This window comes from Juglans microcarpa x Juglans regia, chromosome 4D (genome assembly GCF_004785595.1).
Source record: "Juglans microcarpa x Juglans regia isolate MS1-56 chromosome 4D, Jm3101_v1.0, whole genome shotgun sequence".
Lineage (NCBI taxonomy): Eukaryota > Viridiplantae > Streptophyta > Magnoliopsida > Fagales > Juglandaceae > Juglans > Juglans microcarpa x Juglans regia.
The window spans coordinates 18083081-18155169 of NC_054600.1; the positions used below are offsets into that span (position 1 = coordinate 18083081).

General features: G+C 36.2%; 2 long non-coding RNA genes, 1 other non-coding gene and 1 pseudogene across 3 annotated transcripts; 3 read left to right on the forward strand and 1 right to left on the reverse strand.

The window, feature by feature from the left end:
• Positions 1 to 25017: 25017 nt before the first annotated feature.
• On the forward strand, positions 25018 to 43343 carry LOC121259204. Its single transcript, XR_005939534.1, has 3 exons — positions 25018 to 25155; positions 28989 to 28993; positions 43332 to 43343. It is a non-coding gene; the product is annotated as an uncharacterized LOC121259204 (long non-coding RNA).
• Positions 31345 to 34478, forward strand: LOC121259203. The gene is made up of 3 exons (XR_005939533.1): positions 31345 to 31892; positions 34205 to 34300; positions 34430 to 34478. It is a non-coding gene; the product is annotated as an uncharacterized LOC121259203 (long non-coding RNA).
• A 4350-nt stretch (positions 43344 to 47693) lies between the features above and the next one.
• LOC121260178 lies at positions 47694 to 52076 on the reverse strand (annotated as a pseudogene).
• Positions 52077 to 52339: 263 nt separating this feature from the next.
• On the forward strand, positions 52340 to 52446 carry LOC121261773. The gene has a single exon (XR_005939993.1). It is a non-coding gene; the product is annotated as a small nucleolar RNA R71 (small nucleolar RNA).
• The last annotated feature ends 19643 nt before the right edge of the window (positions 52447 to 72089 follow it).

The window sequence follows — 72089 nt, forward strand, 5'->3', positions numbered from 1 at the left end:
AACCGGAACTTTCGATTTTTTCGATTTCGGTCTTGTCCAGTCCAGTCTTTCTGGTTTTACAGATTATTTATGTTAGTAATAATATGGTGTTTACATATACTAAACTATTAGTCAATTTATATTATAGTATAAGTACATTATTTTATAATAATTAATTCATACTAGTATAGTATTGAATTTAATTATAGTTTATATAAGTTCAAGACTTTTTATATGAGTATATATGATCAAATGTGTAAAAATGTATTTACAAAAAGAATATATATATATTATAATTTATTATGAAAATAATGTATTTATCCTTTATATATATATAAAAGTAAGTTTATATTAATAATTTAATATTAATGTTTATGTTTAAGACTAAAATTTATACGTTATATCAGATGTTATATTAAAAATTATAAGATTAATTTTATGTTATATCACATGTTATATTAATTTTATGCTATAAGATTAATAGACTTGAATAATAATATTAGAATTTCATGTTATATTAATTAGTAATTTAGTACATAATATAATATAACAAATTATAATTATATATACCGGTCTTGTTCGGTTTAAACCGTTTTTCAAAATATGAGTATCGATACCGCACCGGTTTACGACTGATTTCGATTCTTAAGAACCGGTATCGCACTGGACCACTTACAAACCGGATCGAACCTACCGGTTTGGTATGGTCTAGTCTAGTTCAACCGGTTTTTCAGCTTTTTTTAAACCTCTAGAAGCAATGAACAGAACTCCTCATTCTTTACGTATTGCTTACAATTAGGTGAGCATTGAACCTCATCGATCGGCCGCAACATCACTTTCCACTCAGTCAACGTGTACTCCCTGTAGGCACGAAACAAGAAAGTTTCAAGATAGAATTTTTAAGCAGCTTTGATGTTGTGTGAAAAAGGAGATCGTATAGATATTGAGTTTTTAGGTGGCTTCTGTAACTATGCACAAGATGATCGAACTTAAGCAGATGATCTCTAAACTTGAATCAGATAAACAAGCAGTGAATTTCAAGCAATATTCCCAATACTGCTTTAGGTTCCTTTCATCTTTACAAATTTTGAAGTAACATCTTCAAATCTTTATTATCAACAAGCAGCACTGTGAATTTTAGTAAAGTTACAACAACATAGTATTCAAAGATGTAAAGATATTCTGAGACCAATACAGTAAAATATACAAGTTTTCAATATTTCCATGAAGTTCATGCTTAAGTGCGCCTCAATGAGCTCCCACATTCTTATACTTCTAGTTAATTAAGTTGTTGCCACATTTTCATCACTTGTAGCAGAAACAATGAAGATATAGATTTTTTTTTTTTTTTTTTTTTTTTTTGTTGTCGGAGAACCTCTCCAAGGCACCCGTTCGGACACATTCCTGCAGAGTAAACCCCAGTCTCGTGTACCGCACTCTCGAAAATTTTTCTATACGGAACTAGTTAAATTGCTAGCTTTTTACCAAAGAGTGTGGCCCCAAAGGATTGTTTGCATCCATGTGGTGTTGAACCTTGGATTTTGTAGAGAGTGATAGAAAATGGATATAAGCTGTAACAATGACTCTCATAGCTTCAAAATATTGTTGGCAAGGACAATTTGGGACATAACATTGTCATTTTAAACATCAAAGTAGTTCTGCAATCAGGATATTATCTTAACAAAGCCACAAAAACCAATATCATTCTAGGCATCTAAGCGACACTCGAGGTGAGACATCTCGGTCAAATCTTACAATACTGTATATCAGTTGCACCTTAATGAAAAACAATACATGATCAGGTATTTGTATACTTTTAGCAGTGTCAATTTCCAACTCTCGAAGTACAAAATAAAATAAAATAAAATAATATTGAGATTGTAAGGTTCGTAGAGTTATATTAATATTTCCAAAAAAAAACTTCAGAATTTACAAGTTTCAAGGTCGCAATAGCATCCATCTGCTGTGATCGATTGCTTTCACAAAAATAATGTGGTCAAAATGCAGGTCCAATTAGTCAACAAAAATAAACCGTACACACAACCAAACATATAAAACACTGGAGTTACTTTCTGGTTTCTTCTTGCTCATTGTGCACGTACGTGAATAGACGAAAAAAGCTCATCTTGAGTTATCTCTGGAAGCAAATCAAATGCAATAGTTGTCTACAAGAACAACCATTTTTAGAAATTCGGCTTTTCTAAGATATTCTATTAGTATCGAGCTTAGAGCCACACAACATATATATAATATTGTCAAACTAATATGACAATAGCTTACCTTCTTTTACGCCAAATACCATAAAATGCAGGTTTGTAGCTCTTGTCACTATAAGAAAAAGTGTTTTTCCCAGCGATTTTGTGTTTGATAGAAATAAAATCGCCGCAAATACACGTTATTACCAGCGATTTCTTTTTCGCCACTGAGTTCTCACATTAATGTTTTCCTGTGCTCTTTTGCAGCAATTTTAGTTACTTTAGCGGCGAAAATAATCGTTGGAAAAAAACCTCACCTTTTTGCAAAATTTTTAATCATTGCAATTGGGTCCTTTATTGAAACGGACGTTTCCCAAGCCCTTTTGCAGCGATTTTGGTTACTTTAGCCGCGAAAATAATCGCCGCAAAATTATCTTGCCTTTTTACGACGTTTTTAATAGTTGCAATTGGGTCCTTTAATGAAAGGGCACCAAGATGAAGAGAGAAGCTATGATTTTTCCCACACCCTTCAATTCTTCCCCCACCCTCTGATATTTCCCTTTCTTCCCCCCCCCCCCCCCCCCCCCCAAGCGATTCCTCAACAACTTCTCTTCAACCTGCAAACCATCAAATGCGGCCGCCCACCCCTATTTCTTCACGACTGTGTTCCTCCACTGAAAATGACCATTAACTCGCTGCCTCCACCCATTTGGCGCCCGTGCAAGGAATTTGCTACATTTCCTCTTAGCACGAGAAACACTGGTCAGAATGATTTCCCTATTCTTCTGCAATTTATTCCACAAAAATCTCCCTTTTTTGTTTTCCTAGTCCGCTATTTTATTGGTGCAGCTCGACCTTTTTCCTGGTGGCAAGGGTCTTTGGGTATCACCTCTTCCTCTTCCTTTCCTCCACTCGGTTGTGACAATTGTTCCATGGTAAGTACCTTTGTTTTTTTTTCCAATTTTATAAACCCATTTAGGTCAAGTAGAACGAGGGTGTATGCTTAACATTTTACTCAATTTGTGTTGGCTAAAGTAGTTAACAAATTCCTGATAACAAAACAGAGGTGCTTTTCTCTTTCATTTTCTTTCAAATTGCTATTTTATGCCAAGTTGTAACCAAAATCAGGTTTCTATAGAATTTTTCTTCAGCACTAGTATACTTTGTGCACTAGTGTACTTTCATTTTCTTTCAAGTCTCTGGTTTATGCCATGTTGTAACCAAAATCAGGTTTCTATAGAATTTTTCCCCAACATTAGTATAGTTTTGGGATCAATGCTTTATAATTGTACGTCCAGTACCCTAGCTTAATTACATGTACACAATTGGATATTTTGAAGTCATGTCCCTCTACGCAAACTCCTTTCCATCTTGAAGGAATTTTCCCCATTCCATTGCCATGCACCTAGAGAAAAAATCAAACAAAAACAGATTACTATTCTCAGTTGATTTGTTATGATTGGTCAAGTGGTTAAGTACGTACACAGTTGTAGGGCACTCACATGACAGCATCTAGCCAGAAAATTAATGTGAATCGTTGGATATATATATATATATAATCATATCATAGCTTTTTAAATAAAATATATTTATATATATATATATATACCTGTGTCTATCATCCCGATTATGACATCACTTGATTCATGCTTATTACATGCTGCACTCGCCCTCAATATCCCTGTTTCTCTTTCCAACAATTCAACGTGTGGTGTGTAGTTGAAGGACAGAATCGAGTTATAACGGACACAATATTAGGATGGCCTGCAGCTTTCACAATTTGATCGATCACTTGTCTGGTATTCAGCTCAGCTTAAAAATTAACAAAATAATAAATAAAATTATGCTCAAATAAGTAAAGTGATAAACAAATTAATAGATACAATTTTTTTCTTTTTCTCAAGTGCGTGCACTACAAGGGAAATATCTTTACCGGCGATTCAATTTCGCTGGCAAAAACCAACAAAATCGCCGCCGTACATCTTTCCCAACGATTTATAAATCGCTGCACGTTCGCCGGTATTAAAGCCCCACTTTTGATCTACTCCAAGGGATGAAAAAAATCACTGTCAAAGTTTTTTTTACCGGTAGTATGAAATTCACCGCAAATAGTGTTTATAATCACCGCAATTTCAAGTTACAATTTAGTTATTCATCATTGGAAAGATTAATTTCAGCGATTCATTTCGGTCGCTAAAAGACGAAAAATTGCCGCAAATATTCTTTGCCAGCTAATTTTTTATATCACCGCAATAGAAAAAAGGTTTTGAAACAACAAACGCAATGATAAAAATCCGCCGATGTCTCTTAATTCCAGCGATTTTTATATCGTTGCAATTGAGTTATTGCTTTGGGGAACGAATTTGCAGCAATCACAAAATCGCTGGTATTAATTCAATCACGAGGACGATAAAATCGCCATTAATTAGCTTTTTGTTTTGAAAATTAATTGGGGGCGAGTTGAAAATCGCCGCTAATTGATAATTACCAGCGATTTTATTATCGCTGCAATTGAGTTGTTGCTTTGGTGAACTCAGTTGCAACGATTTTCTAATCGCCGTAATTAGTTTGTAAATGATTTGGCGGCGATTTAAATATCGTTGGTATTGATGTTTTAGCAGCGATATTTATATCATTGGGAAAACACCATCATGTTTTTAATGGATTTCCAAACTAAAAATTATCGCAGTAATGACTTGAAAATTGCCGGGAAAAGAAAATTCTGGTAAAACTTTTTGACCCAATTTTCTTTCTAGGCCTAGTTTTTGGTTGTTCCTAAATGCAACATTCAAACAACATCTACTTCATTCATTAAAGTTAAAGGCATCAAAAACACATGAAGCAACTAAAATCCATCAACTCATCCAAACTCATGTGTATTTATACACTAGGGTGGTGTATTATATTCTCATGTCAAGTACAAACTGAGCTACATCTGAAATAATAAATAACCATCACAACCATAACAAATTGTTTAACTCTACTATCCACTGAAATAACCACTACCACGTTCCACAACTCTATTTAAGTGGGACCGTTCATCGGCATTAGCACCCACAATTCTGCATATCGTCTTCGATCGAGAAAGGTAGCAAACATGAAGATATATATCTCACGTTACTTCTCATACTCCTCATCCGTGTATTTGACAATATTAACAGACTGCACAACATTAAGGAAAACTATGTTATTTAGTTATGACATTATCACTTTTGAGCTAAAAGTAACCAAATCGTACAAAACAGTAAAACATTCTTACAGTTAATAATACTGCATGGTATAGGATAGTAACTGAATTAGGTGGCAAAGATCATGAAAGGAATGGAAACATTTCCAAACTTTGCTATTTCCATATAATAGTTCATATGGTAAGCAGTTAAAACTTCTCAAATATGTGCTGGGATCCTTTTGTTCACTAGTCAACTAGCACACAAGTGGACATCGTTGGTATGAGAAGCAATCTCTTGCAAAAACATATTTTTTAAAGATTCTTTATGTTCCAATTTCGTTTATAGGTGATAGAAGGGAAGGGAACAGGGATGGTAGTAAAGTGATAGAACAAAGCATTTTTTTAGTCAAACCTTCCTTGAATATATATCATCCTTTATCACTTTCACTTTTCACGATAATTGCATATGGAGCCTAAAGATCATCTTTATGTACATATTAAAAGGATAGATGAGCGTAAAGCACTATATCGATTAGTAAAGTGAGATTCAAAGGTAAAAAATTCACATCGAATACAACAAGATTGGAACATATAACAGACAATAAACCAAGAAAAATAGTAGATGGTCAATGCATACCAACGTGGGAAGGAAGAACTGTAATATGAGGATGAGAATGATACCACCCAATTACTCTTGTTATTCTTCCAGTAAACGTGGTCATTCTGTTTTGTCAAGTTAATTTCACAACATCACATGAAAGATGAGCGTCATTCCCTTAGCATAAATAGAAACAATATTCTAAAAAAAATCCATTCTAGAAAATTATATTTGTTTGATTAACTAGGAAAATTTAATTTAGCAAAAGAATTACTGAAAAATGAAAGCTGAGCTCAGTTGGTGAAATAAAATGTTATTTCCCTTTCAGAATAAGCATTTCTAAAAGTTTTATATACATATATATATATATATATATATATATATATCCAAAAGTTGCACATCATGAATTTAATGCCATAATCTTGTGATCATGGTAAAAGCAATAGCTACTTTCATTGATAACAATATTCCCAGTGAAAACAACAAATAGTATAACGAAGAATCAAGGATATCCTTTCATTGATAACAATATCACCAGTGAAAACAACAAATAGGATATCCTTTCATTGACCAAAAAAAAAAGCAGGTTTTTTTTTTTTTTTGTAAGTAAGATATTATTTCATTGATATGAAGATAAGCATAACCCAAGTACACTGGAAGTATACATGTGAATACACCTATCTAAGAACTAGAAACAATTACAAGGAAATCATGGAAGCTGAGACCATTCAAATCTAAAGCAATGGCCCACAAAAACAAAGTCTTCCAGAAAAAAACTTCTAACATGTGAGGCAGGTTATTGCTAGAGCTTGATATCCATAATCTTGATATTGAGCTGGCAGGGCAAGCAGAGTCTGGCAGCACAGGGAGGCACCAACAATGCCCCACAATGGATTGCAAAGTGTACACAAATCTTAGGGTCCTAACCCATTATCTCAAAGGAAATATTTAAGTACAAAAACAGATTCTTTATCAATGAGACGTAGGAATTTGGCATCTAAATATAGAGTTGGGATTGAGATCCAGGATCTAAAATTTTGACTAGCCCAAATATGAATCACACTATCCTATCTAATATTCAATCACAGATCCAAAGTGCTTCAAAATTGGAGCAACCACATTATGCATATTTCATGAGTATAGAAGAGCGACCCAAACACTCAGCCGCCTAGTTAGAAAGTATCAGCAGCAATTGGTTTAATTAGGGAACAGCTCATGATGTTCATATAGACCTACTATATGCATCCTCTCATCTAGCTACCATATAGCTTGGTAAGTTAATGAGATAAAATTTGACAGCAAACTGTATTCACCTTCTATTATATGCAATGCTTGTTCTCATAGATAGGAACATCAATGTATGGATGTTTGTGGAGAAAAGATCCACGTTCTTCAAAGGCTTTCGCCAAAATTTATTTTTCATAGGTTCTTAGCTATCAAAAAAATCTCTTACCCATAAAAAAAACTTGGCCAAAGTAAAAAAGCAACCAACCAAAAACTTTAAACATAAATAGTCATTTACATTGCCAGTCAAGAACACTGATCATTTACGAACAGTAAAATCAATTCTATGCAAGCCCCAACTTTAAATGAAAAAATCTCCACATCATTTATAATTACGGCCAAAGTTCCAAAACCACATTTTTCATGCAGATACTGTAACACCCCGTATTTCAGTGTATTTTTACTGAAGGATTATTTTTGATTGTTCAAAAATTTATCCTCTTATTTTAAAATTTGGTTGGATTTTTAGTAAGTTTATTTCTATGATTTTAATTTGGTGAAAATTATTTTTATGTGCTTTCCAAATATTTATTTATTGTTATGCATTTAAATTGCTTTTAATATTTAAATTAATTACTATGAGATTTAATTATTTCAATTTGACTTTACCATTATGTTTAAATTATTTTATTTAACTTGTAGTTTTAAAATCATCTCCGTTGGATCATTTTTGTGACCCAAGTTATGAGGATTGGACCTCATTTCTTTTCCCTCCATTTTTTCTTTCCTTCCTTTTTCTTTTTTTTCTTTTCTTTTTCTTCTTTATTTTTTTTCCTCCGCGCGCAGCTCCCTCTCTCCCCCTCTCTCTCCGTCCGTTCTTCCTCTCCCCCAGCCCGCCGCCGTCGCGCCGCCGTGCGCGACACCGCCCGGCCGACCAGCTCCCCCTCCCTCCGGCGACCTCACCTCCCAAATCTCAGCCCCTACCTCACCGCCGGTAGCCCACACGCACCCCACGAAGCTCGGGCCACCTTCACGCCAGCGCCGCCGTGAGCCGGCGGTGGCCTACACCGCCCAGCCCGCTAGCTTCCCCAGCCGCCGGCGACCTCACCCCACCAACCTCACCTCCATCCGTGCCGCCGTTAACCACCAGTAGCCCTTCGAAGCCGCGGCACTCTTTCCGCCGTTGCGCCGCCGTCGCACCGCCATTGGCCACCATCTTCCTACCACTTCATCCCCGACCTCTTGGCAACTCATTGGACCCAACCCCACCTCCGATCCGTCACCGGTGAAGCTCCACCAACTACATTTCCGATTTGGGCATTTTGGTCTTCTACCGCCCATTTCGCCGCCACCCACAGCAAACCACCGCCACCATTGGCTTCACCGACCTCTCTAGGCCCTACCCTACCATTTTTGGGTCTTCGTTTGTCCTCGTTGAAAAGTGGGTATCTGTGACCCACGGCCACAGTGTATTTTACACTGTGGTGTTGCTCAGAAATCACCACTTGCAACTTCGAGATCCTCCGGAAATTATTATATTGCACTGTAAGTATTTTCCTTAAAGAACTTTCGTGATTTAAATATATTTTTGCACTAACACATATTATCTGTGAATTGGTTTGTTTTGCCGGACTGAGTTCGAGGAGTTTCGGGGGTCGGATGGATTGTGGACGGAGTTGTGTGTTTGTTTGCATTGTGAATTGTGGTTGTTGGTTATGACTTGTTCACGTACATCGCATATTGCATGCATGATCATGTTTATAAAGAAAACTGGGTTTTCGCATGATTGCATACATGTTCATGTGTTTATTGGAATTGGATTTTCATGTGAGTAAAAGGAAAAGAGACTGTAGGGATGGTGGTAAGCAGGGATGGTGGTTGTGTCCCGCCTGTGATTCCCGCCTACAGTGCTCTGTTAAGTATTCATTGTGTGTAAAGGAACTGTAGGGATGGTGGTAAGCAAGGATGGTGGTAGAGTCCCGCCTGTGATTCCCGCCTACGGTGCACGCGATAGGGATGGTGGTAAGCAGGGATGGTGGTTGTGTCCCGCCTGTGATTCCCGCCTACGGTGCACGCGGTAGGGATGGTGGTAAGCAGGGACGGTGGTAGAGTCCCGCCTGCGATTCCCGCCTACAGTGTCCGATAAATGGATTGTTTGTGTGAATCATTTTATGGGAAAATGTTTTACAGATATTTTGGGCCAAAATGGGATTTTTGGCGTGTGTTGGAAATAATCATTTTTCTGGGAAAAAATGATATTTTATGGCTAAATGTATTTTGCTATATTGTTGGTTGCATTAATGTATTTTTATCCCGAGAGTTGTTTGGTTTATACTTACCTGTGGTACCATTTTATGGTATCGCAGATTTTGATGCAGATGATGATGACGAGCCTTAGCTTGGCTCCATTGGAGGAGTGATCTGGGATTGCTCCTGTTTAGTGAGTTATGTTTTTATCAATTTATGTATTTACCTTTTGTATTATATTTGGGATGACTGTATATTTTTAAAGATAAATTGTGTTGAATGTTTGTATTTAAATTTCTGGTACTTAGTTGACTTATTTATACTATTCGCTGCAACTTTTATTGTGCACCTTTGCATGTTGTACACACACTTGAGCACATTTCGTTGGGATGCATGACCGTGTTGTCATCATCTTGACGTCACGATTCCCTTGTTTTTTGTACGTGGGAGTCGGGGCGTCACAGATACATAAAACCAGCATGTACTAAACATCTAAATCCCAGTGCAACAATAGCCCAGAGGATTCATGAGGCTAAGGCCAAGTGCTCAATTTGGCTTATACACCTTGTGGTTGAACTAGATAATTTGTATTTTTGTGATAAGTCATACAAAGCTTTAGACATAAAGAATAAAAATAAAATCAAGAGATAAATGGGATAACTTACTCTTTGAATTGTTCCCTGTAGTTCAGCCAACTCCAATTCATTAATTGGCATATTCTGTACCTACAATATTCCATCAATATTGTTCAAAGAAACCATCAATATTCCATTCGTAAACCTTGTCGGCAGAGTAAGAAGATTGGTTTTGAAAAACTTTCTCTTCAAACTGTAAATCAGGAGGAGTAGGCCTGGAATACCAATTCTTCGTCAAACTCATTGGTTTGGGTCCTTCTGAAGAAAATCTGGCGATTTCAGGTTTTATCAATTAAGGTAGAACTCATCCTACAAAAGCACTTGTGCAAGAGAGGGTGCCCCTCTCAATATAAAGCCACTAGTAGGATCACTACTAGCAGATGTGGGACTATCCCGGCCCGCATACTCGACCCTCCCCTAGGGGGTCCCTTGCAGCGGCCCCAAACGCCTACCAAACCAAGGACCCTTGCCAGGAGCGGCCCATACTACCCCCCGGTGATATTGATTCTGGCTTTGATACCAATTAAGGTAGAACTCATCCTACAAAAGCGCTTGTGCAAGAGAGGGTGTCCTCACCCTCCCCTCGGGGGTCCTTTGCAGCGGCCCCACATGCCTACCAAACCAAGGGACCCTTGCCAAGAGCGGCCTATATATATATTGCCTAGTGTTGTATAGATTAACAAAAAAACCACCCAAAAGATCAAGGACACCCAATCTTCTTATCTCCCTAGTGTCATATTGACTAACAAAAAACCACCCAAAAAATTTCAAAATATGAGAAGCCCCGTATGGGTCGGGGGAATTATTACACTGAGTCTGTCGAACTGACTAAGTAAATGACGGAAAAGCCCTAAAGAAAGACTGCATAAGGTTGTCATTTTGTATCTGATGCTCCCTAAGAGTCCACATCTCTGTCCTCATTTCATCCAGCTGACTCTTGTAGTCTTCAGCATCTATCTTATATTGTTCAGCATCTTTCTTATATTGTTCAGAATCTTTCTTGTGTTTTTCAACCTGAGACAGGTATTGTTGCATTTGAAGTTGGTCACGTTGTCTACATGACTCGGGATGACCATCTCCCCAAGTCCTCGTGCATATCCAGGTCGATGACCAAGGACCTCCCTACAGACAGTCATTGCTGCCTCATCACTACGTTGCTCTGGTCCTAGGCCATCCAACCTACCTTGTATCTCCTTCTGCACATTGACAAAACAACGATTATTAACAAACCTAGATTCAGTGCTATGTATGCATTTATCACGTATAGAACGAAACATAAATCACAACTTTTGTAAGTGTACTACTCACATAAGTATCTTTTGTAGCATCTGTCACAAACTTATTCTTCTTCTTCGACCAGCATGTCTCCTTGTAGAAGTCGACCAAATTCTCATTCTCAGTGCGCTACACGTGTGAGCAATGAGTATAAGAATATAATATATATATATATATAAGAAAACGTTATTTTGTGGTAGACATGTGGATTTTAAGCCCAAAAGCTATGAGTAACCACTATCTAACAGTAATATAATACTGTCACTAAAATCTCCAAGTAAAGTGCATTTTCACAAGTCTATTTAAATGAAAAGATTGTTTTCCCTTAGAGATACCTTTTGCTCAAGTAATTGGATGAATGATTTACGTTCTAATGTGTGATTAATCGCCTGCTTGTTTCTGTTCTCCCGATTTTGAGCTGAAATTTTCTGCCATACGCATAAAGGAAAGATTACTTATGATAAACAAACAGATTTGCTACAACAATATTTAGACATATTAACTTGATAGATATATGGTTTAATGTGAGAAAGAGCATATGTACCTTAAATGCATTGCTGCCCCACCTTCCACACAACTTCACACATACAATGGGGTCCACCAAGCTAGTTCCATGAGCCAACGCTCCTTTGTGGCTTCCATATGATTGATAAATCTTGTGCAAGTCGTGATAAAAGGAGTTGAAGTACTTACATAGGGCCTTTGTCACCGTCAATCGATGGTTTTCGCGTTCCCAGTCAAATACAAAGTCACTCTACATAAGGCAGCATGCAAATAATTATGTGCCACCTCGTTATTTGGGCGACGATTATACTATATAAACAACTTTCAAATAATCAATAAAAGTAACCAATGACTTACCCAAACACGGTCGATGAGCTCCTCTTTAATGGCTTGTAGGACATCCGACCAATGCTTGTAACTCATGTCGCAATATTGTTTAACAATCCACGATACTCGTGTTGTGAACATAGAAGCGTGTTCACAACATGGGGCTATCTCACCATCATTTATCTTCAACTGCAATTTCCCGTTCTTCCTTAGGTTTGCAAAGAAAATGCATTTAGCTGGCCCATGAGTTTGTTTTCTCTGTTCTTGTGCTGCTACGGCCTTCGAGGGTGCATCTGCAGCTGTATTTCAAGGTTCAATAGATTAGTGTTTTTAAGTATAATGTGGAATATTCACACTTAATAACACAACAAACATGATAACACCCTCAAAATTAAAGTATTGGAAAAATATGCACCAGTTTGTTCTCTAAGAGATGATTGTTCCATTGCATTTGGTGGGGGTTCTTGAATAGGTTCTGGCGCGTGATTTGGGTTGGCTCATGGTGGGGACTTGGGGCTGTGTCGAGTCATCCGAGGTGGATTGATTACACTCTTCCGTGCTGTGATATGAAGATATTTTCGCACCATGTGGTCGAATGTGACAACTTGAGTATGGTATATAACGCTTTCCACGAATACCTTGAAGTCTCCCTCCGCCTCTTGAATTGGGTCCCGGTTGGTTACCTGCATGAGTACGAGTTAATAACATTATGATAAAATTGATAAGTCAATTGAACATAAAAATCTCAAAGTCACAGACAGGTTCGTAAAAAAGATCATTTATCTACCATTTTCAATTACGTTTGGGTAGACTAACGCTTACATATTGAGCATAACATAGACAGAGGAATAACTGAATTGTCAAAATATATACCTTGATAATGCATAGCGCTCCTCATGCGGCCTCTCGGTTTGAACGTCACCTAAAGCAAATAAAATCACATGTTAGACTTCGTTTAAATTAGGTATGGATGTTGTAAAAGTTGAATACTACTCTCAAGATTGTTTGTTATTTGCATGATAAGAAGTTCGAGTTAGGAGAAAGCAAATCCTTCATAGTGGTAAGAAATAAATCAAAACATATATTTCATACAATCTCATATTGAACTGTCTATATACACATACTAATTTCAAACAATCTCATATTGTCAGATGTCTATGTACACATGGGAATTTCAAACAAGAAATCTAATATCTCAACCTTAAATGAACGAAGTTCCTAGGTTGTAATTATAAATATGACACAGACTCATCCTTTGTTGATAGGTCCTCCTCATCTGAATATTTCCCCTCATTTGTTGATAGGTCCTCCGCATCTAAATTTTCCCCCTCATTAATAAAGCCTATTGAATCTATGCATTGACCATCCGGATCCATGATTTCTCATGCATCAACATGGCTAGGTAGTATATCAGGCCTATTCAGTGGAGTTGCCACTTGATCTGTATTATCACACTATACTGGTTCATAATAATATGATGACTCATTTTCTTGATCGGCATCATGAGTACTTGATTCGCCATCAATATCTTCATAAACCCTCCGCAGTGGCGGAATGTTGTATACATTCCTATTTGTATAGTTCTGCAGAACACTCCAACTCCCTTTCGCCCATAAATCTCTTATGTAGAAACATTGATCAGCCTGACTCGCCAACACGAATGGTTCATCCTTATACCAAGTCCTGTTCATGTTGACACTAATCATATGGTCATCCACCCGCATCTCTCATTTTCGATCACCAACATTAAACCAATCACATTCAAATAAGTACACCCGACGCCACTCCATGTAGCGTAACTCTACGATATTATTAATAACACCGTAGAAGTCCACGTTATTTGTGGCCTCATCACCGGTTACCAACACCCCAGAATTTTGTGTACGCCGGCGAAGTTCACGCTGCTTCATATAAAACTTTTTTTCATTTATTATGCAAGCAACATATGTTGCAACCCAACGATCAGGCCCGCAAGCTAATGCATACAGATCAGCGAACACATCAAGTCTATGCAAGGTACGATGTTCTTGGATCTATACCAAAATTGTTGAAATTTCACAACGTTTATTTTCGTCATTCCAAAGCATATAAAATGAAAGCTATAACATTTCAACGTAGATAGGGATGGATAAGAACTTACACGTTGCTTGAACCAAGTTGGAAACTCAGTTTGATGCGTGCGATCGATACAATTTAGGTGTTGCACCTTACATTTCTCGTAGTGTTCCCTGCATTTGGTGCACCGAGGTGCAGCAAAATATTCAAGTTAGCTAGTATTGGGTTCATAACAACTTGTTAAGATCAAATGGAAGTTGATTTTTAAGTAGACTCGTTAATACTTACTCTATATAAGGTCTAATCTCCGCATAATTGTTGAGTATGTACCAGATGGCTGTCCTAAAGAGTTTATCTTCTAATTGCACGTTAGAAGCTATGCCCAAGAGACGAATTTTCTGGTTGAAAATTCTGAACCCATCTAACGTTTCCTCTTCGTCAGCATCCATGTTGTGGTCCGCTCGACTAAACCTCGTCTCGATGTCTTTGAGGTACATGGAGCAAAATGTCAAGCATTCGATGTGAATGTAGGCCTTGGCTATTGAACCTTCTAGGCGGGCTTTATTCTTAACATACCGCTTGAATTTGCCGAGATACCTCTCAAATGGGTACATCCACCTATATTGTACTGGATCCCTAAGTCTGGCATCATGGGGTAAATGGACAGCTAGGTGGACCATAACATCGAAAAAGGAAAGAGGGAATATCATCTCAAGTTTGCATAGAATGGTGACGATATTAGTTTGGAGTTGGGATAGGCGATTCACATCCAGTATTCGAGCGCACAACTCTTTGAAGAAAGTACCAAGTTTAGTCAAAGCCAAGGCAATGTCACTTCCTAAATACCCCCCAGCAGTAATGGGGAGTAGTCTTTGAAGGAAAACGTGATAGTCGTGGCTTTTCAACCCTGAGATTTTGCAATCACGTAGAGAAATACAGTTCGAGATATTGGAAGCGAACCCATCTGGAAATTTGATATCCAAGAGCCACTCACACAATTTATTCCTTTCACCCCATGTAATGTGTACAGTGCATATGGCATTGTTACATGATCACCATCACGCCTCAAGTGTAATTCTTTTCTATAGCCCAAAATCTCCAAGTCACTCCTTGAATTGATGTTATCCTTAGTTTTTCCTGGGCTGTTCATTAAATTGAATAAGATGTTATCAGCAATATTCTTCTCAACATGAATAACACCTAAATTATGCCGATGTCGAACTATTGACCAATAAGGTAACATGAAGAATATGCTACACTTTGTCCAGTTCAGCTCTTCAGCAGTGCGTCTTTTCTTCCTATGAGATTTGCCAAACTGAACACCCCCAATCATCTGCAATTGAGTTTGAATATCGTCAGGTCCTATATCCTTTGGTGGCATGCAATGATCTTCTCTACCATTGAACAACCCTTTCCTCCTTCTCCATATGTGATCTGGTGGTAAGAAACGTTGATGTCTCATGTAACAATGTTTTCGGTCATATTTCAATAAATTGGAGTCTGTGTCGACATTGCAAGACGGACAAGCCAATTTTCTCTTTGTTGACCAGCCAGACATATTCTCGTAGGCAAGAAAATCATTGATTGTCCACAATAAGGCAGCATGCGACATAAACATCTCCTTAGTTGAGGCATCATATGTAAGAACCCCATCTTCCCAAAATTCAAGCAATTCATTGATCAATGGCTGCAAGTAAACATCGATCTCATTCCCTGGTGACCTTGGGCCAGGAATAATCAGAGATGTCATGAAGAATTGGTCTTTCATGCATGACCACGGCGGCAAGTTATAGGGGACAAGGATCATTGGCCAAATGCTATGAGGTTTAGCCAAGTTGTTGAAGGGAGTGAAGCCATCACTTGCCAGACTGAGCCTAACATTGCGAGGATCCGCAGCGAACCAACCACGATGTTCATCAAATTTCTTCCAACACTCAGAGTCGGCTGGATGTCTCATACAAGTATCTTCTATCATCCGTTGCTCTTTGTGCCATCACATATCACCTGCTATCTTTGCAGACATAAAGAGACGCTGCAATCTCGGTTTCAAAGGAAAGTGACGCAACACTTTTTGAGGTATCGCGCGTGACTCGTGTGTATTCGGTATCCACCTCGAAGCCTTACATACAGGGCATTCATTAAGAGCGGGATTTTCCTTCCAAAATAAGATGCAGTCGTTGGGGCATGCATGGATTTGTGGTACTTGAAGCCCAAACTGCACTCCAAAGACCTTGACTCCTCATATGATTGTGGTGAGAGGGCATCGGGAAAGGCAGACCGCAACAAATTGAAGAGCATGTCAAATGACTTAATTGACCATCCACCAATTGATCTGATGTGTAACAACTTCACAACGAATGACAGCTTTGAAAATTCTATACACAAGTCGAAAAGCGGACGTTGGGCATCCTCTAGTAGCTGGTCAAAAGATGGTGCTGGTAAATCTACAGTTATTGGTGGCCTGTTTGGCGCAGGAGTGCTATCTTAGGGCACATCAACAAAGGTGCCTGCCCGGATGTCATCCAACATATGCTGCATGTCATCTATGTAATCGTCTTATTGGATGATATTGTCATTACTGACGTACAATGTTGTCTCCTCCTCCCCATGAAATATCCACTGGGTGTAATCTGGGTTGATCCCTTTAATAAACAAATGGGTTTCCACCTCAAATATAGGTAGCCACAGATTGTTAAGGCATGCACGACATGGACACCGAATGCGATTCCTTCTACTTCCATGATTTCATGCTTGTGTGAGGAAATATTTAACGCATTCGGCGTATGCAAGTGATACAAGCCTATCGGGCTCATTCATCCAACTTTTGTCCATTTAAACAAAGATATGGTGGGAAAGAAAGTTAGATAAACAGGGACCATAATTATATAAGTTCGATGAAAACTCACCATAGGCCAAATGTTGGGATAGGAGAATAAATGTTTAACTTAAAGAGCATTTATAAATGTGGCTAGCTAGGTATCTCAGAAGGTTTCTAGTTAAAAATTTTTTCAAGGATAATTGGCTGACTAAACATAAATATCGTCTTGTTTATGACATTATGTGACTCCATATTCTCCAAAAATTTGTACCAGATAAGTTGTCATCTGAATTAACGTGAGTCAAGTTCGATGATGATGCTAGCTACGTAGTCCCTAGTTGTCCATATAGTAATTTATCATAAATAAATAAAAACCCCTATATAGTAATTAGTAATACAGAATTTAGCACTAACAAATGACAACTTAGATCGAGATGCTAAATTAAGATAATTCATCACATGTCAAGTAAAGGGAGAATACTTGAATATGACCATGCAGTCGTCCCTTCTACAAAATATTGATGTGCATTGATATATATGTATTTATCAATACTGGATAAATAATGTTTGATTGTGATAGTATTAACCATCGATGGCCAACTACATGTCCACCTCCTTCACTCTCATATATATATATATATATATATATATCCATATGTGTGTGTGTGTGTGTGTGTGTATACACATGATATATATAGACTTACAAATGAACAACATCACCCAAAACAAAAAACCAACTCCAAGAGAATTTGGTAAGTAGAATACACTTGACTTAGAGTGATTATCTAATAATAATCCATATTTCTTTCCAAACTCAGAAGGTCTAGCATATATGATAACACTAACAACAAAACATCTATCTATGTTTTAAGAATTCATGAAATAGAAAAAAGGATTTGCAGCTATGTATGGGTATTCATTACCTTTAATCCCCAACTAAAAGAGTTTCAGCTCACCCATGGGTGAAATGGCTCCCCAAGAAGCCCGTCGGGCTCAGTCAAGTGCTTTTCAATCAAAAGCACTAGACGTTCATCCTACAATCTGCACCTAACAATCCAAGTAATTTTCAGATTAAATCTCAATACCAGAATATAACACAAACAAAATCAATAAACAAAAAAAATATATACAAATAAAAGCAAAAACATATAGGAGTAATGATTTTAATCACAATCTTAACTGCATAAACCAACTATATAATTTCAACTACAAAGCACTCTCCTTACATCCTCTTCACTTAGGGAAAATCAACTACAAAGCACAACATCAAACCATTTAACTTCTATCCATACTTAGCACTAAGCCAAACTTTAAAACTCCTCATTTCAAGCATTCTAAATAAATAACTGAAATTGATTCAAATTGGATGTTTGCTATCCAATAAAGGCCATTGAGTTTTCTACATGAAAGATATATGGATGGAAGCGATAATTGGGTTGAGTTCCTCCCTTTCATTAAATTTCATGTAGTATTGTATTGAATGATTTATGTAGTGCAGTTTCATTTTAAAAAAATAGCAATTTGAAAGAAAATGAAAGTATACTAGTGCACAAAGTAGGCTAGCTAGTTATAAGCTTGAGCTCGGCTCAGAATCGAACAAAAAATAGCAAGGGCTAAACATCAATCAATACTTAGTTCGATCTAAAAGTTCCCAGAATAAAATAACTTTTACCAAATCTCAACTACATGACATTATGATCAAGAAATTGCAAGAAACTGCTTTCAATTTAGCATGCATTATACACTTTGTTGGTATTAGAAACATTAATAGCATATATACACAAATGCATTTTAATTTTTGTAGGTACATTTCATTTCCCTTAATGAAAAAATGATTTTAGGCTTGAACTCGAGTTGGAAATTTTGAGGAATAGCTGAAACTGAATTTTTATTTGAACTTCATACAGAGATTACGCATTATATGGCTCTTACATATCTTGAAGATGTTTGCTTTCTACATTTTAACTGTTAATCAAGTCAAGTAAAAGCCCTATAACTAAATTGATGGAAACTTGCTGTGTATAAAGAGGCTTATGAAGGTTTATGTTAGTAGGATAGGATGGTTGAGGGGAGGCAATTGTTGAAGGCAAAAGGGGCATACTTAGTATGGTCCTGGAATATGAGTAGTAATAAAAATGTTCATTCAGTTGTAGCCTATGCTGGATTGTGTTTTGTGACTAGTTTTTTTTTTTTTTTTAATTTTTTTTTTTTTGGGGGGGGGGGGGGGCTCTAAATATGTCCAAATATGACGGGTGGATCTGCAGTACTCAGCTTTGGATTGCTTCGGGGCTTATAATTCGTCGTACATGATCTAATTTTGAAAGTAAAATTAAGTAAAAGCTAGCGGAAGTAGAAATATATATATATATATATATATATATATATATAATTATATAAAGCCTAGCTAGCTAGCTAGCTTTAAAGTTGTACATTATTAATCTTGAGCACTAAATATGGACATGTTTCAAAGTAACAACTTTCATGAGATCAGACCATGACTACTACTTCTTCATGATCAACTAATTTAATTGTAACGCATAATATATATATATATATATATATATTATATAGTACTTAATTATACGTAACATGACTATATAGGTTTATCATGCTGAAGATTTAATATAGAATATAATTATAATCAATTTGTAGGAATATTTAATAAAACTAAATAAATAAAGGCAGACACTACGTACCATAGATCGATGCTCCTTAATTGTGGGTTGTGTTTTCACCATCCTCTCTCTCTCTCTCTCACACACGCACACACTATATAATATAATATATTCACCCATGCATTTTCCATGCACCTCCAATATCCCTTCTTAATTAGCACCCAAAAAAAAAAAATGCATTTATAATGTTATTGGTTTTAATGGGTTTTATAGTTAACAATTACTGATCCCCTAGCTCTAGCTCCTTTCCCTTTCAAATTATGGTTCAAACAAATAAAAAAATATATTAGAATTAAAGCATTATGGATGGTACGTATGTGCTCATAAGCCACAATATGCAAATGGAAAATTTTAGGTATTAGTTGATCAATCAGTGATAGTTGATTCTGTGTATAAGGTAGTAGTACTGCTTCATATATATTTATATGTATATATATATATATATAATAAGTTGCTCACCATACATAATGCATGGACTATATATATATATATATTATAATGTATAAGTTTAATACTATAAAATAATGTAGTACCAAATCAATTAATTGAAGATACCAGAGATCCCATCATCATCATGATCTCCATTACATTAATACAATATTGTTTGACAATTAGCTCCAATATGGAAGATAAGATATAATATATATATATATATATATATATATATATATATATCATTATAACTTAGATGATACCGTTCTAAATTATTTTTCCTTTAATAAATTTTAACTTTAAACAAGATTTTTATTTCTGTTTGATGTATTATATTTTAGTTGATAAATTTAACTCTTTGCTATATATTATTTAGTTTTCATTTAATTAGTAATTACAAAAATGGTCGGGTGGTGGCTTTATAGACTAAATATTAGAAGTAATAACACAAATATGTTGGGATAATTGATTCATATAGTTTAGCTTCATTCTTAAAAAGTAATAACACAAATAGCCTAGTACAACTTTATTCTTAAAAGTATATGTGTATAGATCATATACAAAGATAAATGTTTGGTTGATCACAAACAGAAATTACAAATAGTTGTCATACAAACTGAAAAACATACCTACTTATATATACACCCCTAATATATATTTATATAGTTTGTTGTGATAAATTAATTAATTGTAAAGCTTTTTATATTGTAACATAAATTAATCTCTATATGCAGATAGTCAGTTAGTAGACTGTAAATCATAAGCAGATCATTTCTCGCCAACATTCCCTAGCTAGCTAGCTTCCCCCAGCCAAAGAATAAAAAGATGGCGGTACTGGTGGATACCTTAAGGCCAGTCAATTCTATATTTCCATGGAATTTTTCAAAACAAGTTTTTATTTGAATATATATATTTATAGCACTCGAATTTTAGAGGTTAATTATGCCTCAATATTTAATACAGAAAATCTCAATAGCTTAAGGTATTGACAAGTATTATAGCACTTGAAAAACCAAGGGAAATTTTTTTTTTCTGCTCAGCTCATGTTTAATTGGCCACCAGTACTAGAAAGAACTTGAGTTCCCCCAACTAGCAAGAACATAGATATATGAATATTAACTACAAAAAGACAACTATAATGATGATCATATTTGAAATACCCTATAACTAAATTTATACATGCGGGGTTTTTAATTGAAGTTATGATCTTGATTATGCAGTGAAATTGTGGACAGTACTGTGCTAATAGATGCAAGTGAATTTTCCCCCAAAAAGGGCCATAAATGCTACAAGAAAAAGGCTCTTTTTTTTTATTGAACATCACCGACGATTTTTGCCAACTACTAATATCTACAACTTAGACCAGCACATACAGAAAAGGCAGATATACAAAAATTAAACCTCAAGGAAGAACATGGGACTCAGACTGATAGTGTAAAAAAATTATTGTACAAACAAAAATTATACCTTAAACGAAGAACATGGGAATGAGAAAATTTAGATAAGAAAATATACTTGAAATGTAATATATTCCCTGAAAATCAGACTTGGTCGACAAGAAAATGAAGCCCCAAAAACTTAGCTCCAAGCCGAATATGGAGGCACTGTGCCGTGACTTTCTAGGGATAAGAAACGGCTCGAAAATGAAGCGATTAACATTCAAGTGAAAGCCGTGTGCAAGCTGGGTTATGAGGAATGTGCATTTGCAGGTGGGTTGTCCATGGAGAAAGAGGAACTAGGGGGGAAGGGTGTGGGAAAATGGGACTCCGAAGGTCAACGACGTAGTTACAGCAATGAAGCCTTTGAGTGGCGTTCCGTCCATCGCAAATAGTCGTGACCGTCGGCAATCTCAGGTGGAGAAATGGGTTTTTGGTTTTGGTCTGGGTTTCGTCGAAGTGGAGATCGAAGAACAAGCGTGGTGGGGGGAAAAATTGGGGGAAAATAAAGATTATTTTCGCGCCCACAATAAGTTGCGACGAGCATTACATCGCTGCGACAGTGAAAAACCTTTTACAGCAAACAAAGTCACTACTAATACATAATAAATCGCTGTAAAAAAAGGAATAAGTTAAGTCAGGAACCAAATTCGGCATGTGGTGTTTAAAACATGCGGCGATTTTATTTCCAGCGATTATAAAATCGCCAGGAAAGAAGGTTTTTCTTGTAGTGATGCATGCATGCATGCGTCCTTCACATTCAAACAGTGCTAATTTTGGTCTAATTATTCTTTGTCATTATAGTAATTAAATTGAAGCACTCATTTCCGTGTTTTGATCATAATTATTAGCTGCACGTTATTTTATTTCACATGATTCATGTTTTGTCATGAAGAGAGGAATGAACTTTAATCTACACCTGTTGCAGATCACACATTCTATACCTTCAATCGTTACAACATTGTTACCTCATTTATGGTATTGTAATTTTGAACCTTTGTCATTGTTTGGTTTCATTTTTCACTACCAATACGATACACATTGGAGCATTTTCCCTCTTTCTAAGCAGCATGTTGCCTTTTCTCCTAGTCATCATTAATTTTCTAAACATGGGTTTTCTCTAATACATTGTGACTTTTTTTGACCCATTTCTCAATCCTTTATTAAATTTAATGTTGGTTTTGTTAACTAGTTTAAGAGAGGAATGGACCTTAATCTATAGTTGTTGCAAATCACATCTTCCACACCTTCAATCATTAAACCACTGTTAACTCATTTTTGGCATAGCAATTTTGAACATTTGTCATTTTTCACTACCAATAATTAGACATTGGAGCATTTGCCCTCTTTCTAAGCAACATGTTGCCTTCTCTCCTAGTCATCATTAAGTTTCTAAACATAAGTTTTCTTGGTACATTATTGAGACATTTGAAGACCCATTTCCCATTCTTCTAATTTTAAAGTATGTTTTTTTAACTATGTGAAGAGATTAGGCTGGACTTCAATCTACAATTTTTGCAAATCACATCTTCTACACCTTCAATCATCACAACACTGTTTTCTCATTTATGGCATTGTAATTTTGAATGTTTTTCATTATTTGGTTTCATTTTTCACTACCAATATAACACATATTGAAGTATTTGTCCTCTTTCTAAGCAGCATGTTTCCTTTTCTCCTAGCCACCATTAATTTCCTAAACATTATTTTTCTATGATACATTTTGAGATTTTTTGACTCATTTCCCACTTTTTTACTGATTTTTAGGTAGGTTTTATTAACCATTATTCATTATGTGATCCTAATGACTTCCAATTGGATTTCAATCAATCAATGATCCCTGAAGATCGGTCCACAGATTCTATCATCTAGAACTAGTTTACCATGACAATGCTCTTAATTTGTTACCTTATTTAGATATTTGTCTAGTTGTACATATCTTATTTGTACCTAAAAATAAAATTCAAACTTTAAAACTTGAGAGAGCGTATCACTAAAACCAAGGCCTTGCCACTTGAGCCATGAACGCCTAGGATTTCAATAAGCTATTTACTCTATTTAAATTGTTCTCTTATTTGGATTAAAAGAAAGACAAAAAGGAAAAAAAATTGCATTATATTTTTACAAATTGCAACCTATTATTTTGCATTATATTTTTGCATTACTCTATTACAAAATTACAAACTATACTAATTTTGCATTATATTTTTACGAATTGCAACCTATTAGACAGGGAATGTAGATCTTGAAAACGACTTGGGAGATATCTGTATTGTTGTGGTGTTTTTATTTTATTTTATTTAACTTGATATCTCAAATAGTGGCCAACATTATGTTTCTTGGTTATGAATTTAATATTATTTTTATCTCTATTGTAAATTATCTTGTATTTGTAAAAGTTGTAAATGTTATAACTTGATTTTTGCACTGTTTTCTATGGTCAATATGAGAGGAATTAATTTTGACATCTTAGTCTCTTTAACACAGTCCAATAAAAGTCTACTAGGGGCTGCCTAAAGAAATATGGTATTAGGGAAGTAAACTTTTAGCTCTAGCATCGTTTCCTCACAATCCTCAAATATTGTCTGATAACCAATTTTTCTCGAAATAGAGTCTAAAGATAAATAGGTACACCAAACATACTATTGCAATTTTTTCAAACTTTAGCTTCTTCTCGAGTAGCCTTATTTATTTATATGCCTATTTATTTATTTTCATTTTCCCTTGGAATTTGGAATGATGTTCTTGAGTATACATCTTTATATGGTGTTGCTTCCTTCCGAGTCGAAAATTATATGACGTGAATGAGGAGAACAAATTGTTTGATTTGAGCTTCTAACAAGAGGATATTGCCTACTTATATCTCAACTTGGTATTTGTAGTGATCAGTTGTAATACACAAGGGGAACACAAGTTAAACGATGAGTCATAGTTCTCAGTAGTATTGATAAAGTTGGATTATTTTTCTGGTTTTATTCAACTCTGAACATTTTGAAGTGATGTTGATGCTGTAAAAATCACTCAACAGGCCGAAAGGGAAGAAAGAGTCATTCTCGGCCCACTGGGGTGACTTGGGCCTCGTTCGATATTGTTGGAGCCCCCGGCAGTGTTTCAGTGCGGCTGTACGGTGGTGATACGTACATCAATGCCGGTGAATGAAAAACATAAGTGCAAAAAAAATAAAAGAGATGAACACATAGATTTACGTGGTTAGTCATAATGCCTACATCTACAGGCATTTGGAGAGGAGAGATCCACTGTAATATTCTTGTGTACAGTCTCTCATAATCTCTCATTTCTCACTGTACAATGGTGGCTTCGGAATATAACTTTATTGGAGAAAAGGCCTTCACTTGAGCTCCATGTCCCAAGGTTGAAGGAGAAGTCGAAGAGAAGAGGAGAAGAACAGAAGAAGAAGATCATTTCTTGGTCATCTGGCTGAAGGCCTTTTTATATATCTATTTGCGCGTCATCATTGAGCGTGTTAGAAGCCTTCCTTTCTCCCTTGCGCCACTCATGTTGATGCTCTAAAGCCTGCCACCTGCTTGTCATGTCCCCCACTCATATCTCTTGGCCCCCACTCATAGTGTGACATGGTGGCTGGGCCCTGTATTGGGCTTTATTATTTTTACCCCCTCACAAGTGGTATTAGCAAGTAAATATGTTCATGCATATATGCTTCTTTGAGTTTTTATGGTGGGAGTTTCGATGTAAGGTTTTGAAGCATGGGTTTGACATAATTCTGACATAGTTAAATGTGGAAGCCAAAAAACTCAGATTTTTGGGGGTTTCTTAAATGGTGGATGTGCTAATCATATTTTAAGGCTAGAAATATATTTAGAGTAGTAAAACTTCATGTAAGTTTGCCAGTCTTGGTAATTTTGAAAAGGGTCAAAATCTAATTCTAATTAATGTGTATGGGTCCAATTGCAATTGAAAAGGATCAAATTACTGTTTTTTGTACTTTGGAAATTTTTTTAACCATTGTCCTAGAAACACAAGGTTTTCTTGTGCTGTAAATGAACAAATTTGTTTCCAATAGGTAAAATGATGCTAGAAAATTACTAAGACTAGTCTATTATGCAGCAGATTCAATTTTCCTAAACAATTCACATGTTTCAATCCAAAATAGTATCCCATATGTAATTTACATGGTAAAAACCTATCAGTTCATCGTTCACCGAGTCGTAGAAAGATTTTGACGATTCTTCTTTTTATTAGATGGACAAAAGTTGGATGAATTTGGGTGATAGACTTGTATCACATGCATACGATGAATGAGTAAACAATTTCCTCACAATGGCACGAAACCATTCCATGGGAAGTAATCGCATTCGGTGTCCCTACCGTATATGCTGTAATAACCTCTTCTTGCCTATTTTTGAGGTGGGGACTCACTTGTTTATAAAAGGGATCAATTCAAATTACACCTAGTGGATATTTCATAGGGAGGAGGAAACACTCCCCATCATTGACGACAACACCGATCCCGGGGTTGGAGCTGAAGACGAGTACTTAGATGACACGGACCGTATGTTGGATGACATACGGGCAGGCACATTTGGAGATGCTCTTGAAGACAACACTACATTGCCAACTCTGCGATCAATACCACAACCCTCCCCAAACTCAACTTTTGACCAACTATTAAAGGATGCTCGACGTCCTCTTTTTGACGAATACACTAAATTCTCAAAGCTCTCATTCGTTGTGAAGTTGTTACACATTAAAACACTTGGTGGGTGGTCAATCAAGTCTTTTGATATGCTCCTAAGCCTTCTACAGTCTGCCTTTCCTGATGCTAAATTGCCACAATCATATGAGGAGGCAAGGTCATTGGAGCGAGGTTTGGGTTTCAAGTACCACAAAATTTATGCATGCCCCAACGACTGCATCTTATTCTGGAAGGAAAATGCTAATATTAATGAGTGCCCTATATGTAAGGCTTCACGATGGATGCAAAATACACACGGGTCACGAGTGATCCCTCAAAAAGTGCTTCGGCATTTTCCTTTGAAGCCAAGATTGCAACGTCTCTTTGTGTCAGGCAAGATAGCAGGTGATATGAGACGGCATAAGGAGCAGCTGGTCACCAATGAGACTAGTATGAGACATCTTGGTGACTCCGAGTCCCGGAAGACATTTGATGAAGCTCATTGTTGGTTTTCTAGGGATGCTTGCAATGTTAGGCTCGATTTGGCAAGTGAAGACTTCAATTCCTTCAACAATCTAGCTAAACCTTATAGCCTTTGGCCAGTGATTCTTGTCCCGTATAACTTGCTGACGTGATTATGCATAAAAAACCAGTTCTTCATGACATCCTTCATCATCCCTGGCCTAAAATCACTAGAGAATAACATTGATGTTTATTTGCAGCCGTTAATTGATGAGTTGCTTGAACTTTAGGAACATGGGGTACCTACATACAATGCTTCTGCTAAGGAAATGTTCATGTTGCATGTTGCCTTATTGTGAACAATCAATGACTTTGCTGCATATGGAAATCTTTCTGGGTGGTCAATAAAAGGGAAATTGGCATGTCTCTCTTTCAATGCAAGTACAGACTCCAATTGGTTGAAGTATGGCAGAAAACAATCTTATATGGGACATCGATGTCTCTTACTAGTAGGTCATATTTGGCGAATAAGAAAAGGGTTGTTCAACGGTAAAGAAGATCATCGCATGCCACCAAATTTGGTCGAAGGAGCAGATCTCTTAACCCAACTACAAATGCTTAGAGATGTTCAATTTGGAAAATCTTGTAGGAAGAGAAAACACACTGCAGAAGAGTTGAACTGGACAAAAAAAAAAAAAAACATCTTCTTCAGGCTACCATATTGGTCAATGTTGCGGCTTTGACATAATCTAGATGTTATACAAATTGAGAACAATATTTCTGATAACATTTTGGGCACTTTAATGAACATTCCTAGCAAAACAAAAGATAATATAAATTCATGGCTTGACCTGGAGATCATGGGCTTCAGAAAAGAATTACATTTGAAGCGTGAAGATGGATGTGTTTTAATGCCACATGCATTGTACACATTACATGGAGATAAAAAGAATAAATTTTGTGAGTGGCTCATTGAGGTGAAATTTCCAGATGCAATATCACGCACAGTGTATCTGTACGTGATTGCAAAATCTCTAGGCTCAAAAGCCATGACTGTCATGTTTTCTTGCAACGACTACTTTCTATTGCTATTGGGGGGTTCTTAAGGAGTGATAGGGCATTGGCTTTGACTAAGCTTAGCAGTTTCTTCAAAGAGTTGTGCACTCGAACACTAGATGTGAATTGCTTATCCGAGCTTCCACTTGATATCGTCACCATTCTATGCAAATTGGAGATGATATTCCCTCCATCTTTTTTCGATGTTATGGTCCACCTAGTTGTCCATTTACCCCATGAGGCCATACTTAGAGGTCCAATTCAATATCGGTGGATGTACCCATTCTAAAGATATCTCGACAAATTCAAGAGGTATGTTAAGAATAAAATCCGTCCAGAATGTTCAATAGCGGAAGCCTACATTCACATCGAGTGTTTGACATTTTGGTTGATGTATCTCCAAGATGTTGAGACGAAGTTTAATCGAGCTGACCGTAGCATTGATGGTGGAGAAGAGGATACTATAGATGGATTCAAAATTCTCAACTAGAAACCTCATCCCTTGGGTATATCTTCTAATGTGTAATTAGAAGACAAACTCCGTACTTCAGCCATGTGATACGTGCTTAACAACTGTACAGAGATTGGACCTTATCTAGCGTATGCAATCATGACTTCCTTCGTGCTTTTTCGAAATAATCTACTACTATGGGAAGGTTTTACATAACTAACTAAAATTGATTGGCCGATTGTGTTCTCCAATGCAGGGAGCACTACGACAAATGTAAGGAGTCAAACCCAAATTATGTCGATCGCACGCAGCAAATTGAGTTTCCAACTTGGTCCAAGCAATGTGTAAGTTAGGTTGCTAGTTATCTACTTATAATAAACCTGACCTTGATTTTGACTATGTGTATGAAACTATAAGTTCACGATTTACCCATATATTCTTGTAGGTTTAGGACCAGCATACCAACAACCCACTTGATGTGTCCACTGATTTGTATGCGTTAGCTTGTGGTCTTGACCATTGGGTTGCATCATATGCTACCTATATTATAAACGGTAAACGGTTCCATACGAAGCAGCGTGAACTTCGCCGGCATTCATAAAATTCAAGGGTGTTGGTAACTGGTGACCAAGATACTAATAATGTAGACTTTTATGGTGTTCTCAATGATGTTGTGGAGTTACACTATATGGGAGGTTGTCGAGTGTACTTGTTTAGTTGTGATTGGTTTGATGTTGGTGATAAGAAATGGGGGGTACGAGTAGACGACCGTATAACTAGTGTCAACATGGACAAGACTTGGTATAAGGATGAACCATTTGTGTTGACATGCTAGGCTTCCTAGTGTTTTTACATTAGAGATATAAGGGCGAAGGGGAATTGGTATGTTATGCAAAAGTACAATAATAGGAATGTGTACGACATTCCACGAGTACACTCCAGGTGTACTCCCTTCACACACGTTATGCCATATCACCACTACGGCATACACGTCATATGGTGTATCACTCCATCACATGAAGTACACTCTACGTGTACTCCCTTCATATTATGCTAGGCCACACGGAATACACTTCACATACACATCACATCACATCACATCACCACACTACAGAGCGATCTCCGCAAATACTAACAGCACAGTCTACAACCTAACCAACTAACTAACATAATAACGAGGATAAGGGAAAGAGACTTATACCATCGAAGGGATAACCCATGCATTGCCCGCTGTCCGGCATGGCCAGTGGCGTCCGAAACCACTAGCTTGGGCGGTAGCAGTCACTACCGTGACCTTACAACAAGACTATATTGGGGACCAGATCTAGGATTCTAGTGGGTAGATCTGGGCTATGCGAGGGTGGCCGACATGGTGAGGAGTCCGTGGGTGGAGACTAAAGCTGTGTACAGTGGCAGTTAGCCATATACAGTGGTTATCCACAGTGGTTGGGAGCTGTTTGGGCATGGGGATAGCAATGGGTGGTCTTGGAAGGGCTCATGGGGGGTTCGTGGTGGTGGTGAGGGGCGGAACATGGCGGATCTAGCCGTGTACAATGCATCCGAGAGCGTGAGGATGTGTGTGAAGGCTAGGGCGACTAGGGACTATGGCCAGGCATGGAGGGGCTAAGGGAGGTGCGGTGGAGCTTGTGGTGGTGTTGAGGTGGCAGCATGGTGGCTAGAGGTGGCAGATCTGGGCCGTATGTGAGGGAGAATCCGTGAGAGAGTGAGAGAGCATGGGGGAGCTAAGGACTTCGGCTGGGCATGAGGGTGGCCAGGGGAGGTCGCCGATGAGGGAGGAAGCTCTTGGTGGCGGTGCGGTGGTCGTGGGTGGTGGAGTTCGGCCGTGGGTATAGTGAACCTCATGATGGTGCTCGGTGCTGGTAGTGGCTGATGACGACAGTGCTAAGAGGGAGAAACTGTGCGGTAAACCCATTTCGGGTTGCTCACGTGCGGTTCAGGGAGGGGCTTCGACAATAGGGGATGCTCGCCGACATGAGAGAAGGCCGGTGAGGTGGTCGATGGCGCCGCATGGTGGCACACAGCGGCATTGGGGCCTGAAGAAGGGGATCAGCTAGGGGAGATGGGGATGCCCGCGTGAGCTGAGGGAGAAGAGAGAGAGAGTGAAAGCGAACGTGAGGGAGAAAGAGAGAGGGAGCTAGGGTTTTAATCCCAACCCTTTATCTTAGGATCTTTAAGACGATCTAACGGTGAGTTTTAAATACTGATTTGAAAATATGTAAACATTAACTTAACTAAAAGCACTAAGAGGAATTAAGATAGAATATTATTTAAACTAAACTGTAGTTTATAAAATAATATTCTTTCATCATTAATAAAATGATGAAGTTTTGTTTAATATCTTTAAGAGAATAAAACCATCTAATTAATTAGAATTTTTAACATAATTTAAGTACCATAATATTTTAAATAACTAAAATCATGTTGATAAAATGATTTTCTACAATTATAATATTTTTGGAGCTCTTCAAAAATATTATAATTGTCTTACATATAATCAGGTTTGGTTCAATAACACTGGAAGTACCCCATATAAATATTTTCAGGACATTTAAAATATTCGAACACTTTAAAACACTAGGCTTGCTTTAAAAATCAACCGCTATATTTAAAAACACAGCTTTAGAATTTAAAATGCATAGACGAGGCTCATGACCAACCGAGAGAGAAAGGAGTGGGTTATTACAAATATATTGGACACCCATTATTATTTTAATGCATTATCTTATTGCAAGGTGAGATTATATTTCCTCTAAGTAGCTTCATTTAATTCACATTTGTTATTGTTACATCTTAGGTGGGGCGAAAAAGGACAGTTTAACATTCCACCGCAACTGAGTTATTTAGGGCTAGAAATAAGAGACATTTGGGCAGAGTGTTCTTAAAAAATCAATTGCAATCCCATCTCAACATTAGGAGTTAATGAGGAGTATCAACAACCCAGGTAGATATTCTCACAATTAAGTAGTCTATTTTTGTGTTAGATATGATCCTAACGTCAATGAAATGTCGTTTGAATGTAGGTAACCCATTGGAAGACGGTGGTTGAGGTCGGCCCAGAGGCTGAGGAATCCGTGCTAGAAGATTTGTGTCGTACTCATGTCGAGCCCACCGACCATGTGGAGTCCACATCAGTTCATACCACAGCCCAGGAGAGGCGAATGAGGCCAGCTTAGATGATGAAACCCAGCCTCCAATCCATCCATGGGAGCCTCCATGTGTGAACGCAATTCTAGAGGCCTAGGCTAACAGAGAACCCTCCTCAAGAGGAGAACTAGAGCTTCATAAAGCTCAAATCAGTATAGTTGACATTTGCAGGGTTTTTTAATAAAGAATGAGTTTTATCATTGGTGTGTAAGTATGACTAAAACAAATGATACCCCTGACCAGACATTATTGTTATTATGTCATACAGGTGAGGACGTCTCGTCTGTCTGTAGTAAACCAGGCACAGACGAGACGTGGACGTGGGCCCGTGAAGTGTACCGAATTTGAGAAATTGCAGAAGCATGAAAAAATATTGTTGAAGATAAATAATAGAGAAACAACACCATGCTATGTGAATGCATCCATGTTTACAACACGTGTAACATGGATAGTTAAACATCATTGCAACATGAGCTACCCTAGATGGAGTCATGTACCCCAAGCACATAAGGATGAGTTAATCAATCATGTTCGGGTAAGACTTTTATACTTTGATGTTGATGGATTGAAAGTGGTTGTAGTATAATTCACGAGTGATCACCCTAAATTTTATTATATATGTAGGGTGATTTTGAATTAGATTGGAAATTAGAGAACTATCGATTGACAGTGACGAAACATCTTCGTAAGCACTTTAATGCATTCCACCACGAATTTCATAAGATATATATATCATATGGTAGCCATGACCAAGCATTGGCGACTGGGACTAGTTTGGTCAGCCCCCTCGTTTGGGTTAAGCTCTGTGGTAGATGGGGTAGTGAGGCCTCCAAGGTATGCATTCTAAGTGTTCAATCCAAACCGGAAAAGTTGGGTAATAAGTCACGCCCTGATTGGATATCCATTTCTTTGTGTACTTTTGCTCACATTGATGATTTTTCATGGTGTTCGCATAAAAATATAATCTGCAAGTGCACAAAATTGTAACAAGTAGTAAAGTGTTTTAAAGAAAACAGTTATCGAACCATAGGTTATAATTATGCTATTGAGCATTGAAATTGACTAAATTAATTACTATTTAGAAAACCGAAATTTGACGAATGGTTTATTTAAATTAAACTGAAGAAAAGAACATTAAAATTAAGATTTTAAAAATAATAAAATAGATCTAGAGCATTTAACTTCACCTAGCAAATCTTACACAAATTTTGGATTTTTCTTCAAAATCACACTAGTCGAGGTAAAGCATATCTACTTTTGCTCAACTACTGGTGTTTAATCCTAGAGCTTTAATCACAAATCACCTCTCAGTCTCATTGCAATCCAAAAGATCAAACAATAGTTAGCTAGAAAATTGTAAGCATTAAGAATAAGGAATAAACACTCAATCCTGGAAATATTGAAAATAAAATGACTTGGAATATAAACTTTGTGTTCAATGCTAGGTTACATTAAAGATCTAGAAAATAAAATTAGTTCATAATGAAATTAAAAAGAAAAAGAAGAAAACTAGTGTTCTTCATTGGAGTCAATTGATGAAACATGCAGCTCTCGCCTTTGCTCTCCAGATCTTCATCCTTGAAAGAAACTCAAATAATAAACTCTGAACTATCGAAACCTAAACTCAAACTCACTAAAACTCAAAACCAAAACTAAGATTATGAACCAAGACCCCCTATTCATCCCATAAGATAGGATTAAATAGATGTCAAAACTCAAAACCGGAAACAAAATAAATGTGGCTACAATCTAGCCTAAAAATCTGGAAAATATTTCTAAAAATAGATGTTAACATAAAAGGAAATTATCCCAAGAATATCGAAATTATCTAAAATGGAAGATTTAGTGATAGGCGGTTTGATTTGCGGAGATCGGGAGGATTTGGTAGTCCATAAATTGATTACGGAACTCGGGAAGATCCATCAAGTAGATGCTATGTGCGCTGAATAAAAGTGGCGGGCGTGGAGGTCACAAATGAACGGGCATGGAGGTCACAAAGACCACATGGCCCTCTTCTCGCCTACCGAGTGGAAAGACTCCCGACTGGGATGAAAAACTCCTCTCGCCAACCTACAGAGTGATAAGGCTGCTCACCTATTTTGATCGCCATTGGGTCTCCTCGCCTACCGAGAGGAACGATTATTCTCTTTGCTTCCCACAGTACAAGGCTCATCGCCTACCAAGATCGGTCTTCTCGCCTTTAGGCGAAATAAATCTCTTTGTTGCCCAAGGGACAAGACTCCTCGCCCAAATCTCATCGGCTCTATTGAGATCTCGCTGCCTATCATCGGCCTGGATCCGTAGTCTCATCTTTTGTACCAAAATACTCTCATTTTGCACTAAATTTTCTCATTCTTTCAAATCCAAGAAAATAAATAAAAATATGTAGAAATAAAATAAAATTAATAGTATTGAAGGGAAAATGATATTTTTCATAAATAAAAGAGTGAAAAAAATCACATAAAAATAACACTTATCACATGGTAGACAATATCAAGTCAAAACCAGGAGAATAGAAAGAGGCTGAAAATTAACCACACAACAGGTCGCAAATCCTTTGTGAGGATTCTAGAACATAAGGTACAAGGTTTGAAGTAAATTATTCCCCACTTAGCACCATTTGTAAGCTCATATCATGGCAACCACACACTCAGATAATGTTAATTTTCACCTGATTTTTGCGAACTGGTATGCTATGAACACATCGTTTTTTTCGTATTGTCGTGAGATAAGTCTTGTATAGCATTTGCTTGGTTAGTCTATTATTAGTGATTATGCTATCCATACCGTGTGGAAAAATGTTATCTGATTGAACATGTTACATATACACATACCACAAACATGTAGCGTGCTGAAAAGGCGAATTTGGTGGACTTCTACAAGGAAACCCACTGATCCAAAAAGAATGATAAATTTGTGACACCTACCACCGAAGACGTTTATGTGACTATATTCTAGCATAACTAATATTTGCTCAATGCAATGTTGGTTCTATTTATCTAATTGAATCTTAAAAATGCATTATCAGCACATAATTTTCGTTAATCGGTTCATTATGTCCTATTGCAGAAGGATATGGTTGGAAAGCTAGATATTCTAGAACTAAAGAAATGAACTGATGAAGCAGCAGTGGGTGTCTTGAGAGAGATACTTGGTCATAGACCAGGTTATACAATAGGATTAGGAGAGATGGTCATCCCAGAGTCTACAAGACAATGCTCATTGGCACGAGAAAAAAAGTACATAGCTTTGATTGAAAAACATAAGAAAGAGGCCGAATCTTCCAAGAGTGAGATGGAGGCAATGAGGGTAGACATGCGGGTTATGTTGGAGAGACAGAACGAAACCGACCGTATGTTGAGGGCTTTCTTCGCCGCTAGCCCGTCCCTCAATGAGTCACTTCGAGATACTTAGTGAGCTGGGTTTCGTGGAAAAATATGGGAAGGTTTTTTGTGGAGTTTTCGGGTGCATTTCTGCTTGTCAAGATGGTGGATTGACAGTATATATATATATATATATATATATATCCAATGGGAGGCTATATGTAAATGTTTTGTGGGAGCAAGCTGGGTTGGGAAAAGAGACGTTTTGGCCCTTTTACATATCCTTAAATACGTATGATAATATATACACCCTACATGAGACAATATTAAGCCACACTGGTAATATCAAACATGTAAGTATCTAAGCCACCGCCTTCTTTATACTTATTATTGGGTGTAGTGGCATGCTTACCAACTTTGGTAACTTGTTGTACAGGCTAATTAATACATGTATGTACAAGGTATGAATGGGAGGGGTCGCCTTACGCCAGAGCCTAATATGTGACCTGGATCTTTATAATATTCTTGGAAAGCTGGACTGTGTGATAAACCGAGGACTAATTTTTGTCTTATGTTTGACCAAAAGTTGCAAGCAAAAATTCACGGGAGGCTGAACGAATAGGTGATGTCTTCATTCCCCATAGCAATTTACTTTTAGTATGGACTTCTATCCAAATACTAGGATCTTCTTTCGAAGGTTTGATACATGAACATTTGGTTATATACTTTTTCTGGTAACAGTCACCATGAACAATGTCTCACTAATGAATTTGAATATTTTGCATCCAAGACGTGAACTTGAGAAAATTTACTTTGGTAGGAAGTCAGAAGTTTAGGTTGAGAAAATTTACACATACAACAATAGACTATTAGACTATTTTCGTGCTTTAGCACTGAATTGGCAAACTGGAGAGCACATGAAGCTGTGCATTGAGTTGAAGTGGAAAGGATATGGGTTTTTTTTAAAATTTTTAAATTTTATGTATGATATACAAGTAAGAAATTTAATTGATAAGAAAGTATAAATAAGCCTAGTTTAAGTAGACAAAAAATTATGGTATGAGACAGGTGAGGTTTGTATGATCAAAATGTTAGCAATATATATAAATTAAATAATCAAATTCACTTTTCAATTAAAGTTTTCAGGACAATTGATAATTTAGTATAGTAACATGGTAGAGTTCAAAAGAAAACTGATCAATACTTCAGCCATTTGAATTAAATATTCGATCACATGCTAGATCTACTTAATTATTAAAGAAAATAAGAGAGAATGTGATTTACACGTGAGGATGCATTGTGTACGTAAAAACATAAATGAAATGATTACATCCACCGACTGCCATTAGCTTGAGCTTTCGAAATATAATTGGCCACTAATTAATACTAAACATGTTAATTGAAAACTCATTTAAATTTACAAGCCTCTAAGCTGAAGGCTAGCTTAAGCATGTCGAGAACTGGAAGGCCATAGAATCGAGTCACGTACAGTAATTATGATTAATTATACTGTTGTTTTTAATTCTTCTCAAGCACAGCCCGAGGGGAGACTTGTTTATGCGATTTGATTAATTATATATTCAAGTCAGTTTCTTGATTAATTAATTAATTAAGTTATTCTTTCTTGTAGGACGTCCAGTCACAGTAATCGTGTTCAGTATCATCATTGAATTGATCGGTAAGAAGCTATATTTCTTGTTCGGTCTTCTTTGTCATTTATTTTCATTTTTAAGAAGATCATTCTGTAGGTAGATCTTTGAAGAGTGACAAAAGACTCACGAAGATGGAGAATATTAATGAAATTTTCACTAGGATTTTAGTTTAGTAAGTACTAATGTCAAATTGGTATTCCTCTTTGCCACATTAGGAGTACCTATATATGATGATCTCAATAGATCATGCATTTGATAAATAATTTAATTTATATATGTATAGTATATTCAAACTTTTCATAAAGATTAATATATATATATATATATAGAGAGAGAGAGAGAGAGAGCATGATGCATGCTTTTTAGCTCCACTTTATAACATTGATCGGATCTAACTTGCAGACTGACCTTTTCTACATCTACCGGCCACTAGATAGCTACTTATGATCATGGTCATGATGAATTTAAAATAGATATATTTGCGGCAAGTGTGCATAAAAAAACCATTATTATAACTGGATACGGAACAATGATTTATTTTTGGAGCTAAGATCGATATTAATAATGACTTGCTTTCTTTGAGGTTAGTTAAATACAAGGGCCGGAGAACATGCAGCCAAGAATCCCTGCAAAATAGATTAATTTTCTTTGCCAAATGATGTCAGCTGCAGCTTGTTGGTTTTTGTTTGGTTTTTTTACGGGCATGCACGTACGTATTTGATGCATATGAATGCCTGGCATATAGCAAGTGCAGAAAGTCTTTTTTTAAAGAGTTTCCCATATAAATGTATGCAATATTGGAGCCATGCATTTTTTAGCTGCACTGCCTCATCATGCACAACGTCCCTGATCTATTCCTCATTGAAGTTCTTGGGGCCGGCCGGGAGGGCCCCCTAGCTACCACAACTTATTTTTATGACTTATCTTCTCTAATATATCTCCTTGCCAAACATTCATGCATTTCATGGTTTTTGCATGTACACTTGTTTTTCTAATCTATGCACTAATATTTGTTACTCAAAAGTTAATATCCCATTGGTTTTCAGTCATTTTGGTTTAAACAATTAGGCATGCTATATTTGAATCTTATGTTAGGTTAACCTCATTATTAGGTGCTAATTGTGATTAATGATATTATTTAGGACTGTGCAAGAAGCCTGATGGGCCGCTCAAACCGCAGGACCCGACTGGGCCTGCCCGACAAAATTCGGGGTTCATCGAGTTAAAACTTAAAAACGGGTTTATAAAGTCGGATCCGTCGAAACCAATTTTGGACAGTCTCTTCTCCCATTGCGAAACCCTACCCTCCGTTGTGTTCTTCGTTGCGTTCTCCCCTCTGCTGCTATTCCTCGTCTAGACTTTATCTGTTTCCTCTTTTCCTCAACCGCCCTCAAATGCCAAAAGCCATTTCTGTACCGTACATACGTTTGCATCTCCAACAACAACTACACCTTCTCCAACTACTCTGATGCCCTTAAGTTCCTAATGAATCTCACCTAGGTCGAGCTCAACAATCTGTTAGTGGCCAAGGATGTGGGCAAGGCTTTTGGGCTTCTCTCGAGTAAAGCATGGTACTACAAGAGGTTGGACATGTCGGTGAATTTGAGAAGATCGGCGGGGGTTTTGGCCAAGAGGAGATTCTGACTGGTTGAGAGGATCTAGTTTTGGATGGGGACTTGAAGCTGGGATTGGATTAGTTTTTGTCGAGGAATCTTTATTAGGAGAATTTAATGATTCGGGTGTTGTTGCTCCCTTCCTTCTTGTGTTTACCTTCCATGTCAATGGGCTTTTCCCTATTGAAAATATGTGGCTTTTATTTCTCAAATTATACGTATTATTGAGAAACTTTCCTTATGGATACTGAGTTAACAAATTGATACTAGGCTTGTGCAAGAAGCCTGATGGGAAGAAGAAACCCTAGCTTCAATCACTCTGCCGATGAAGAAGAAAGAGGGAGTATTTATAGTTTTTTTTTTTTTAAGTCTATCAGTCGGGTCATACAGGTTCGACCCGCTTTTATTTCGGCAGGGTCGGTTCGTGTCGAGTTGGCGCCTTGGATGGGACTGTTCAGGTCGGATCAGGTACAGACCCGGTACTTTGGGTTCGGGTTGCAGCCCTAATAGTATTAGTTCACACAAATTGTAATTTCCAGGTGTCCTTTAACTCCTGAAGCTTGTGTGTGCAGCTAGGTTGTGACTTTTTTAAATTGTATTGCATGTTTCAACTAGTTAGTTCGATTTATTGTCATCTGATTTCATTATCTTTCATGACCTATTCTCTCTAATATAACATCTTAGGAAACTTTTACGTGTGAAATAGTATTCTAAACAGCGGTATATTTCATTATTTAGGCCTTCTTACACGATGCTCCTGCACCATGTAAATACTTAAATACTTTCATTATTTAGTGATCCTTGAGTGTTACCCATTTTTTATGCTAGTAAATACTTGAATTTGACATGCTATGTTTAATCTTGTTGCTTGACTTCATAGCACTTCTTCAGTTATTTTACTAGTAGAAGTCGCTTTGGAGATGTCACTTTGGATTTTTCTTTTGCCTAACGAACGAGCAAGGCAGTCTATACTTGATCACCCTATTCCGAACAGTTGGATATTTGCCACTCAACAAACCAGGTTATCCACTTGTATGATATGCACATGGTTGCAGCGAAGTTGTGGATGTTCCACCCACCAATGTTTCATCACAATATTAACTGGGTTCCCTAGAATCTGAACCATAACTATATGTGTGTTTATTGAGAGAATTTTCAAAGCTCAAATATCCTACTTTATGTTTGTAAGAAACATTAACTGCTCCAATTTGTAGTACTTAATTGCCTTCCATTAATGCACCATGCTAGTGTATAGATCACTTAAAGAATCTGAAACTGCTGTATTGGATGATTGAATTTATATGCTATTAAAGTTACCAAGTATTGAATGACTGCTTTTTTTGGTTTATCATATGATGTATTGTAGTATTTAGGAATATTGTAAGTGAGTTGGAGCAGGAAATTAGGTACCCACAAAATTAGGTACCCAAAAAACAGATGCATTTTGTGTACTGGGCACCACTAATTTTTAGCCATTTGCAGCAATTTTTAATTCGCTGAGAATAAGTTTTAGATTGTTATTCTCTTTTGCAGCGAATATAGTTGGACGCGAAAAATAAATAGCAGTCCAATATATTTTTACTGGCGAACACATATTCACTACAAATACTCTTTCGGCGAATTTAATTCAACGTGAAAAATGCAATAAAGGCGGTTGATTTATTCACGGCAAACAAAAATTGCTACAAACAAATCTATTGTGGCGATTTTAAATGTCGGGAATATTAATTACGATGATTTCTTCAAATGCTGCAAATAATAACAATGCTATTTGCAGCGATATTCCAGGTATTTGCGACAGTTAGGAAACGCTGCAAATAATTTTTTCTAGCGATTTAATGTTGAACTGTGTAGAGCAGTTGCGACGCTTTTTTCGGTATTTGCAGCCAAAAAAAATCACTGAAAATGATCACTTATTGCAACGATTTTTGGAGTTCATTGATTCAACTTATAATTGAATAAAAATTGTGATGAACGTTCAGTGCAGTAGAAATCACTGGGAAAGAACAAATGCAGCAATATTATGGGTTATTTGCAACAATTATTGGTGCTGGAAAAGACATTTTTTGTTATAATGTGTTGAACTGCAATAACTGTTTCCCTCGGTTACACTTATTGACCCCAAGAAGAGAAATATCCACATTATCATGGCATGATCTCCCCTCATAAATCCTTTCTCCCCATCCATCTGCAAGCTTATCAATGTTCAAGTCGTCATCATGTGCCAGTCCTCTATTAGTTGAGAGCTTATGCTCCTTAAATAGTTTGGCCTTAGGCTTCTGGCGTATGCCCCAATGTTGTTTTATGTTTGATTGAATAGAATGACCTAAGCGGCGCCAAGAAGACAAGTGTAAATTGAGGTAAAAATTTTAGTTACTATTGGTTTTGAGGGGAAAAATAGCCCACAAAGGAAACCTATGATAGGTCCCGCCTAAGATTGATTACGAACACTAAGGAAAATATTCTCTTCGGGTGAGAATGTACCACAATTTGGATAAACTTGCTTGATGATTTCATTGATAATTCTTGGCTACTTAAATAGAAAAACCACGTACATAATGCCGAAAATAAAAGACAACGTAAGACTGCTATCAGCTAGTAACCGAAACAAAAACACACATAGTAATAGAAAGCATAACACGTACTAACGGAAATAAACATGCAATAGAAAAATAAACATCAAGCTTAAAACTCTCTAACTGCTAATGACCCAGTCCAAGTTGCATGCATGCGAGATCTTCATGTCTTTCATGTCTAGCCTCCTCCCTAATACTTGGGATTTGGCTTTAGGCCTCTTTCCGAATGTCTTGGCTTAACAATACTCTCCCTATCAGGTGGATGCTTGTCCTCAAGGTCCATAGCTGGAAATTGGTCAAGCAGCAACTGATGTGTCTCCCATGTAGCCTCTTCCACTGGTAAATGTTTAAATTGAACCGGATTTTCTTCCTCAAATTTCTCGCCTCGTTTGACCCAACGAGTATCCAGGATGTGTTGAGGTTCTAGTATGACAGCCCCTTCATCGATCACTAGTGGTAACTCCTTAGAAGGCATCGTAAGCTCTCCTACGAATTTTTTTAAGAGTGAAATGTGAAAGACAGGATGAATTCGAGCTCCTTCTTGCTGCTGAAGTTTGTATGCAACTGTTTCAATTTTCTATATCAAGGGATATGGCCCGTAAAATCGACTAGCAAGCTTCTGGTGGGCACTTTTGAAAGCTGACTACTGCCAGTAGGGATGCAACTTAAGAAACACCATGTCACCCACTTCAAAAGTCACATCCTGCCTTTTTTGATCAGTCGTTCGCTTCATGTGATTAATGGAGGCTTCCAAGTTAGCTTTGAGTTGCTGAAGCAACTTGTCTCTCAACACAAGACTTAGATCCACTTCGTGCATAGAAGAGAAGCCACTATGTTAAAGGGGTATAGAAGGAGGTAGTCGACCATATAACGCTTGGACCAGGGTCATTCCTGCAGATGCATGGTCTGTCGTAGTATACCATAGCTCAGCCCAAGTAAGGTAGGTGCTCCACTTGCATGGCCATTGGTGAACAAACCATCGAATATATTGCTCAGCACAACGATTGACCACTTCCATCTGTTCATCAATTTGTGGATGATAGGCGGAGCTGAGTTGTAACTTGGTACTTGACATTTGGAAGAACTCTTGCCAAATTCTACTAATAAATATTAGGTGTTGATCACTGATGATGGATTTGGGAAGGCCATGCAACTTGATAATCCGTTCAATGAATTTTTCAGCCATGCCTTTAGTAGTAAAAGGATGAGTTAAAGTTAAGAAATGTGCAGATTTACTTACTCTGTCGACGACTACAAAGATCGTGTCCTTGTCGTGGGATGTTGGCAATCCTTCAATGAAGTCGAGAGTGATATCATCCCATACTTGACAAGGAATGGGCAAGGGTTGCAGGTGTCCAGCAGGAGAGAGTATCTTGGACTTCATTTTTTGGCATACTTCACATCACTTGACATACTCTTGGACTGCTTGGTAAATTTTAGGCTAATAAAATTACTGAACCAACCTTTTGTGTTGTGAGCCTCATGCATCACTCAGCGCCAAAACGCCTTACACTCACTTTTTTCCCTCCCCTCTCTCTTCCCCTGTGTCATTCTACTTCTCTCCCTCGATCTTTACTCTTCAAGCCTCCACGCAACTGCCATTGCACGCTACCGTCAACCCACCGTCACCAAGCCCCTCCCTCGCTGCTTCTCTCTCTCCCATAGATCTCCCTCTCTCTTCACCCTCGAAGTCCTTTCTCTCTCGGGTTCCCAGTGCTGCTGTATCATTAGCCGCCGCACCACCTCCAGCTACCAGCGTAGCTACCCCCCAACAGTTCCCAGCCCCCCACAAGCTCTCCCTCTCTCTCACCGTCGATTTGCTCTCCGCCACACAGATCTAGCTCAAGCGCCTCATACAGCCCTGCGCCGTCTTCGTCCACGGTGCAACGCCACTGCAAGTCAGCCTTCCACATGGCCACAACGCCACCCCCATGTTCCACCACCTCCCCTTCAACGCCGTAAGCCAACCCAGAACAGAGTAACCCTCTGCTTTTGTTTACCAGCATATAGGAAAGTAGCTTTTATCTCTAATTAAGCGAAATTCTTAGCGCCTTGATGGTGGGTTTGGTAGATAGTTGTGAATATAACTCATAAATCTAGCAGCTATTTTGGTTTCTTGGATGTTTATACTCACAATTAGATTCATTTTCCTATTTGTATATTTTTTGTTCTTCCCTAATTTTGAATTATTGGTATACCAAAATGCTTGCCAGCTGGTCTACTTCTATCAGCATCCATCGATCACCTTGTAAAATTCTTGTACTTGATTAGGTAAGAATATGGTCTGTAATTTTTATGGGGTTTTATTTCTTTAACTTTGATTGAGTTTCATGACATGTGGAATCTTTGCTAATAGCCTAATTTAAAATTTAGTGTGTAATTTTTATGCCTTTAGCAACTATATCAGCTTCATTATTTTGTTTACAGAGTTTTTATCTCATACAGAATGTAAACGATAAATACTCTGATTATGTATTACTTATTCAAAATGAAATCTTTCCTACTTTTGTATTGATACTTGAAACACTCTTATATTGATCTGTCACATTGTAACATAAATACTCAAGGAAATTATGATGCTTGCTTGCAATTTTTCCTATTTTATTATTATTCGTTAGTGGTGTGGTAGATATCACATTGGTATATTGCATTCTTGAAACAAAAATTCTGAAGTTTCTTGTTGATACTTTTTAATAATTAGTTTTCCTTTGCAGCAAGTTCATTGTGGATGTATTGTTTCAATTCACACATTTCACATTTAGTTTCTTGGATCGGGGAGGGATTGAATTCATGAAGTGTGCAAGGAAAAGTGTCCTTTGGCTACAAATATATTTTTCTTCCTTTATGATTCTTTTTTTTTTTTTCATTAGCTGTTTGTAGTGCCACATTTTGTATACTGTCCAATTTGTTGTCTTGGTGTTTTTGCTGATATATCATTATTATGACTATCAACTCACTAAAAATTATAAGTTTTTTGACTGCTGCTACATCTTTTTTCACATATTTTTACCAGTTTTAATTTCTATTTTGTGATCCACCAACATGCAATTTACTTTTTTAAAAAAAAAAAATCCAAAAGTTTTCTCTAAGTGAAATGAAGGTAAGGCAACATTTGGTTGTACTTCCTTAAATGATTCTTTTTAAAACATGTTGTTTTGTTATGGCGGAAACAAGGCAGGCTTATGCACTTATTTCTGAAAGTTTTTTGAGTTGGAGCTTGTGAATGATTGCTTGTGAAGTATAACCAAATGTGGCATTTATAATGAGTCAATGATTTTGCATATTTAAGTTTCAATGTTGCTTGTTGGCAGTTCCTCAGGGTAGAATCTTATATATATATACATATACATATATATATATATATATATATATAGCTTTGGAACTAAGTCATATTATACAAAATCAAAGACTACACATGTAGTTAATGTTCAATGGATAAGAGTTCTTTAGTGTGTCCTTTACTTCAATGGCAACTACAGTGTGTGCCTATTAAGAATCGTGCAGCAAACTATTTGCTTTGAGGAACTCTTTTAGGTTGTAATGTGGATTTTCATTATCCATAAGCATCCTAGAACAAATCAATGCGTTGTGCTAAGCAAAGTTTCTTGTTGGCTGGAATTAGTTGTGCAAATGGCATTCTCTAGTATTGTCCATGGTTTTGGTGAGTGAAGTTTTGCGTAATTATTTGTATGTATTTAGTATGTTTTTTATGTGGGCATTTCACTTGTTGACAGCAGTCATACATAATGGTTATTAGATAGAGAAATCTCAGAAACTATCATGAATCTTGTCAGTTGGCAGTAGGTGAATAGATTGGTTTGTGGTAGTTTATCCTCTAGTAGTTTTCCCCATAGCAGCTGCATATCATATTGCTTGCTTCCTTCCTTGCCCGATAAAAATAGATTACTGAAAATCTTTCTTCTTCTTTATTCTACATAACAAGATGCTTATCTATGAATTTTCTGTCTTTTTAAGAGGCTTTTAATTCCTATTGGAATGTTGATGTTACAAAAAGGAGGATGCTGGGATGAAAACTACAAAGCTAAGAGATGAGTAAGAAGTTCTGGACAGACAACAACATGCTGATACTGAAGTTCAAAAGAATCTAGAAGAGAATCTTTAACAGCTTATAAAGCAAGATGACAGGTATGTGGTTTGTTGGTGCACTTGTTTGGTTGATGCTTTTTTAAAGACAGAGCCTTTTCCCTTTTAATATATTCATTTGATTAGTATATTCTTTTTAGCCTATGGCTTGTATATCTTTTGCCATCTTCTTCTTTGTGTTCCTTAGATTTGAAAATGTACTTTTTGAAATGAATAGAAAAGGAAAAGATGAATCAATTTTACTTATTTTCTATCATTTGTTTTGTAATGAATGTACTTTTTGATAATGTTATATGTGGCTAATGAGATCATGGTATTTGTTGAAGTTTTCCTTTATTTGGTTTCTAATGGCTTTCTAAATCTGTCTTCCGAGTGCAGAAGCTATTAAAGTAGTACATGGATGAGTTTTATGGTCATTTCCACAGGGTCAATAGTATTCGTGCTGAGCAAACATATAATGAAGTGTATTTTGTGTGAAGAACTTGTTTGTGAAAGGGCTATTTACAAAACCAAGAAAAGAAACAAGAAAAGTATATTTATGTACTGATTTGAAGTGTATTAATGAAAAATGGTTTGGATATTTCCTCTTTTTTTTTTTTTTTTTTTTTGAATAATTTTATGAATGCTTGTAGACTTAAAAGAAATGGAAATTGAAAGCAATAAATGCTAAAGAAATGGTTGCAAGGAATCAGGAATTGCAGAAAAATAAACACCAAAGCTGCAGTTTTCATCCTTTAACAGATTGACAATAAAAATGCCAAAATCCCTCTTCTACTAAACCACTAATCCGTACAAAAGGAACATGATCAGAAAATGTAATAAATCAAGCACAAGTTATATCTTAGCTCCAAATTCCCTACTGAGTTGTAAAGTTAGTTGAACAATAAAAGAAAACTATCAAAATCTTAAATCAGATCAAGCATCAGTTGTGCCTAGCGTCTACAACAGATCAAAATACATGAGAAAGAATTCCAAGCTTCTCCAAATATAACAGCATTACAACTCAATAAGATGTGAAATGAAAATCAATGGGAAAATGAGCAAAGTCATGCCAATCTGTTTCTGGATTACTCCCCACAACCTAGGCTTAGAAATTTAGCCTAACATCTTTGAATCCAAATATTTCATCCACATTCTTGAATCTAATCGAAAGAAAATAAATAACATTAATCTCCCCCAAAACTGGGGTCTGGAACCAAAAATCCCCAAAAGAAAATAAAACTCAGAGAGGCCAAAAAATAAAACTAAAAACTACTAAAAAGAGAGAGTGCCCCTGCACGGAAAAATGCCTTCTTTTTATACTGTGCGTGACCTCATTCCAGCCCCAGCGTTGTACGTCTCCAGCCCCTGCATTTCGCATCGTTCCAGATCCCTACTGTGTTCGCCTCTCGTTCCCCACTACAGTCCGCGTCTTATGCTGCTTTACACTAGCGTTGAAGCCACGATCCAGCCCCTGCTCGTGTGAGCTGTTCTCCTTTCCACTAGCGTCGTGCGTGAGTTTCCAGAGCAGTTTGTGAGGCCACGATTCAGCCTTCTGGTCCCAAGTGCGAGAGTTTCTAGAGCCTCCTTTTGGGTGGTGTCGTGCCAATTGGGTATTTCCAAGGATACCCATGTGCTTTTAACATATTTCCCATAATGCCCTGCAACATTAGTAAGATATGAGAGGAGTAAAATTTTGGGGTATTAATTTTGATGTGGACCCGCTACATTACAACTCTTTTCAAGTGCAAAATACTAGAATTTAACATTGAGTCAAGTACTAAGAACTACTACATAATTAAGTGCTTCGCTTAATTATTTAGTTTTTGACACTTTATCACACCCCCCCCAACTAGCTTTTTGCTAGTCTCTAGCAAATAATGTGATAAAAAATATTAAAGGATCCAAGAGTGAGCCACTGAACTCAAAAATCTCTACAAAAGATCAATCATATTGAAATCCTGGGGATTAGAATGTAGTCAGGTCAGGTTTTAGCTCAACACAAAAGATTATAAAATTCTCAAGAGCTTAAACAATGGAAATGTATTTAAGCTGAAGATCTTTGAGTGCATCAAGTGTGTGGACAGATCGCCATTTGTTACTTTCAAGATTTCTCACAATAGTTTCAGCCTATCAATTCAAGAAAAACCAAAAGGTCTTTACTCCAATTCAAAACCATTACATTGGTGGTTTTCACACTATCACACTTTGAAAGACCCTTTTTTTTTAATAAACAGATCTTGGTGATAGGCAGCCTTTTCCAATGTACTTGCACCATTTTTTTTTCTTTTAATCTCTAGCCTGTCCCTTTTCTCATGTATTTTTACCACCAGTTTTTTTTTTTTCAATACATATATCACACTTTTCCTAGGCCATTAAGATATGGTTCATTGTAGTTCTTGCCAGTTGCTTAGATGAAAACCACTGATTGACATCAAACAAACAACAAAAGTATCTGTCTTCTGTCCATTAAGGTCATCAATCAATAGCTTTGAAATAAATTTCCCAAGTTTGAGTTGCTAAGACTTATCATAAGGTCTAGTGTTGAACTTGAACCTAAACCAATGGGAATTAGTGTAGCACAAGACTGCAACTATCTGATATTAAGTAAAGAAGTGTGAAAACAATAACTTGGCAGCAACAAAAAAATTCAGACCCCACAATTATAAATCCTGAGAGACTAATGGTAGAAGACTCCTTACCCCCAACTAAAAATGGGCAGTGTCCTCACTGCAAATCATGAATAAAATAAGGCATGAAAGAAAATAGGGCCGAAGTAAAATACCTAAGATGGCTGAAGGGATCATGAAGTAAAAATGAAACCAGAAAAAAAAATATAGAGAGAGATAAACAGTGCTGAACCTGAAAATATAGACTGAAGAAAAAAAAAAAAAAAAGAAAGAACAAAACATAGAAGTGAAACAAATAAAAGCAGAAAAAGAAAAGAAAAAACTAAAGCAAAACAAAAATGAGCTAAGGATCATGAGAATAAGTGGGATCTTCCAAAGGAATGGAAGTATCCTCATGTGAAAGTTTTGCCAAAAAAAATGTTCAAGTCGTTGGCCATTGACTATGAAAATATTTCCATTTTAAGGATTAGTAATCTGAACAGTTCCATATGGAAATGCAGCCTTAACTACATATGGACCACTATACCTCGATCTTAATTTGCCTGGAAATAGATGGAGGCGAGAATTGTAAAGTAAGACTTGTTCATTGGGCTCAAAATTCTTTTTCTGGATGTGCTTGTCATGTAACACCTTCATGCACTCCTTTGACAATTTAAAATTGTCATATGCATCTCACCTAAGCTCATCCAATTCTGAAATCTGAAATTTCCTCACAGAACCAGCATGGTCAATGGAAAAATTGAATTGTTAACAGCCCAATATGCCTTATGTTCAGGCTCAACGGGAAGATGACATACTTTTCCATATACCAAGCGATAAGGGGATATGTGAAGAGAGGTTTTGAAGGCTGTCCTATAAGCCCAAAGTACATCAGTTAGCCTTAAAGACCAATCTTTTCTGTTGGGATTGACTGTTTTTTCTAATATGTGATTAAGCTCCCTATTAGCTAATTCAGCTTGCCCATTTGTTTGAGGGTGATATGGAGTGGAAACCTTATGGTGTATACCATATTTTTTTATGAGGGCAGCTAAGGGTTTGTTGCAAAAATGGGTTTCATTATCACTAATGATAGCTTTAGGTATCCCAAATCAGGCAAAAATGTTTTCTTTCAAGAACTTAAGCACTACCTTATGGTCATTTGTTCTACATGGGATGGCTTCAACCCACTTATAAACATAATCAACAGCCACTAGGATATAGAATAACCAAAAGAATATGGAAATGGCCCCATAAAATCAATTCCCCAACAATAAAAAATCTCAATGACCAAAATGGGTTGTAAAGGCATCATGTTTCTCTTAGTGACTGTGCCTAGTTTTTGACATGCCTAACAAGTTTTGCAAAAATTATACGCATCCTTAAACATATACGGCCAATAAAACCCACTTTGTAAAATTTTTGCAATGGTTTTATATGCAGAAAAATGTCCCCCATAAGCCTCATTATGACAAAAAGAAAGAACAACTTGTATTTCATGATCAGGCACACATTTGCTTATGATTTGGTTAGAACAATATTTATACAAGTAAGGATCATCATAGAAGAATGACTTACCTCATGCTTGAATTTTCGTATATCTTGAGCAGTCCAATTGGGTGGAGTTTATCCTGTCACCAAAAAATTAACTATGTCAGTAAACCAAGGCAAATTCTCAACTGACATTAATTGTTCATCAGGAAAAGAGTCAAGGATAGGGATAGTGTGCTCATTTTCAGCAAATATAAGCCGAGACAAGTGGTCGGCAACTACGTTTTCAGCACCCTTTTTGTCCTTGATGATAAGGTCGAATTCTTAGAGAAGAAAAATCCATCAGATTAATCGTGGTTTAGCATCCTTCTTCGACAATAAGTACTTTAACGTTGCATGGTCAGTGAAAATAACCACGGGAGAACCAAGAATATAAGTTTGAAACTTGTCTAATGCAAAAACTACAGCAAGCAGTTCCTTTTCTGTGGTAGAATAATTTCTTTGGGCCCCATTTAGAGTTCTACTTCCATAAGAAATGACATGTGGGAACTTCTTTCAACGCTGTCCAAGAAAAGCTCTTATGGCTATATCACTAGCATCACACATTATCTCAAAAGGGATAGACCAAATAGGGGGTTGCATGATAGGGGCTGTAGTGAGCAAAATTTTCAGCTTATCAAAAGCATTTTAACAAGAAGAAGTCCATTTAAAAGCAACATCATGCATAAGTAACTCACACAAGGGCTTAGAGATAGAACTAAAATTTTGAATGAATCTCCTATAGAACCCAACATGCCCAAGAAATGATTTGATTTCTTTTACTGTTTTAGGTATAGGAAGCTTGGAGATAAGCTCAATCTTAGCTTTATCAACCTCAATACCTCGTGATAAGACTATGTGACCGAGAACTATGCCTTGTTGAACCATGAAATGACACTTTTCCCAATTGAGAAGCAAATGCTTCTCTTCACACCTTGCTAAAATAGCTTGTAAGTTGGTCAAACATGCATCAAAAGAACTACCAAATAATGAAAAATCATCCATGAATACTTCCAGACAGTTTTCAATCATGTCGCTGAAAATACTAAGCATACATCTTTGAAAAGTAGCTGGTGTATTACATAGTCCAAAAGGCATTCTTCTAAATGCAAAAGTGCCAAATGGGCAGGTAAAAGTTGTTTTCTTTTTGATCTCCAGGTGCTATTTCTATTTGGTAGAAACTAGAAAATCCGTCTAGAAAGCAATAGAAATAATGGCCAGCAACTTTTTCTAATGCTTGATCAAAAAATGGCAAAGGGAAGTGATCTTTCCTAGTGGCGACATTCAACTTTCTATAATCTATATACATTTGCCAACCAGCAGAAATCCTAGTAGGAATTAGTTCATTTTTCTCATTTTTAACAATAGTAAGCCCAGATTTTTTGGCATTACATGAATGGAACTTACCCACTTGCTGTCCACAATAAGGTAGATAATTCCCACGTCAAGTAGTTTCAAAACCTCTGTTTTTACTACTTCTTTCATGGTAAGATTTAATCTCATTTGCATCTCCCTAGAGATTTTAGCATTTTCTTCTAAATAAATCCTATGAGTGCACACAAGAGGGTTTATACATTTTATATCCGCGATCGTCCATCCAATAGCACCTTTATGTTGCCTTAAGACCTCCATTAGTTTCCCTTCTTGGTTATGAGTGAGCTGGGCTGAAATCACCACTGGGAAGGTGTTGTCAGGACCCAGAAATGCATACTTCAGGTCATTCAGCAATGGCTTCAGCTCTAGTGTTGGGATTTCATTTGCTGAAGGCTTCAAACTTGTTGTCAATGGTGGGAGCTGCTCAATTTTAGGCCTCCATTTAGCCTCAAATTTATTTTCTGCATTAAAAACAGGAGAAGCATCAATGGAGGTGTCATCAAAGATGAGATCACAAATATTTTCTAACTCAAACAGCAGGTCAGTGGGCTGGTATGCCGAATAAGCCTCTTCCTCAAGGATGTTTTCCAGCAAATTTACTTCTTGTACATCTTCCAAGTCTTGAGGTTGCCTACAAATATTAAAAATGTTTAGTTCAAGGGTCATATTCCCAAAACTAAGCTTTAAAAACACCACTCCTACAATTTATTAATGCATTTGAAGTAGCAAGAAAAGGTCTCCTAAGAATCACAGGTGCTTGAAAAGAAGATTTTGGTGTCAAGTGAACATCCAACACAACAAAATCTACGGGGTAAAAAAATTTATCCACTTGAACTAAGACATCCTCAACAACCCTCTTGGCATTTTAATTGATCTATCCGCTAGTTGTAAAATGATAGGAGTTGGTTTTAATTCCCCCAAACCAAGCTACTCATATACATTATAAGGTAATAAATTCACACTTGAACCTAGATCTAACAATGCTTGGCCAATTTTTGAGCTTCCTATAACACAAGCAATTGTTGGTGAACCAGAGTCTTTATATTTTGGTGGGGTATTGCTCTGAATTATGGCATTAACCTGCTCAGTAAGAAAGACTTTCTTTTGCACATTTAATTTCCTTTTAACAGTACAAAAATCTTTTAGAAATTTAGCATATGTGGGAATTTGTTGAATAGCATCCAACAAAGGGATGTTAATCCTAACTTTCTTGAATATTTCTAAAATTTCGAATTGGTGTTTGTTTTTATGCAGGGAAGCCAATCTTTGAGGAAAAGGAGCAGGTACAGGACATGAAATCTTTTCAGTTTCAGTTTGTTCAACCTCACTCTTTTCAGCCTCATTTTGTACAGGTTTAGAGACCTTACCAGCCTTGTCTGAACCTTGAGCTGGAATGTTCACCACCTTACCATTTCTCAAAGTAGTGACTGCCTTCACTTGCCTTACATTTGAACTCTCAACAGCTCATTAAAGTGGCTGACTTTGTGGATTGTGTTGAGGTTGTGCAGGAAATTTTCCTTTTTCTTGGGAGCTCCAAGCCGTAATCATCTTTGTAAGTGTGCTCCGTATGTCATTTATTGCTTGAGAGTTTTGATTGTTGATTGTTGTTTGACCTTGCATAAACTGCTGCAAGATGTTTGACAGCTGCTGCACCATCTCCTTAAGTCCCTTCTTTTGCATTGGAGGTGCTTGAATGGTGAGTTGAGAGGGTCCCGGAGCCAAGGCTGCTGGAGCTACATGTTGGTCACCCCTCCAACTGAAATTTGGGTGTCTCCTCCATCCTGGATTATAAGAATCAGAGTAAAGACCAACATTAGATTGGTCCAACAATACTTCTTTAAAAGCAGGGATCTTGGGACACTCATTAGTTGAATGCCCATGATCCTCACATATGCCACACTTCTCAGAAGTTTTATGGACAGCATGCACTTCATTTACTTTTTTCAATTCCATGACTTCCATTTTCTAGACAGCAAGGTTATTTTAGCACTCAAATCATCATCTTCCTTTAAAGTATATTTTCCATGACCAGACTCAACTTGCCTAAACCTATCATGCATATCAACTTTGTCCCAAGATTGAGCATTTTCAGCAAGATAATCAAAATATTCGAATGCTTCCTCAGGCTCTTTGTCAAAAAATTCTCCATTACACATGGTTTGTACAAATTGGTGCATTTTAGGTGTCAAACTTTCATAAAAAAAACTTATCACTGCCAATTTTCATAACCATGATGAGGACAAGCATTTAAAAGATCCTTGAACCTTTCCCAACTTTGATAAAAAGTTTTGGAATCTTTTTAGGTAAAGTTCATGATTTGTCTTTTAAGTGCATTTGTCCTATGTATTGGAAAGAATTTATTCAAAAATTCAGTTTGCATTTCCTGCCATGCGCCTATGGTTCTAGGTCTTAATGAATTTAGCTACGTTTTAGCCTTATCTTTCAAGGAAAATGGAAACAACTTTAGTCTAATAACCTCCTCAGTGCATGTCCGGTCTATGAATGTAGAACAAACCTCTTCAACTCTTTAAGATAAAGGCAAGGGTTCTCGGATTCCATGCCATGAAAATGTGGAATCAATTGAATCATTTCAGATTTGAAATTAAAGGCATTTGCATTCAAATGTTGAATTATGCATGACGGTGTGCTAGTTTTGACAGGTTGTAAGTAATCTCTAAGTGTCATGTTCTAATTTACTACTTCCCTATCATGATTCTCATTTTCAGCCATGGTGCTATTAGTGTCAAAAGATGACTCAAGAGAAAGTGATGCTGAGGTAAAAGATGCTAGTGATTCTATCCTAACCAACCGAGAAGTTTGGTCCCTAGGCCAACCAATCATACAAGCAAGAACAAAAAATAAAAGACTATGCAAGACTAGGAAAAAAAATAATAAAATAAAATAAAGAAGAATGTCACCCAAGCTGTGCAAACGTCTTCTCAACAGTATGAAAATGCTCTGATAAACACCAGTTGTCCTCGGCAATGGCACCAAAAACTTGATGGCTTTCTAAATCTGTCTTCCAAGTGCAGAAGCTATCAAAGTAGTACATGGATGAGTTCCATGGTCATTTGTACAAGGACAATAGTATTCATGCTGAGCAAACATATAATGAAGTGTATTTTCTGTGAAGAACTTGTTTGTGAAAGGGCTATTTACAAAACCAAGAAAAGAAACAATAAAAGTATATTTATGTACTGATTTTAAGTGTATTAATGAAAAATGGTTTGGATCTTTCCTCTATTTTTTTTTTTTTGAATAATTTTATGAATGCTTGTAGACTTAAAAGAAATGGAAATTGAAAGAAATAAATGCTAGAGAAATGGTTGCAAGGAATCAGGAATTGCAGAAAAATAAACACCTAAGCTGTAGTTTTCATCCTTTCACAGATTGATAATAAAAATGCTAAAATCCCTCTTCTACTCAACCACTAACCCATACGAAAGGATCATGATTGGAAAATGTAATAAATCAAGCACAAGTTATATCTTAGCCCCAAATTCTCTATTGAGTTGTAAAGTCATTGAACAATAAAATAAGACTATCAAAATCTTAAATCAGATCAAGCATCAGTTGTGCCTAGCGTCTACAACAGATCAAAATGCATGAGAAAGAATTCCAAGCTTCTCCAAATATAACAGCATTACAACTCAATAAGATGTGAAATGAAAATCAATGGCAAAAGGAGCAAAGTCATGTCAATCTGTTTCTGGATTACTCCGCACAACCTAGGCTTAGAAATTTAGCCTAACATCTTTGAATCCAAAAGAAAATAAATAACATTAATCTCCCCCAAAACTAAGGTCTGAAACCGAAAAACCCCAAAAGAAAATAAAACTCAGAGAGGCTAAAAAATAAAACTAAAACCTACTAAACGGAGAGAAAGCCCCCGCACAGAAAATGCCTTCTTTTTAAATTGCGTGTGACCTCGTCCCAGCCCCTGCGTTGCACGTCTCTAGCCCCTGCGTTTCACGTCATTCCAAGTCCCTATAGTGTGCACCTCTCGTTCCCCACTGCAGTCCTCGTCTTATGCTGCTTTGCACCAGCGTTGATGCCACAATCCAGCCCTTGCCCGTGTGAGCTGCTCTCCTTTCCACTAGCGTCATGCGTGAGTTTCCAGAGCAGTTTGTGAGGCCACAATCCAGCCTTCTGGTCCCCCGTGCGTGAGTTTCCAGAGCCTTCTTTTGGGTGTTGTCGTGCCAGTTGGGTATTTCCAAGAATATCCATGTGCTTTTAACATCTTTTCCATAATGCCCTACAACATAAGTAACATATGAGAGGAGTAAAATTTAGGGATATTAATTTTGGCGTGGACCAGCTGCATTACAACTCTTTTCAAGTGCAAAATACCTGAGTTTAACATTGAGTTAGGTACTAAAAACTACTATATAATTGAGTGCTTAATTCATTTTTTGGTTAAACAATTCATTCACTTTAGCAGCTTAATCATGTAGTTTTTGACACTTTATCAGTTTCCCTGCTTTATGCTATTCTGAATCAAGTCTTTTCATTCAATTCATTTCTGCTGAATTTTTTATGTACATAAATGTTTGCAATGGATCTTTTGATGATTTATAATTATGTGGTATTATTGCAGTTCTCTCTTCCCTTGGTTCTTTGGATGAGAAGTGGCTGGCTGAGCTGGCTTCCTCCATGTCATCGGTTATTGTTGGGTTAGTTTCACTTAGTTTCTGCTCCTGTCATTGATTGAGTTTTTGTGTTTTATTAATTTCTTTTTATCTCCCATAGGATACAAATCTGAAACCATTTATGTAATTTATTGGCTTCGAAATGTTGTTTGTCACTCCTAAATGAAAGCTTAACTGAATGAAAATAAGAGTTTCTCTGTGTTTCTTTGGCACTTATGGTTAGGTTGGAATAGCTATATTTTTCAAGAGGCTGGTTCATCCACCATAGAATTTCAGGGCAACTTATCAAAAAAGATTTAAGGGGCAGCAGTTTTGCATTGGTACTAAGTGCCATATGATTGTGTAATAGATGGAATTAAGCTTACGCTTCGTCCTAGCACCCCAGCATGTACTCCAATGTCCTTGACAGGGATTTGATCTCCAGATTATGAACTTGTTGGCCTGATGGATGGTAAAGGAGTTGTATGGATACTGGGTCCCATATTAATTGTGTGTTGGCTGGAACTAGACTTCATAAATAAATAAGGGGAGTTTCTATTGTCATTCTTTTGGGACATGCGCATCCATGACCTAATGTTTCATTATCTTGCAGCCTTCTTTTTGGAAACAATTTTAAATAATTTAGAAGGTTGTAAGTTGTGTCATTCTATAAACTTTATTTGGAGATACAGCTTTTAGAATTTAGAAATTCTTAAAACTTGAGCTACTGCTTGCAGTAGGATAGATGGGAGCAGAATATCAAGGAAAATACCCAATTTTGTTGGGAATTGGATCACTTCTTCAATCCCAGTTTATATTGGAGACTTGACAAAATTGAAGATGTTGTAAGTTGCTTAAAATGGACTAATTATAAAGAAGTTTGGATTTTGAAATTATTTTTCTTTGTCCTAGGCGAATACATTTTTCTTTTGGACTTCTGTGAATATAACTTGTGGTGAATGCTTTATTCATGTAAGAAACTTAGAAACTGCATTATGGATGATAAAAAATTAAAGAAAGGCCAGTGGTGCCTTTCAGGCTGAGAAACAGTTATTGCAGCCATAATTGTTTATGTTGACGAGGCAAATGGTGCCTTTCAGGTGTTGGATTATAAATTTTATAGATTAATTGCTTCTTTTCGCTTTGTCTTTCGGGAGAGGTAGCGAAGCTGTTTGCAGATTCTGGAGTTATATGCATTGCTAGTTTGATTTCTCCCTACAGAAGAGATTGAGATAGGTGACATGCTCTATTACCAGATGGGGATTTTATTGAGGTTGGTTCTTTCTGAGTTTAAGAGTGCTTTTGATGAACTGGAAGTTATTTCAGTAATTTTGTGGAAAATGATTACAAAATCAAAATGGGAAAGGATGGCTCAGTTCTTAATCACACTTTAGAATGCTGAATATAACAGGCTTTTTGCATAGGTGTTACTCTTGTATATGTCCTGTGAAAATAATGTACTTGTGCAATTATGCATTCGTTGTTATAATATAACCTACCAGAAGATATACGGGTTTGTGATAAAAAAAAATTAAAAAAAAAAAAAAAACCATTTTTTTTAAATTTTTGTAATATATTATTTGTGGCACCGCAAAAGGAATCTTTATCCGCGAAAAATTTTTTTGTGACAATTAACGTACGTCGCAACTAGACTTTTAGCGTCAGAATACAAATTCATCCATAAAATATTATTTGCAACGATGATTTTTGACAGAAAGGTATAATGTTGGTCGCAAAAAGATTTTATGGTTCCATAACCATTTAGCAACGAAGCAAGGTATCATTGGAAATAATTATTTGCGGCAATTTTAATAGTATTTGCAATGATACAATGCCGCTGCGAAAGAGTATTTGCAACGATTTCAGCATTATTTGCAACACTTCAAACCTACTGGAATAAGGATTTCCCAACGATTTTTAATGGACTTGTAGTGCCTAATTGCGGTGATATTTGGGACTAATTGTAGCGAAAAAAGTAGTCGAAAATATTTGTATTTCCAGCGATTACAAATAATCGCTGGAAAAAGCTTTTGGCAACTGATTTTTGGCAACCGAGCTGCAGCGATTAGAGATTCGCTGGAAAAAAATTATTTGCGACGATTTTTGTGCTTTTAGAGGAGAATTTGTAGCACTAGAAAAGATTGAATTAATTTTGAAGTGATAAATGCTAATATGATCGCATCTCAACTAATTAATTTTGAAGCAACAGTTGAGATTTAAGAATTCTGAAGAGTTTTATTTTTATAATTAAACGATTGTTTTAATAAAAATGGATATGATCCAAGTACACAATATGATATACAAGAGATACCACCTATCCATGAGGGTTAAATGGAAATAAGAAAATTGTGAAGATCGAGACCTTTAAAATCAAAAGCTTTGGCCCATAAAATCAAAGTTCTAACAAAAAATAATCATAACTCCTCTAATGTGCACTATCTGAAGAGTTCTAAAGGATACTTCTATGCCATCAAAAAAAAAAAAAAAAAAAAAAAGGGGGGGGGGGGGGAAGAGAAAGAGAAACACTACTCCCACAGAAATTTTCTATCGAATTTTTCTACCGAATTGTGTTTTTATTTTTTATTTTTTTTTATTTTTACTTCATGGTTAAGAAAATGTTTTATAATAATTTTATTATTTTTTAAAAAATGTTTAAAATGATTAAAAAATGTGTGAAAATAAAATAAGAGAAAAATAAAAAAAAAATGATTTACACTATTCGGTACCAAATTTTCGGTAGGTATAGCAGCACTCTAAAAAAGAAAAGAAAAATGATATAAAGTTCCAGTCTTTTCTTCTTTTTACAACTTCTCTTTTATTTCTCTCAAGTTCTTTAGTAGCAACTTTTTTTACAAGTATAGTTAGCAACTTAATTTTCTTCTCATTTTGCTTCCTTTTCAGCCCTACAACAGATTATCCATAAATAAACGAATAGCTCCTTCATTATGGACTTTTCCAATGCCTTGCAAAGATCATGCTTGTAATTCATATCAGTATCGGACTTTTGTAATGCTTCCAGCATTCCTGAAATTTGCCAAAAACTATATTAGAGCACAAGGCACAATTACGTACGGAATCTGTGGATAGAAAAATAATCAACATGCTTAAAAGCATTACTAAGGTTATACCATATGTCAGAATGAATCTGTATAAAAAAGGTCTGCCCTATTAACTCTACAAGCCCCTCTGTCCAGCATTATTTAGAATCGTGCTTGCGGCTATAGTCAATTCCCAAAATCTTTGAAACATGTAACATCTCAAATTCTCCAATACATACGATTATATATATATATATATATATATATACAAGAATCGTGCATTCTTAAGACCTACAGCAGATAAAATGTCCAACAACATGGCAAGGCATAAATTTCTTCTCTGACTTTATATTTTTTTTGTAAGTTCTCTGAATTTTATATACCCTCTTTAGAGCATTTTTTCCATTAACTCGTCTTCCTTCTCTAACCTCATTTTCAAGAATCACTCCATGCTAGGCCTGCAACCCGATCCGTCCAAGACACATTTGGGGCCGACCTGGAACCAAGGCAGCATGAAAGTGGCCTGGCCCAACATGACACTTTCGGGTCAGGTCAAAACTGGATGGTTTTTTCTTCTTTTTTTTGGCACCTGTGGCTTTCTAGAAGGCTGATGCAGACAGAAACCTTTTAATATTTTCTGAGCAAAGAGATTGAGAATCCAGCATCCATCATAAATCTCAATAAAAAAAGAATGAAATGAAAAAGAACATTTCGACAACCTCGCTCAGAGAGCGCCATAACAGGAATAACCTTCTCACAGGAATTTCATATCCTTTTGGGAAAAGCCCAAAATAAAGCAAGCAAGGCCTCAAGTGGACAGCTAGATCATTGTACCTTAAGGCCAAGATTTCCGAGAACTCTACACCATTTATATCAAGCTGCAAGCTTTGATGGTCAAGAACTAGTGACCATTCTTCATAGCTCATACCTTTTGTCGACACAACCTCCCAACACTACGATTCCCAATGGTAAGCACATGCATCTTCATCAAATTCTTTTTTTGAGCTCGGATATCTCAAAAGCAGAGAATTGAATATTCTCTGTCAAGCCAACCTTTTTCAAGAACAAATTCTGTGCATCATCATCTTCTAGTGGCACTACAACAAAATTTATCTTTTGTGACAAAGAAACCGTCACAAAAAATTATCAAAACGTCACTAAAGATATTTGGTGACGGTTTGAAACCATCACCATGACCATCACCTAATGTGAGTGACAGAAAACAATTAGTGACAGTTCACTAAAAATATTTTTAGTGACGGTTGGAGGTGTTCCGTTTGGTTGAACGTTTGAACGTTTCTTTTTCTTGTGAGGGTTGAGATCTGTCATAAAAAGTAGCGTTCGGACGTCCAATTGAACGTTCGAACGGCAACCCGACCGATTGTCGTTCGAATGACAGAAGTTGACGTTCGTTGATTATAGTTCGAACGTATCATATTTACATTTGAACGTTTATGCATCCGAACGTTAATTACAACAAACGTTCGAATTTCCGTTCGAACGTTAACAAACCATTATTCAAACATAATGGATTTAACGTTTAGACGTTATTTCAAATGTAAACAAAGGAGCGTTCGAATGCAAGTGGTACGTTCAAAAGTTTATTCGAACGCTAATCGTTTAATCATTCGAATGTTTTGAAGGTGAGTACGTTCGAACGTAGAGGACTACGTTTGAATGTTACTATACAATTTTATGTATTCACGTTCGAACGTTAGTTCGAATGTGAACCAATGTTCGAACGTTTTTAATTTACATTCAAACGTACAGATCAGAAATACTAATTTCATAAAATTTAAAAATGTACCAATTGTATCATATTACATACCATCAATTAACAACTAGCAATGTCTTATAAAATTTTAAAATTAGATATTAAAACTAGTTATATTCCCTGATAAAATTTATTTCTTCTTTTTTCCTCGCCCACCGCAATTTTGTTGTAAAGACATAGCACGCTCCATTTGCACCATTATCTCCCGTTGCACCATCATCTCCCGTTGCACTTGGTCTTGGACTTCACTGCGTATTCTTTCCTCCTGGTCTCTCTGTTGGTCCAGCAAACGCGTCTCTTAATGAGATTATCGTTCTAAGAGAGACTCTAACTCTTGTTGTCTCGACCTCATATATTCATTCTCACACCGTGTAGCTTCTAAATCTTTGGTAAGATTATAATTTGTGAAGTCAATGAGGTTGAGGAGGATGAATATCTATGCTTGATAGATCATCGCAAACCTCTTGCCATACTAGACTGCGGCCCGAGCACTTGCGTGAATATATCTATGTCACTAGGAGAGGATTCCCTAGAAGCCGACTGCATCTCAATCATTTTTTCCTGCAATTTGAAAGGTAATGATTGTTAATAAGTAACGTATTAAAAGAAATAGAAATAAAAAATAAATTATTCACATGTTGCATAATTTATTTAACAAAATTAATATTACTTACATAATTTTCTGCAGCGACAGGATCCATCCACTCACTATGCTCATTAGTGTGAGCAGTAGCATAGACATGAATAAGGGAAAAGTTTTCAGGATCATCACGTTTCTAACAAAGCGACATTAGCAATTTTAAAACGATAATGTTAGCACTTAAATAAAATAATATCAGAAAAATAAATGAATTCTATAATTTTTTTAATTACTATTTTATCAGCAAGACGGTGGAATGACCTTGAATCGACACGATGGTGGACAGTTAGAGCGGATCTATTCTGTGCATTTGTAGAACTCAAGTGCTATAAAATATATTAAGAGTGTTAATTGTAATATGTATACGTATAATATATAGAACAAATATGAATGTAAATAATTAAAAGATATAAAGGTAAAATACCTGATAATCTGGAGATGCGAAAAGATCACAACACTTTCTCCAATCATCTAATTTCATCTGGTGGAAAGGAGATTGCGCTGCCTCTTCGAACGTCTCAAACTTCTTGAAGTGGTCATGACATCGTCTCTTGTGACGTCAGAATAGTGTAGCCATCAACTCATTCATGGTTCTCAAATCCTCGTTACGGCCAAAGTCGAGGTCGAATTCATCCTAACAAGTGAATCAGGTCAAATGATATACTAATCTAGGTGAAAAAAATGTACCCTCAAAGTAAACTCACCAGCACACAACTTTGAATGTGCTCCTTAATCTCATTCGGAACATCTCGCCATGAGCGCACATCAAATTGATCATAAGCCTGAACTACTGTGCCAATATAGGAGGAAAGCGCTGTTACACTATCATCCACTCCTCTAGTAGAATTATCAGAAATGGTGATCTTGAGTTTTCCGTGACTTCTATTTTTCTCAAGAGAGATGCCACGTGTATAGACACGACCGTGACGTGCAGATGCATCAACTACATGATAATAGTATAATTATAATTATATAGTTATTGAGACAAAAGTATTAACTATATAATTAAATATCAACGATAATATTTCCTTACTGGTAGGTATCGACTGGCTGTTATTCTCTTGCGTGTTAACTTGATTTTCAGGAGTGGATTCCTCGAGTGGGGAGTCCCCAATGGGTTCAGGATTTGGACTTAGCGGAGGCACATTTCTTCGTTGTTGTTTTGGCGGCATCCTTGAAAGTAATTAATTACATCAAGGAAAATTAATTAGAAGAAATTATGAAAATTCAAAATATTTTATAGTCACCTATATGAATAAAATATTTAGTACTTTTATCTTTCATCTTCGGATGTATTTTCCATGCTTGTTTTAGAATCTCCCTCAATAACATATTCATCATCATCATGCACCTTTTCTTTGTCTCCTTATTCACCTCCTGCCCGGATTCTGATTCTGATTCGTCTTCATCTTCTGACTCTTCTTCTTCTTCTTCTTCTTCTTCCTCATCACTTACTTGAATTGAACGATCATTTAATACGGATGGATGGGACATCATCTCTACACAAGGGGAGCAACTTGAGTGCACCGAGGTCAACAAACAAGTTAATACCCTCACCATCTTCCTGATATGCCTCTACAATTGGATTGTCATCTTCATCTCTACTATTCTCGTAATCTGCACTCGTTCCTGCTTCATATATATTTCGAGGGACATATTTTTGTACGACTTGCCAAGTTATCTCTCCACTATCTTCATCAGCACTTTTCATTGGATCAATCAAGTAATAGACTTGGGTAGCTTGACAAGCCAATACGAATGGATCATCTTCGTACCATTTAGATGCAGTATTGACACTCGTAAAGTGATTATACCTATGTATTGAAACCCGACCACTGCCTAGATCCCATCAATCACATTTAAAGACATATGTTACATACCCACCCAAATATTTCAATCCAATAATATCACGTATGACACCATAATAGTCAATATCATCTGTTTCATGACTCTTCTCGACCAACATGCTAGAGTTTTGAGTATTTCTATTACGTTCACGGTCCAGAGTATGGAATCTATAACCTCGAATCGTGCATGCAGTGTATCGAAGTACTCTATTTGAGGGACCATGGGCCAATGCATACAATTCGGAATCACGAGCACGTTGTTCCAAAATCTAACAATTGAAATAGTATATATTTATTAAAAGTTATCCAGAGTTAAAAGTTTCAAAATATAACATATATATAATTTTAATTCATACACGTTATTCAAACCATCCGGAAAATTCTTCCTCGTATCTTGCCTCTATATTTTCTAAGCTTTCTATCCTAAGTTTGTTCATGTGCTCACTATTATAGATAAATGCAAAATAAGTATATTTTGATCACAATATTATAGTTAAACTTCAAGAAAACTAGAATTATTCGAACCATGGAACGACATACCTGAGATAATCATCAATCTCCTGGTAATTATTTAGCACATACCACCAAACTTTACCCAGCTCTCCATCAATTAAATCGTAAACCGTTTGTGCACCCAAGGGTCATACATTCTGGAAAAACACTAATAGCTCACGAGGAGGCGGAGCAGCAAGATCCGCATTTTGCTCTTGACGATTAAATCGTGTCTAAACACCACGAAGATATAGAGAGCAAAATGTTAACCATTCATCGTGTATATAGGCCTCTATTATTGAACCCCCAGCTCTGGCTTTATTCCCAACAGTGCGTTTCAATCGACCCAAATATCTTTCAACTGGATACATCCAATAGAACTGCACCGGTCCACCCAACAGTATCTCTCACGGTAAATGTATTGCTAAATGGACCATGACATCTAAAAATGATGGTGGAATCATCTGCTCGAATTTACATAGTATAGTAGCAATGTCTTCTTCCAATTTTTGCAACACATCTCGATTTACTACCTGAGCATACAAATCCTTAAAAAACATACAAAGTTCGGATATGGCGCTACGTATATTAGATGTCAGCTTCCCATGAATTCCTACATGTAATAACTTCTACGAAAATACGTGACAGTCATGACTTTTCAATCCACTAATTTTCCAGTCATCAGGACTCACGCATCTATCAATATTTGAAGCATAATCATCTGGCAACTTCACACCTTACAACCATTTGCAGAAGTTCATCCTCTCCTCCCTCGTCATTGTAAAACATGCATGCGGCATGACGACCCTATTGCCTTTCACCCGCAAATATAGATTATGTTTAATTCTCATTCTCTCATGATCTTTCATCGTCTTGATTGTGCCCTTCATCTTTTTGTTAATGCTCATCAATGTATCCAATATATTATCATAGATATTCTTCTCTATATGCATTACATCCAAACTATGTCGCAACATGCAAGACGACTAGTACGACAAGTAAAAAAAATACTACGCTTTGTCCAATTCAATTCTAATGCGCCTCGTTTTCTCTTGTTCTTTCCCCGACTTTTGCCAAAATTGTTCGCTCTAACATGTACCAGTTGTTCCACTATCTCTTTCCCTGACAACTCTTTTGGTGCAATTCTATCCTCTACTCTCCTATCAAACTTAGCACATTCTCTTCTCCATGCATGATTTGCTGGTAGATAATGTCAATGACCCATAAAACACAACTTCTAAGAATATTTTAATCACTCACTAGCAGTTTCTTTATTACAAGTCAGACACACTAACTTCCCTTTTGCACTCCAGCCGAAAAGATTCTCATATGCCGAGAAGTCTTTTATGGTCTACATTTTTACACCCTCGACATCGACTCTTAATCTAACCACGACTATCAGCTGAGGTCCGTGCAAATTCATTGAAGGTTCTTACTCCACGCGCATAGGGTACGTAATTCTTTCCAAGCCTATCGCCCAGACGTATGCAATTTTTGTCCATTTCTAAAAACATCTATCTATTAATAACACGCATATAGAAAATTCACATGCATGTCATGCTCCAATTCTCATTACTTTTTTTATAAGGTAGTTGGTCCTATCCCATTCGAGATTATATTATCCATATTGCACAAATCTTGTCACTCTACTACTTTGCACTTTAGTAGAAATTTTGACAGCACCTCTCCATAGTTCTCCAAGTATACATGTTCAAATTGAGGGATTGTGACCCTACGAATAGTATACCCGAAGAACAGTAGAGGAAGACACCGAAACTTCATATTAAATGTGGAAAGTAGGAGTAACAAAAATGTGCAATACAGATAATATAATCCCCAACTATCAACACTGGACAATTCAGGAATTAGTGGACACATAAATGTACACTAATTTCCAAATAGGTCTAAAGTTATTTATGCAATGTCACACCATATATATAAAAAAAACATTACAAACAATATCTCCATGTTGTTTGAATTAATAATGTTACCTTCTAGTAGTGTTATATTATTAAACTAGAGAGAGATGGAAGATTATGTGAGCAAGTTTCCTATCTGTACACAGTGAGGGAGAATGATCTTGAAGAAATGTCTGTCAAATTACTTGATTGTCAAAGTCTCTCCGGCCTTGAGAGTTGTCAACGTCGGACAGTTTGTGATGGTTAAGTAATTAGACTACCTTGACAGTTTGTGACGGTTAAGTAATTAGACTAAAATTTAGACATTTCTTCAAGATCATTCTCCCTCGTTGTGTACAAGACACAAAACTTGTTCACATATTCTTCCATCTCTTTCTAATTTAACAATATAATACAATACGAATGTGACATTGTTAATTTATAAAAAAATAAAAATTAATAGTTATGGGATCGAAACTTCAGATTTTTTAACTGGTAACAAAGATTTTTATAGTGATTTTGGATTGGCTGGGGCTATCCTGTATGAAATATTATAATAATTGATCTCGGATTATTATTCCTCAATTATAATTTTAATTCTTATTATATATCTTAGGACATTGTTAATTGATACCTATATAATTTTAATTCGTATTATATAATTGTTATTTGATATTTAATTTCAAATGTTATTATATAATTTTAATTATTATCATTCCTAGAGCATAATTTTAATTGTTATACTTAATTGAGTGAGTTATTTATTTATATAGACAATAAGTATATAATTTCTATATAAGCATTTATTTGATCCTTATTTAGTTACTCTCTAGTTTATTTTAAATAAGTATATTTATTTATTCTAATTCTCTACTTATTTGGTAGGTTCAACACTTTTTTCTTGAAGAGTATTTTACTTTCTTTCTTTATATTTATTTAATAATATAATGGTTTGGAACCTCACAATGGTAAGAATAATTAATAAGTAATTATTAATTATAATTATTATATGTATATTATACTTTATATTTAGTTAAGTTATATACTTTTTTTTTTAAATCAAGTTTAATACTATACTTATAATTTGAATAATAATCATATTCTAACTAAATTAGTATGAATATATTATATATACTTATTAAATGCTAAATATTAAGTCTGATATTAAATGTATATTAAATATTTTTAATCTTTACTTAAATTAAGATCCTAAACTTATAATTTTCTTGGTAAAGAACAAATTCAAAAAAAAAAAAACAAAAAAAAAATATTATATCAAAAAATTCATATAAATACTGAAAACTAAACACAATATATTTCTAACCATATAAACATATTCAATAAAAATTCACAAACAATAATCACAATATTTCAAACCCATATCACAACAACAACAATATTTCCACAACAATATTTATACACATATTAATTCATCAATGAATACCATAAACTCACAAACAATTCACAAAATTCACAAACAATAATCACAATATTTCAAATCCATATCACAACATATTCACAATATTCCCATAACAATATTTCTACACATATTAATTCATCAATGGATACCATAAACTTACAAACTATACAAACAATAATCACAATATTTCAAGAATAAGCATAAAATGTATAAACATATTGCTAAAGTTTAGAAATATACATAGCACTCATAATATTCTCTTACAAATCAAAAGCTTCCAACTTGCCGAAACAACCAATCCTTCAAAAAAATGCAACACTAACTTATTAGAAATATATATAACAAAAACACAAAAAAATACAAAAGAAGAATAGTTTTTCCTTACCAAAACTCAACTCAACTCAACTCTCACTCTAACTCTCTCTCTCTCAAACCCACGACCCTTTCTCACTCAACTCTCTCTCTCTCACTCTAACCCTCTCTCTCTCTAACCCACGAAGACCCTCTCTCACAAAATTAGTCTGCTGCCTCCCGTGCATGTATTCATTCAATCAAAAAATTATTAAATGGAACGTTTGAACGTTATATTATCCTGCCCAATTTTTAAATGATGTTCGAACATTAAAAAACTGGAGTAAATTTTATGCAGATGACGTTCGGACGTTTTCTATACACGTTCGAACGTATCTTCCTATGACAGCGCCTGAAATCTAGCAGGAAATTTCCTGCACTTTTATTTTCATGGTCGAACGTCAGAAAATTTTGCTTTCGAATGTTTATAAATTCCAGAGATTTTCATCAACTAACGTTCGAACGTTTCAGATCATCACAGAGGTGCCTAAATCGAGCAGGAAATTTCCCGCATTTTTCTTCTCGTGTTCGAACGTATTATAATTGTACGTTCGAATAATATCGATTTCCTCTCATATATCTCCATTAAAGTTCGAACGTTAAATTGAAACGTTCGATTGTGGGAAGATCATCACAGATTTGAGGAAATCGAGCAGGAATATAATATTAACGTTCGAACGTTACTTTTATTCAATAGTTTTATTTATTAATATAATAGTTATATATATATATATATTTTCTGGATACTCATAATATTTCTCTTCAATATAATTTCTTTTTATTTTTGAAAAGCTGAGAAAAATACTAACTTTTTGTGACTATTTTTTTCTTTCATATAACCCACTTGTTCAAAATATTCTTTGTTACTTATTAAATTCTTATTTACTCAAGGTGTGTATTTGGACATCATCTCCAATTACTTATGAATATGTTGGAGAAAAAATGTTCATTTTTAGGATTATGAGAGATAGATGCCAAGGTGAATAATCTGGACTATATATAGTATACTATACTATATATACTATATATGAATCAATAATATACGATTAATAAAACTAACAACAAAACTTATATATATATATATATATAATACTATATATATTATATAGTAATATATATAGTATTATAGTACTATATAATATATATAGTATTATATATATAGTAGGAAAGGCATCAATGCATCCGTATTGTTTTGTTTAAGGATGCCAGATTCAATAATTTTGAAACAAGTATTCTCGGAATGATCCAATCCTCTCTAACGGATGGACCAGTCCATTTTAATTGTTATCCAGATTTAACACTTGAAACTGATAATGAACATATTTCAAAATATTTAACTTTGAACATTTAAACTTCTGGATATGATATGCTTAAAGGTAGCAAATCTGATTTACAGGATTTAAAAGTAAGGGTAGCAAACCCCTTACTTTTAATATAGTACTATTAAAAAAGAAATTTATCTATAGTACTATGTATTTCTACATTTCAATCTGATTTGTTAAACAAGAAGTTTTTACTTCGAATTGAGCATGAGTGCTAAATTTGTTTTAGAACAAGATGTTGAAAACATTGCATCAAAACATATTTTTGCACGATGGCAAGGTATTCTAAGTGTTTTTATTTCGATATTAAATACATCAAAGCCACTAATAATTCTATCCCTCATTTTCTTACCAGAAAGTTCTTGCAGATACTCAATCATGAGCGTGAGCAAGAAGAAAGAAAAAGAAAAACAGAGAGCGAACTCCCCACCTCCAATACCCAGTATAAAACTCGTCAAGAATGAGTCTGGATCCACCACTGTGCCCAGTGCCTCATCAACAGCACTAGATATTGCCAATAGGTTCACACCTCTTGGTAAAATTGTGTAACCGGCGACCTTCGCGTCTACGGTTTCTACATCTTTTGATCCATATGCAAAAGCAGTGGCATCAAAAATTCCTGCTTTAATTACTCCTCAGTTTTTCCTCCCAAAAGGAAAATCTGAATATCTGAAGAAACCATTCATAACCCATCTGTTTCACATAGAACCAAACCGTTCTAACCTAATAGATCCATTTAAAATAGCCTTTTCTTATTTTTCCCCTTATTTCCACTGGATACCTGAAGATTCATCCAAAAATCTCCAGTATTATTCCAGTATTTTGATTCTCACCAACTCACTTATCATAAAACTCATTTACGATAAGAATGATTCCACCAAACTAATCTATCACAGTGCTTACATTCTCCGAGTCATTATAGAAGCCGAATGGGGAACAAACCCATGGACTCCCCAAAGACTCTCAGACTCTGCACTGAATTATAATTACTTTGATTATATAACTGTCTGGAGACGTTTCATGTTCTTTCAGGTACCTGATATGAGCCATTCATGTTTCATCAATTTTGATACAAGATTCAAATGAACTTTTCCTTATTGGTTTCTCCAATGGTGGGACCAATTTGGTTTAATTCCAGACAATCTTTCTGAGCAGCTCGTTAGAGCTTTTACATTTTACCAACAGGTTGCTGGTACAAAACTAAACTGGCATTCAGTCATATTTCCTTATGAGCTCCATTTTTGCAAGAACTACAAACTACCGTGGATATTCAAATGGACTTATGAGAAAAATATTAATATAATTGACCGAGCCTACTTCACAATGTGGTGGGATAGGTTTGGATGCACTGAAAAAGAAATCAACCAGATAATTAAAGATTTTCCTCAAGTCGCCCCTAATTTGCAAGACAAGAAGGAATTTCCAGCAATCAAATCTGGTACACATGTTCCTGAATACCCTTTAATGATTCAGGCCCCTAGTTCACCAACTGCTTCAGCAAGAGGAAAAGCCACTAGCTCATCCTCAAAGAAATCTTCTAAGTCTGCCAAAGATAATATCCTCAACAGACTTAGCAAACAAGATTTAATAAAATTGCTTGAGCAACAACTGTCTAAATCCACGAGCAATAATTCTGAAGACAATTAGAATTCAGAAGCATCCTCAGAGGCTTCATACAGTAACATATTTGGTCATGATTCAGAAGGCATTCCAAAGCTGGAAGATGATTGACTACTACTTGAGTTCAAAGAAGACTAACCAAAGTCTACTTTGAGATAATTGTCACCTAGTATCCAAAGCAGCCGCCTCAAAAGATAGCTGGAAGATAACTAGACGACCGAATGATATTTTGTCATCTTGTGCCAAAAGCAGCCGCCCACAAAGACAGCTGGAAAGACACAATAATGACACCCTGAGCCCCGTGCTTAAACAGTTCTTACTGTTCACTCATGGATTGATTCACTGTTTTACTTTAATAATTGTAAACAATAAATCCTTATGTTATAAAAGGAGAACCTTACCCTTGAGCTAAGGCAGAACTCACATTTGAGAGAAACACTTCTGATCCTCTCTCCTTAATCTTGAGTCTCCTTATTTACCCTGATTTCTGTAAGTGCAAATCTGCACTACCTTGTACCTGTAATTACTTTAAGCTTGTTAATTTTAATAAAGCTTATATGTTTATTACAACTAATTTTGCATACTCAGTCATGCATATGGCTGGTTTAACCGCCTATTTAATTTGAGCTTGCATAATTTAATTATTATGCAATTTATTCTTCCATTCCCTTCTTTCACTTCTTCTTCAGTCAGTTTCTGCTTTTCCTTCTTTCCGCTGTTTTGGTATCAGAGCCAACTCTGGTATCTAATTGTTGTGAATTGTTTCTTCTTTGTTGAACTTATTTTGTTTTCTAACAACCCCCACCCGGAGTTTCTACTTTGGTTGGTTCAGGATCATCTTTCAACAAGTAGGTCAGGAACTCGGAGGTGTAAGTCCCGTTTTGAAGCCAGGGAGGTGAGTATAGGGCAGCTATAGGTTCAAACCCGAGGGCTGAGACTGGTAAGTTCACAGCCCCCTGAGATACAACAGTCAATGTTGTCCTTGGACAAAATGAGTTGGATAAATAGATCTAATTCAACAATTAGTTACAGGTCGGCTATGCCTCCTGACATTGTTAATGAGGAAGACTGTACTTTTGAAGCAACAAAGTCGTCTGTGCTGGGATCATGGAAGATTCCAAAACTTGATGTTAGCATGATCTATCGAACCAATTGGTCTGAAAGATCTATGCACACACAATTTTGCGTGCGTACTGTTGAACAGACTTATGCTATTTCTAAAACTCAAGAAAAATGTTATCTCTTCCCAAAAGAACAGATGACAAAATTCTTGTAGCAAGGTTTTAGATATATTCATATTGAATCTGTCCAAATTGCTGCCAAACCTTTAACAAGGAGAGGCATCAATGCATCCATATTGTTTTGTTTAAGGGATGTCAGATTCAATAATTTTGAAACAAGTATTCTCGGAATGATCCAATCCTCTCTAACGGATGGACCAGTCCATTTTAATTGTTATCCAGATTTAACACTTGCTCTTGATGATGAACGTATTTCAAAATGTTTGACTTTAAACATTTTAACTTCTGGATATGATATGCTTAAGGGTAGCAAACCCCTTACTTTGATTTACAGGATTTATTATCGTCTTTTAAAAACGAGTTTAAATCCAAAAGCTATTGCAAAACCCATCCAGGGAAAAACTCTTCTGAGCCAGAGTTCAACCCCAGATGTGTATGTTTTAACTCCAAAAATGATTTTTTAGAAAGACATAACTCTTCCCAAAGAATGGATTTTGGAAGAAGAAATCCCTTCCATCCCTCGAAACCCTGTTGAAAGTTATCCAAGTAACATTCAACAGTACCTGGATGGAACTGTTAAAATTAGTTTTGATCAGACTAGATCTCCAGGGCTAAGAAGAAATTCTTTTGCTGGATCTAGCTCTTCTTTTGCAGGCTCAGAAATTCCAGTAAGAAGAGATCAAAATCTCAAACAATTTCTGGAAGATTCTGTTAAAACAGCCCAACCTGTTAATCCTGTTTTAAAATTGAAAGGACTTTCTACGTCCTCTCAGGTTACTTCTGCTTTTTATTCTGCACAGGATGCTAGATCCTCTAAAGACCAGCCTATTCATAATGAAGCCGATAAAGAAGATGATAACTCATCTTTATCACCTACAGCTTCAGATATGGTAGCTCCTGTTGCACTACAGGTTCATCACAGCTTAACTGTGCTGAACAAACCATTTGAGTTTGATCTTGTTTATCTTTTTGAAGAATACAAACTTTCCAAAAACAGTGCTAGGCGAAAAGCTTATCACACAAAGTACCCTGAAAAAGAAAAACAACATGTTAAACGGAAATGGAAAGAAGAAATGAATATGCAACAAAGGCATATTCTTTTCTTTGATTTTGTTGAAAATATTTATGTTCCTAACAATACATTAAATGTTGTTAAAACCGATTTTGTCAAGGAAGAAGGAAAGCTGATAGTTCAATCTAGCCATCCACCTTTGGAGACTGTTCTCATCACCCATAAAGGGGTTGAGATATCTGCTTCACCTTTCAAAATCTCGGAAACTGTTTCCAGAGATCCTGAGAAGGATAAGATTCTTAAAGAAACAAAAAATGTTATTTCTCAAAATAACTTTGTGAATCTTGCCCTTCATACGATCGGCCAACAGTTAGATCGAATTGAAAAAAAAGTTGAAAAACCTGATCCTATTCTTTTGGTTTTGACTAAAGATCAACCAAAGAAAACAGTTGAAAACCTTTAATTATCTTACCAGAAAGTCGTGCCAAAATTGATTTTAAAAATCCACAGGCAAAGACTCTTGATAAGATTGATCAAATGCTTAATGATATGAAGAGAGGACAACCTTCTACTAGTACTTTGTCTAACAAAGAAATAGAAGAAGAAGTTCTTGTTGAAACTACAGATGAGTCTTCTAGCGATCACTCTTCTGAAGAAATGATCTTGATTTACTTAAAAATAATTTTCAAGAT